At 42.3% G+C, this 60,948-nt stretch overlaps 2 protein-coding genes, 2 non-coding genes and 1 pseudogene across 4 annotated transcripts; 1 reads left to right on the forward strand and 4 right to left on the reverse strand.

The window, feature by feature from the left end:
- Window positions 1–8,297: 8,297 nt before the first annotated feature.
- LOC148834547 (U2 spliceosomal RNA) lies at window positions 8,298–8,485 on the reverse strand. The gene has a single exon (XR_016091174.1). It is a non-coding gene; the product is annotated as a U2 spliceosomal RNA (small nuclear RNA).
- A 1,147-nt stretch (window positions 8,486–9,632) lies between these two features.
- Window positions 9,633–9,795, reverse strand: LOC148834548 (U2 spliceosomal RNA; annotated as a pseudogene).
- A 2,093-nt stretch (window positions 9,796–11,888) lies between these two features.
- Window positions 11,889–12,076, reverse strand: LOC148834549 (U2 spliceosomal RNA). Its single transcript, XR_016091173.1, has one exon. It is a non-coding gene; the product is annotated as a U2 spliceosomal RNA (small nuclear RNA).
- Window positions 12,077–33,790: 21,714 nt separating this feature from the next.
- On the forward strand, window positions 33,791–42,740 carry LOC148834550 (butyrophilin subfamily 3 member A3-like). The gene is made up of 10 exons (XM_088915170.1): window positions 33,791–33,911; window positions 35,280–35,353; window positions 36,133–36,480; window positions 37,051–37,320; window positions 37,872–37,979; window positions 38,529–38,579; window positions 38,826–38,852; window positions 39,964–39,996; window positions 40,690–40,716; window positions 42,023–42,740. The coding sequence occupies exons 2-10, from the start codon at window positions 35,287–35,289 to the stop codon at window positions 42,571–42,573; spliced, it is 1,482 nt and encodes a 493-aa protein (XP_088771296.1). The 5' UTR covers window positions 33,791–33,911; window positions 35,280–35,286; the 3' UTR covers window positions 42,574–42,740.
- Window positions 42,741–45,995: 3,255 nt separating this feature from the next.
- On the reverse strand, window positions 45,996–60,663 carry LOC148834551 (butyrophilin subfamily 1 member A1-like). Its single transcript, XM_088915179.1, has 8 exons — window positions 60,516–60,663; window positions 58,013–58,087; window positions 55,997–56,344; window positions 55,308–55,574; window positions 53,762–53,869; window positions 53,167–53,184; window positions 52,609–52,635; window positions 45,996–46,633 (listed from the first exon to the last, which is right to left on the reverse strand). The coding sequence occupies exons 2-8, from the start codon at window positions 58,083–58,085 to the stop codon at window positions 46,143–46,145; spliced, it is 1,332 nt and encodes a 443-aa protein (XP_088771305.1). The 5' UTR covers window positions 58,086–58,087; window positions 60,516–60,663; the 3' UTR covers window positions 45,996–46,142.
- Between the last annotated feature and the right edge of the window lie 285 nt (window positions 60,664–60,948).

The raw sequence follows: 60,948 nt of genomic DNA on the forward strand, positions 1-60,948 counted from the left end.
TGCCTTGGGCCCAGTGTTTGACCAATGGACCAAGTGCCTCATCGGGACGGAGAGCCACAGCCTGACAAAGTACTGGTACTTGTGGCCGATGGGCTCCCGCAGCGCCCAACAGAGGTTGCAGAAGAAGATGCAGTCGAGTTTCAGGGGGAAATGTGGGACATCTCGACCCCCTTCCTCGACCGGCTGACACATCCGGTTCCTCTTGATGCACTCGTACCTGCCACCCCAGACGAAGCCGAAGATCATCCCTTGCAGCGCTCGTCTGAGTCTGGCCGGCAGCAGGTACACCACCGCCAGGTAAACCAAAGCCGGCAGGACGTCTGCTTTCAACACCTTCACTTTCCCTGTGTAGGACAGCGACCGCGTTTTCCACAGACCCAGCTTCGCATTCACCTTGACGATCCTCTCGGTCCAGTTGTTGGTCTCGTTGTCCTGGCTCTGGAAGGAAACCCCCAGTATTTTGAGGGGCTCTGTGCAGAGCTCGAGACCCTCCAGCGCCATTGTCCTGTGCTTCCAGGGCCCGAAGAACTTCAGTTTGCTCTTTCGGTGGTTGAGCTTCAACCCCGAGGCTCTGGAGTATTGCTCCATGACCTGCAGGGCCCTCCTCAACCCCCTGTCCGACCTCAGGAACAGCGTTGTGTCGTCGGCGTACTGGGAGATCTTCAGGGTTTCCCCTGTGCCTCCCGGTATCTCCGGACGCAGCCGAAAGAACTGGACAACGAACTGAAGGACCTCAACTGGCTGGCCGTACACAAGAGACTGGCTACCAGAGAAGTCCTCTACAGACACTCGCTTACCAGGAATCCGCATTGCCCCCGGGACACGTGTTTCGTCGAGGAGACTCAGGAGCACGTGTTCTGGAGCTGCCCCTTCGCCAAGGCGGTGTGGGGCAGAATGGACAACACCATGCAACTCCTGGGGACGGGTGCGGTGCTCAGTTACCAGTACGTTCTGCTGGGGCCGGCACCTACCGGACTGGACAGGGGGACGCAGTTCCTGTTGTGGCTGCTGCTGTCCCTCACAAAGAAAGGCCTGTGGGACGCGAGGAACAATCTCATCCGGCACAACATCGAGTGGGGAGCGAGGGAGCTGGAGGAGAGGATCCTGGCGGACCTCAGGAGGAGGATGAAGCGCGACGTTGCTAAATGGGGTTTCCCCACGGCAAAGGAGCGCTGGAAAGGCCTATGGACCCTGTACAGGGATTAATGGGTTACAGCAAGTGGTAGGGTTTGGAGGGACACTCATAATAGCGCAAATCCGCCCACCCTTGCATGGATTGATAACGGACAATCACCGCCGTTCCGCCGTTGTTTTAACTTGTGGAGTGTTATTGTATGAGATGTTTTCCTTTTGAGATGTGTTTTTTTTCCGAATAAAGTATATTTTATAAGAAAAAAAAAAAAATCTCCAGGCCGTCGATGACAGGATCCCGTCTCACCGCCTCTGCTAAGGGCTCTGTGAAGAGAACATAGAGAAGGGGTGAAAGGGGGCAGCCCTGTCATACTCCGGATTCCTGGGGAATGAAATCCCCCAGGTTTCCGTTCACGTTCACTCTGCTGCCCAGAGTACAGTATCTTAATCCAGCGGCTGAAACTCTCTCCGAAACTGAAGCGTTCCAGCACCCTGAACAGATAGCTGTGGTTCACTCTGTTGAAGGGTTTCTCCTGGTCCAGGCTGACCACCATCATGGGCACGTTCCGGTCCTCGGCCCAGGCGATGGCGTCTCTGGTCAGCTGGAGGTTCCAGCTGACGGATCGCCCTTCCACCCCACACGTCTGGTCTCTGTGAATGATGTGGGGGAGGGCAGTTCTCAGTCTGCCGGTCAGGAGCTTGGACAGGATCTTTACGTCCAAGCAGAGCATCGTGATCGGCCTCCAGTTTTTGAGGTCGGCGGCGTCTCCTCCCTTGAAGAGCAGGGAGATGACGCCCTCCCTCATGGTGTCTCCGAGTTTCCCCCGGCGGAAGATCTCCTGCGCCACTTCCACCAGATCTGCCGCCAGGGTGTCCCAGAAGCAGGTGTAGAATTCCTTGGGGAGTCCGTCCGGCCCCGGCACCTTACCATTCTCCATGGACAAGAGCGCCGCCTTCAGCTCCTCGGCCGTGATCGGACCCTCCAAGTCCTTCCTCACCTCCTCCGGTACTCGTGCCTTCAGCCCCTCCAGAAAAGCATCGCTTGCCTCCACCTCTGTCCGCTTTTCTGAAAAGAGCTCCGTGTAGAAAGCGGTGGCCGCTTCTACCTTGTTGCTCTCGTCCAGCACTACCTCTCCATCTCCCCGTCTCAGGCTGTGGATCACCCTCTTTTTCTGGGCTCCTCGGACCTGATTTAAGAAATAAGAGGAACAGGTTTCATTATTCTCATAATGTTCCCTCTGTGCCTTTACCAGGAAAGCCTTGGCTTTCTCGGTGTGCAGGTTGTGGAGCCTCTCCTTCAGGTCCCGTGCTCGGGCTGAATTGAAGGCTCCTCCCCCGTTAGCCGAGCTGTACTCCTCCTCGAGTTGTCTCTGGAGTCGTGCAGCTTCCTTCCTCTCCCTGGCCGCCTTCCGTCTGCAGTACGTCTGCGCCAGGGTTCGGGTCCTGTCCTTCACCGACTCCCACCATTCCACCACGGAGCTGTAGCCGTCTCTCAGATCGACCCAGCTCGCGTAGTCTTTCCGGAACAGTGCCCTGAAGTCGTCTTCCTCCAGTATCTCCCGGTTCAGCTTCCAGTACCCACGACCGAATGCCGGCAGGTTGGTGCTAGCCACCACCGTCAAGCGCTCGTGGTCGGAATACCACGCCGGGGACACCGTCGCCGACTCCAGGGAGCAGGTCGTGTGCAGGAAGATGTAGTCCAGGCGGCTGCACACTCCCCGGAAGTTTTTCCAGGTCGTTCCGGCGTCGTTAGGGCGGCACCGTCTGAAGCCGTCTACCAGGGAGAACTGCTTGAGTAGCGACTCCAGCTCTGCTGAGCTAGCGTCGCTCCCCTTCTCCCGGTCGACGTTGAAGTCCCCGCCGAGTACCACCTGTCTGTTGGTGGTGCAGCAGCTGGCCAGGTCAGCAAACACTTCCTTCCGGATAGAGGGTTCCGTCTGAGCATAGACGTTAATTGCTCTCAACTTCTGCCCCCTCCAGTCGATGTCTGCGACCAGGATCCGGCCCTGCACCACCGAGAAGGAGGAAACCAGCGTCATCTCTGTGTTTCCGAGGAGGATTCCCACTCCGGAAGAGTGGACCCCTCCTACGCTCCAACATGATTCTCCCTTCGTCCATTCCCTGGTGAATGTCAGCTTGTCGCTTTCATCCTTCAGGTGGACCTCCTGTAAGAAACAAACTGAGAAAGACTTTGAGGCCAGATCATGAAAGACTCCCCGTCTTTTCACTGGGTCTCTCAGCCCTCTCACGTTGGTTGTTAGGAAGGTTAGTTTCACAGTCATGATTAAACTAGTGAAAGTTAAACCTCCTCTCTTTGTACTTACAGTGGAAAACTTGGGAGTTTACATCTGGGTACTGTTTAGCCTAGATGTAACTCCTCTCGTTTGGGTCCTGGGGGGAATATGCTGGGCTCCCTCCAGGTCTCGCTGGGGACTGAAAAGTGAAAATGCTGGACAGGTTCAGCCCTACCATCAGTCCCGGCTCCAGGGCGGCTTCAAAGTAGTCCTCGTCTTCCTCAAGGATACTCTCCGCCACCGCTTCGGGAAGGCTCTTTATATAGCTTTATATATAGTGGGTATAGCTGCTAAAGGAGCAGCGAGGGAACCCTGGCCTTTGTTCTTGTGGGCAAAGCCCAGCTAGGTGCAGGCGCAGGAGGACAGAGAGAGAGAGGAGAGCGGAAAGTGCTTCCGGGTCTCTAGGAGAGACTGAGTGCTGCAGACAAGCCACATACACCCACTCTCAGCCAAGAGGCCAAGGAGGCAGAGGGAGAGGGAGAGAGAGGGAGCGGATAGCGCTTCCGAGTCTCGAGGAAGAAAGCAAGCACCGCGGGCAGGCCATGAGTACCTACTCCCAGCCAAGAGGCCAAGGAGGCAGGCAGGCAGGCAGGAGAGAGAGAGAGAGAGAGAGAGAGAGAGAGAGAGAGAGAGAGAGAGATTTTGGGGCCCAAGACAGCTTTAGGATGAGTGTTTTTTTTGGTCCTTTCTGAAAATGTTTTATTCGAAAACTCTTGGCTGCCTGGATGATGCTGTGTGCCATTCAGTAATTGTATCGCAAAACTGAGTCTGTCGGATCAAAAGTGGGAACAAAACATTGTCAAATCTAATACATTTGGAACAGCTCTTGTCAATGGCTTCGATTGTACAAAAAATAGAGACATTCCATCCACAAAATAAACATATTCAATCCCATCACTTTTGCAAAACACAGATATAACACATAGAATCAGCAATAAAATTTAGAAACGAAAAGTAACAAATAACAATAAAGGTTCTACATTTTTACAGGCCATAAAGACAGATACAACTCTTCCAAGGCATTCCGTAGTCTTGTACAAGGCAGAGTATACCTTAAACCAGTGGTTCTCAAACTGTGGTACGCGTACCAGCAGTGGTACATGGAGTGCCGCCAAGTGGTACGCCAAATGACCCTGGAACTGTGTCGTGTGCGATGAAAAATTGGGACGGGTTTTCATATTTTGTATTTTAATACGTGTCGAATACGCAGCCTACGTACTACGATACAGTGCGCGCTAATACTTCAGTGGACACGAGATGCTCTGTAATTCTATACCACTCTATAGGAATGCGTGCTACGGATGCAAGTGACCAATTGTATTTAAAAAAAGCTACTGTATCTCCAGCAAATAGGGAGAAAGGAGAATGTGCGTGATTTTGGAACAATGCCAACATTGTAAACACAGGAATGCATAGAAATACGTGCTACGAACGCAGGTAATCTTGTGAGCACACGAAAGCGTGATAACAGAAAAATATTTAAGAACTGTTCTAATTTGAGAAAAATACACCGAGCGTCTCTGTGTTTCGCTCCCATGCGCATGAAATAAAAACTTTAAATAAATACGGAAATAAAAACGGAAACGCGGAAAAGTGCAAGCTTGCGTATTGCTAAAGCAGGTAAGCTACACTATTTTTGAAGAACCTTATTTACCTTGGCAAAAGAGCTGACACGTATTATGTGTGGAGAAAAAACAGCTCGACCTGCTGCCCCCTCCGAAAGACACGGTCACTCATAGAATTATTGAAATGAAGGATTATATCAAAAGTACACTGATAGAGCGCGTTAAGATGAGCAGATGTTTTTCACTGCAATTAGATGAGTCTGTAGTCGATTTGGCCAATTTGCTCGTTTACGTTAGATACGAGTTTGAGGGCATGTCCCATGAAGACTTTCTGTTCTGTAAACCGCTACCAACAGGAACTACAGGAGAGCACATATTTCAGCTTCTGAATGAATTTATCGAAGAGAATGGCCTCGACTGGATAAAATGGGTCTGAGTTTGTACAGACGGTGCTAGAGCAATGACAAGCCGACATAACGGTGTAGTTGCACGAATTAGAGAGGTTGCTCCAGAAATTAATGTACGCATTACAACATCCACCGAGAGACCGCGAGACCTTTGCCGTCAAGAAAATGCCTGACGATTTTAAATCTGTTAGACTCTGTTGTGAATTGTATCAAGGCTCGAAAAATTAATTCACATCTGCTTTGCTCAACTAAACAGGCTCACCCCTCTCACTGAAATGGTGCTTTTTTATTAGTTGTTGTTAATGTTTTTTTTTCTGTAAAACACTCTGAGAAGCCACCTTTAAAGGCGCTATATCAAATAAAGTTTATTATTATAATATTTATTATATGTATGTGTGAGTGTGTGTGCACGCGCGCTCATGTTGGTCATTGAGAATTTCTGAGGTTCCTATGAGATCATGACTTGTAGGTGGTACTTGGATGCTTTGGTTGGATTAGGGGTGGTACTTGGTCCAAAAAGTTTGAGAACCACTGCCTTAAACAATAAGCCTCAGTCTGTGCTGATGAGCCTAGGGCACTGCAGACCGGCACTGCCTAAGCCAGTCCTGTCTCGGCCAAGAGTCCACCTTCCAAAAGGCTCTCACTTTCTCTGCACTGGATGTTCTCTGTTAGATTAGCAATTAGTCCCAGAGAAACCGTGCCGCGGTGTACAGTACAGCCAGAACCTACTGTACATCCCATTTCCCCTTATTTCGATGTTGTGCCTCCACCATCTCACCGCTTGAACACAGCAGATTGCTTTCCAGACCCCGCTCTCCCTTTTTCATGGCAGACCTCCCAGGCCCTGGCCATGCAGCACTGCCTGTGCTGACAGCCCAATGTCTTCTAGCTGCCGAACACTTCGCTACCTAGATGGCACAGCTCCCCCTTAAGCAATTGTATTGCAAAACATTCTGCCGTATCAAAAAAAGTGAGCAAAACCTTAACGAATCCTGTAAATTTGGAACATCTTTTCTCAATGGCTGCGATTGTTTCTCACTTCTTCAGTTTGTTTTGTGGAATGTATCAAAATCCGACGACTGGAGGGATTCATAGACAGATTGCGAAACGGGTCAGTTGAAGCCCCAGCTAGGGTTAGGGTTAGCATTCAAAGCTAAATAGACCATTTTCATGCTCAGCTCCACATTTTGGGGCCCAAGACAACTTTAGAACGAGTGTTTTTTTGGTGCTTTCTGAAAAGATTTTTTTTCAAAAATTCTTTGCTACCTAGATGGCACTATTTTGAAATTGTAAAACATTCCGATGTATCGAAAAAGTGATGAACATCTTTTCTCAATTGCTGGGATTGTTTCTCACTTATTTATTTTGTTTTGGGGACTATATCAAAATCCGACAACTGGAGAGATTCATAGACAGATTGCGAAATGGCTCAGTTGATGCCCCAGCTACTGTAGGGTTAGGGTTAGCATTCAAAGCTAAATAGACTATTTTTGTGCTCAGCGCCGGATTCTGGGGCCATGACAGCTTTAGAACGAGTGTTTTTTTAGTCTTTTCTGAATTTTTTTTGTAGGATCTCCTGGCTGCCTGGATGGCGCGGTGTACCATTAGGAAATTGTATTGCAAAACATTCTGACGTATCAAAATAGTGAGAAAAACATTATCGAATCTCATACGTTTGGAATATCTTTTCTTAATGGCAATGATTGTTTCTGACACATTTTTTTTTATTAAGAAATATTGATACAAAATCTTCAAGGCAGTACAAAAAATGTAGACATTCCATTCACAAAATAGTAATATGCAATTTTGTGAAATACCAGAACAACACTTAGACTAAGCAATAAAAGTTAGAAATGACAGGTAACAGAAAACCGATCATTTACATTTTACAGACCATGAAGACAGATACACCTCTTCCAAGGTATTCCGTAGTCTTGTACAGGGCGGACTATACTTTAAACAATAGGCCTCAGTCTGAGCTGGTGAGTCTATGGTACCGCCGAACAGCACTGATTAAGCCAGTCTTGTCTCGGCCAAGAGTTCATTTTCCAAAAGGCTTTCACTTCCTCTGCACTGTAGGTTCTCTGTTGAAGTAGCAGATAGTCCCGAAGATACCATGCTGCGGTGTACAATACAGACAAAGAGGAAGGCATCACTCCTTTCCTTATTTTGATGTTGCGCCTCCACCATATCGCCGCTCGAACACAGCAGATCGCTTTCCTGGCTCTGCTCTCCTTTTTTCTTGGTAAAGCTCCCAAACCCTCTGAGCCTCTGGGCTGATATTAAAATGCCCACAGTGGCCAGCCTATTGTTCTGAGGCGCAACGAAGTCTTCCAGTTTTTGGACACTGACATCTTGGCAGGGAATGTGGCCAATTGGGTGACATCTTAGAAAACCTTGAACTGTCCTATAACTTGCAGGGCATGTCGGAGAGTGGGACATCCAGCTTGGGTCTGATGCCCCACAGTCTGAACACCTCCCTACCTACCTAAAGGCTGGCAAAATAAGCCCAGGTGTACACGCTTCAGGTGCGGTCGCAAAGCCTCTCAGAACAGAGGCCAGGAAAAGGCACAGCAGCTTTGCAGCAATATCGGGGACAGACTTCCCCCCTGTACATTATTTCCCGCTTCCCACCCCATCGAAAGTGAAACATCAGCCTCCTCAGCACCGCCACAACAAGGTGTGGGATTGAGAAGGGAGAAGCCAGATAATTGAAGACAGGTAAGAGCTCGACTTTGGTGAGCAGCACCTTCCCCGTCATGGTGACATCCTGGTTCTTCCCTCGCTTCTCTAGGACACACCCCCAGGAACTTCATTCTCTTCTCCAGCAGCCTGACAGCCTCAGAGAAGCTTGCAGTAGATCCAGTATCTGTTTTTAAACAAAGTCTGACCCCACAGAGGGGGGGTGCACTGGTCCTGGAAGCACTGCAATACCAGGTCAATGCAGGAGTGGGAGAGGCAAGCCCCTGCTCCAGCCCCACATACCAAAAATATGTTTAATACATGGCCTCCTTATAAGAAGCCTATCAGATATTAATCTGATAAGAACAGAAACTACACTTGATCTGAGCCACAGGCCAGAAGCGATAGAGGGTTACTGTGGACTAAGGCCCCACATGTCAGAGACAGACATTCCACTCGGAGTGGTAAAGTCTCCCCCTAGTCTCCCTCGCAAGCAGTGGGTTCACATGGGCGCAGACCCTTGGGGCACACGGGTCTGCACTGGAAAACAGGGTCTTTCGAACCAGTACGTGATCTGGAAGCCAGCTTCACAGATGACATGACACTGTGCAGGTAATAGCCGGCTTCAAGCATTTCTTGGCCTCATCTGCATAACCACGCCCCCCAACTTTCAAACGCAAGCCCTCCCTTCCTCCCTTGCCCGTCCCTTCCGACCGTTAAGGAAGCCTAACGGTCCGACATAAGGAGCCTAAAAGAGGACATCTCGGGGAAATCCCGGCCGTATTTAAGAAGCCAGACAACAGAAACCTGGGAATCGGGCAGATTTTCTTTCACCGTTTGCTTTTGCACAGCACCCCATGAAAACCTGGAGTGACCGTTCTCTCAGAGCAACATGGGGCAAGTGTACAGTTTGTTTTTCCCCCCCAAGTGACCCCGACTCTAAAAATAAATCGGTACGGAGATCTTTGAAGCTTGTACCTGAAAGGGGTCACACTAAAATACTTCATGTCTCAATAATCGTGATCAAAGAGGTAAGCTGCCTTCTCAACTACATAGCATGCCACCTACGATGAACACGCTCTCTGCAAACCCGGATGCCAGAAAATCAATGGCAGCCTAACTCCTTATTCTAAAATGCCCCCACGAAGCGGGAGGGGCTGTTTTAAGCCAAGGGATTCCCCCACTAAGTGAAGGAAGTCCAAGGCTCAAACACTGAGCCATTTCCGTAAAATGGCAACCTTCAAGGAAAAATCACGTAAACACACTGGTGAAACGTACGGTGTTGCGGAAAGGGAAAAAAAGAAGGGGGGAAGAAGGCGGCACCCATCCCTCAGCGGCTCCCGAGAAGCAAATGTCACAAATTCGCGAGCCACGGCCGCCGGTCACCCGTCGGGGAAAGAAACGAGGGGGTCCCCGGAAGAGCAGTTAGGCCGGGTGGTCCGATGGCTTGGCAGGCTGGGATATCAGAAGAGAAGCTTGAGCGAGTCGTGCCTAGCCCTTTTGCTCGCAGCAGATCTGGCATCTGCTTTTAACCAAAGTCTCACCCCCACAGGCGCTGTTGCACTGGTCCTGGAGGCACTGCAATACCAGGTCAATGCAGGAGTGGGAGAGGCAAGCCCCACATACCAAAAAAAAAAACGTTTAATACGTGGCCTCCTCATGGGAAGCCTTTCAGATATGAAACTGATAAGAACGATTTCGATTTTGAAGAACTTTGTTTTCTTTTCACCAATAAATACAGGGAATCACAAAATAGAAAGCTTCACATTGATATACAAACTTAAAACAGGATATATGATCACATCCCATTAGGTTTTGACACGGTAACAGTTACAAAGCGACAATTTATCTTGTTCCGGTGCAAATCCCATTCTTTACTTTAACATGATAATGTTTTTCACAGCTTCTTGAGATACTGTCCTATGCCCTCTATTTATTTCCCACAGATTTTCTGCTTCCTCCCTCCCTTCTCTCCACAGATCTCTGAGGTGATAGTTCTCTCGGGCGATGGGCAGGGCCAGGCTACCTGCTGCCTTGGCTGGGACCTCGATGCCTTTGAACACCCCCATGTTCCTCACCCTCCACAGGGCGTCTTTCCCCACTGGTCACCACGGCCCAGATCCTGTCAAACTTCCTCCTGACGTGTTTGACAGGAGAGATGCCGTATATAACGAAAGCAGCGGTCAGGGAAAAGTGGGGTGGAAGGGCTTGCAACCAGTCTTCACAGTGGGCCCAGAAAGCCTGAGCAAAAAAGCAGGACCGCAGGAGATGGGTCACAGTCTCCTCCTCACCGCAGCCCACCCTAACACAGCGAGGGTTGGGGGTGAGGCCCCTGCGGAACCAGAAGGTTCGCACCGGCGAGCACTGATGGATGACACTCCAGGCTGTGTCTCTGTGGACGTTGCACAGAAACTTAGAGAATGGGTGTTTCCACACCTTCCTTGTTTGGGCTGATGTGCAACGAAGTCTTCCAGTTTTTGGACGCTGACATCTTGGCGATTTTTCGATTTTTAAGAACTTTATTTTCTTTTCACAAAAAAGTACAGGACATCACAATTTAGAAAGCTTTACATTAATATACATACTTAAAACAGTATATATGATCACATCTCATTACATTTTGACACGGTATCAGTTACATAGCAACAATTTCTTTTTTTCTGGTGCAAATCACATTCTTTACTTAAACATGATAATGTTTTTCACAGTTTCTTGAGATATTGACCTATGCTCTCTATTTCCCACAGATTTTCTGCTTCCTCCCTCCCTTCCCTCCACAGATCTCTGAGGTGACAGTTCTCTCGGGCGATGGGCAGGGCCAGGCTACCTGCTGCCTTGACTGGGACCTCGATGCCTTTGAACAGCCCCATGTTCCTCACTCTCCACAGGGCGTCTTTCCCACTGTTCACCACGGCCCAGATCCTGTCAAACACGTCAGGAGGAAGTTTGACAGGAGAGATGCCGTATATGACGAAAGCAGCGGTCAGGGTAAATTGGGGCGAGAGAGCTTGCAACCAATCTTCAAACTGTGCCCAGAAGGCCTTAGCAAAAAAGCAGGACCACAGGAGATGGGTCACAGTCTCCTCCTCGCCGCAGCCCACCCTAACGCAGCGAGGGCTGGGGGTGAGGCCCCTACGATACAAGAAAGTTCGTACCGGTAAGCACTGGTGGACAACACTCCAGGCTAAATCTCTGTGAATGTTGCACAGAAACTTAGAGGATGTGTGTTTCCACACCTTCCTTGTTTGGGCTGATGTTAAAATGCCCACAGGGGTCTGCCTATTGTTCTGGGGTGCAACGAAATCTTCCAGTTTTTGGACGCTGACATCTCGGAGGGGAATATGGCCAATTGGGTGACATCTGATGCCCCACAGTCTGAACACCTTCCTACCTACCCAAAGGCTGGCAAAATAAGCCCAGGTGTACACGCTTCAGGTGCGGTCGCAAAGCCTCTCAGAACAGAGGCCAGGAAAAGGCACAGCAGCTTTGCAGCAATATCGGGGACAGACTTCCCCCCTGTACATTATTTCCCACTTCCCACCCCATCAAAAGTGAAACATCAGCCTCCTCAGCACCGCCACAACAACGTGTGGGATTGAGAAGGTAGAAGCCAGACAATTGAAGACGGGTAAGAGCTCAACTTTGGTGAGCGGCACCTTCCCCGTCATGGTGACGTCCTGGTTTTTCCCTCGCTTCTCTAGGACACACCCCCAGGAACTTCATTCTCTTCTCCAGCAGCCTGACATCCTCAGAGGAGAAGCTTGCAGTAGATCCAGCATCTGTTTTCAAACAAAGTCTGACCCCCCAGAGGGGGGTGCACTGGTCCTGGAAGCACTGCAATACCAGGTCAATGCAGGGGTGGAAGAGGCAAGCCCCTGCTCCAGCCCCACATACCAAAAATATGTTTAATACATGGCCTCCCTATAAGAAGCCTATCAGATATTAAACTGATAAGAACAGAAACTACACTTGATCTGAGCCATAGGCCAGAAGCGATAGAGAGCTACTGTGGACCAAGGCCCCACATGTCAGAGACAGACATTCCACTCGGAGTGGTAAGGGCTCCCCCTAGTCTCCCTCGCAAGCAGTGGGTTCACATGGGCGCAGACCCTTGGGGCACACGGGTCTGCACTGGAAAACAGGGTCTTTCGAACCAGTACGTGATCTGGAAGCCAGCTTCACAGATGACATGACACGGTGCAGGTAATAGCCGGCTTCAAGCATTTCTTGGCCTCATCTGCATAACCACGCCCCCTAACTTTCAAACGCAAGCCCTTGTTTGAACATGACAACGCTGTGGCTGCCTGTGGGTGCGTGCGAGGAAGTCGCCAAACAGAAGAAGTGACTGCAGCTGTGTGACAGAGAGAGACGTTCCTCCCTTGCCCGTCCTTTTCGACCATTGCGAAGCGACAAATGGGATAAAGAACAGGGGAAAAATTCCGGAGACTTAAATATCTGAGCATTCCTGGATTAAAATCTGTTTAATATATGGCTCCCTCATAGGAATGTGTTCCACACATTCTTAAAGAAAAGACTCTTTCATTGTCCAGCTAGAAAAAGGTGAAAATAAAGATGGAAGCAAACTGATTTGAAATGGACCCAATCAATTGTCTTCCACAAATTAGTCAGCTGACTAAGGCTAGGTGACTAACTGGGAAATTAATTCTGAAATTTAAATTAATAGATGAGTAAAAGCAATCAAAAATAATTCATTTAACAATAAATACAAAAAAACAAAACAACAAAACAATGTTCTTTTCTACTCTCCACAGCTGACAGGAGGGAGCAGCACAAGGTCTAGATATTCATCAGCAATATAGAAGACATCATAGATGTTCTCCTCCAGATCAATGAGAATGTCAGTGAAGATATGTGGATATGAATCATAAACACTACAGTGCAAAATCAAACCTTCCTCTCACTTTCCTAGACAGCACCCTCAGGAGAGAAGAAAAATATTTCGGCACCCAGTAAGCCCCCGGTAAAACAGAATTAAGTCTTTTTTCCTTACTGCAGACTCTCTGGTTATCCTATTATCCGCTGATAACCCTTCCAGAAGGCTTTCCCTGATGTGAAGCCCTTCTTGCCAATAGGTCTTCAGTACTCAGAGGGATTGCTGCTAATAGCCCAGATGACAGCTTAAAGCTGAGGCTCTGACTGAGATCACATAACTGTACTTCTCTTTGAATTCAGACTGCTTGTTTGAATGCTTGCTTCCCCGGGAGATCCTGGTTACTGATGAAGATGAAAGTTTGAGCATTTATCCTTTGCCTCCTGGGTTATAAGATCAGATGAGATCACTTTATTAGCCATATACAATTACTTGCATTAGGAATTTGTCTTTTTCGCATACCCCAGCTTGCTCTCCATGAGACACACAGACACAGATATGGGAAGAAAAGCTTGGGATCGGAGCACAGAGCCAGCCATTGTACGGTGCCCCTGGAGTAGTTGGGGTTAAGGGCATTGCTCCGGGTCCCAACGGAGTAGGATTCCTCTGCCAGCTGCAGGATTTGAACTGGTAACCTTTCTAGTCACAGGTGCAGAGCCTTAGCCACATTGCCACTGCTCCACCCTGATAATGAGGAGTGACTTTTGCATTTGTGGAAAGATACAGATATGGACCATATCTGAGGATTATTCCCATCAGAAATTCAGTAGAATCTGTCAGCCTTGAATTTAACATACTGTAGCACCATATTCTGCAATTCAGAATGAGGCAGCAAGAGTTCTGGTCACATGTTACAGCCTTATTACAGTTCACTGTAAATAAGCATGCTTGTGAATACATTTCTTTTAATCGAACAGAAATATGGCCCTCGACTTCCAAACAATTTTGCTGATGAATACTACTTACTTGTTAACTCTGCCTGCAGATCACGTTGGAACATTTCTGTGGTGAAATGTCTGCCCGCTCGTACATCGCATTACATTAGTCATTACAGTGACTAGTGAGCTCATGGGCACTCTCGCTCTCAACCATGGTGAGACCAGTGGTTTGTGACAGCATGGCGACTTACAGCACTTTCACCAAGTTCGCACTTTTGTGCTTAATTTCAAATTTGTAAAATGTTTCTATACCTTCAATGAATTTATTTGTCGCCAAAATTTAATAACCGGTCTGAGAAATTGGAATTGCAGTTTACCTTTGAATCTTTAAAAAAATGATAGCAAATGCACATGGGGAAATATAGTTAAAATGAGCATTTCAAAACTCTTCCAAACTAACGAAAGCGAGTGACCGAGTTGAAGAATTTGATCCAGAAAATGTTAATGAAGAGTGTGGAGTACAATTGTGCTCCATTTTTTTTTTCAGATACCGCTACTAACTATATAAATATATTACACAACATTTATATTCATTTATATCATTAACAATGTTTAGAATGTTATTTTTATTTTCAGCTACCAAAACCTCCCTTTAGTTACAGGATTCCATATTAATATTCCATAATAATCGGTTTTACTCTAAAGAAGTGGTATAACAGATTACAACCGTTCAAAATATTGCCAAAACAACAAAACCCCACCCTTCAGAGTCTTACCAGAGAAGAGAATCCCAAGGGAGAGTAAAATCCAACTTTGAGTCACCTTTGCCTGGGAGCTAACTTCATGTCTCTGGGAAATAGAATAAAAAAGAACTGCTGATTAAGATCCCCACGCCTTCATATTATGTAATATCCTGTTTTTTCCAACATTTTTTTAATTTCTCAAAAAATCATGGTGCACATGTGTTGGGAGCCGGAGGTTAGCCTTTAAACGGCTCGGTTCGGTTAGCCGATCTATACAGCATGTTATTGAAATGTCATGGGCTTGGTGTAGTTATAATTTAACACATTCAAAAACTGCAGGAAAACATTCATGATGTTCATGATGGCACATTTGTACAGGACAGTGTCCCCATCACTATACTGGGCTATTAGGATCCACACAGACTGCAGGGTGAGCACAACCTACTGGGGCAACTAACATTACTTCCAGCAGCAACCATAGGTCTCCCATCAAGGTACTGACCAGGCTCACACCTGTTGAGCTGCAAGTTGTGAGATGCAGGGTGATATGGTTGCTGGCAGTCATATGATGTTGCTAAGTTTTCCTTTCATCCTAATTATCCGAAGAATGTACAAGAATCACACTGCTCACTCTCCCAAGAGGTTGTATTCCTCTTAAACTGCACAGAAAGAGTAAGACATGGTGTGAGAAAAGGAGTGACTCCACAGACACGCTTCTCTTTTTCACTAGATTTACAGTTAATTCTTTCACTGGCTAAATCAATAAATGGCGCTGAAATGACCTAATAGTAATACATTTAGGCCAATCTCTCAAGAGTCAAGAACAAGCTCCATCACCATTTTTTACAGAGATTTATTCAATTTATTTTTATTTTATTTTATTACTCTTTATTTTATTTTATAGAGTCATCCTGAATCCTGATTATAGTTCATTGTCAGTGTGGGAAGTTACAGAGATGCTCACTGAAGTAAAGACTATCTGTAAAAGGTATTCATCTTTTAGTACAAACAGGTCAGTGAAGTTAATTAAAATACACATTTTTGTTTGTCTAAAAGTCAGAACAGATTTATACAACTTAATGACAGAATGTCCTGTTAATATACAGTAAATTACAGTTATCTCTTTCAATAAACCTTTCCAAATTTCTCACTTTTGTCCTTCAAAAGCAAGTCGACCCTATGAAAGCTGATGGTCGTATTCCCTTACAGATCTTAATAACCTCACTGATAATAAACACGGTGTCATATGAGAGGGAATGCTGGCTTGAGCATACAAGTCCCCACGGCAACTGGCGAAGTTTGCACTCTGTTTGCCAATTCACCAGTTGCCATGATATCGAGGTTAAGACAATTATCGATACCACCAATGAGGAATTAAGCAAGTACTTACATTTTTCCAGCGGATTTTAAAGTCCAGTATTAAAGGTACTCCTTGCTCAATCATCATTTTTTCCTCTCAGGTCTTAGATCTAATATTGAATCCCTCAGCTTTGAATTACCTTTGTTTTGATCCCAGCTTTGGATTTTCTCCAATGTTTTGACAACTCTTGCTCCGTGCTTCGCCCCTGCTTATTTTACCAAACCTTGGACCGATCCCTTGGACTGATTATTAAGTCTCTCTAAAGGTCAACCCCTGCCTGTCTGGCTGTATTTCCAGATTCTGTGTGAAACTTTTAGTTTCATTTCTGCCTTCCTGTTCTGCTGGCTTCCAGCAGAGCTTGCGCCTGGATTCAGTTTCCCGTCTCTGGCTCGTGCTTCCATCAGGTCAGTGCAGCAGATATCACACAGGATGAATGTCTTTTCATTTCTATTGAACTATTTCAACACTACAGTTCAGATAAATGTGTGATCCAATTGGCGATGTCTATACACTGTTCTTGACCTTGAGATGCTTCACGCTGTGTTCTATTGTTCTGCACCTCAGAATGATAAAACACTTGGAGCCCACAGGTTTGGTGGTATGGTCAGATTGTGTGGCTCCTTCTTGAAGTTCTGTATAAAATTTATGAGGATTGAAAAGTAAAATGGGTTTCCAAATTAAGTGCTGAGTGTTTTGTAGACATGATCTGCGAGTGTGTTCATCTATAGAAATTACAGTACATTATGATAGTGTTCTTTCAGCTTTTAACCGCAGTGGCATTTGACCTGCTTCTTTATAGAATGTTATAGAGTAAGGAAGCTCTAAAGAAGGTAATGATAAACACAGTTAATTTAATCGGTGCCCTAATATCTGGAATTGGTCTGCATGATAACTGTTTACTTATATTTTGTCATCTCTTTGTTACTGTACTGTTAAACATTTCATTAAACACAATTGTTTAAGATATTACAAAAATCAAAAATAAGCAGAATAATAAGGAGAGCTTTATTCTGTTTTCTCTAATGTTCTTGTTTTTATCCCAGAATATGACAGGGTGCAAAAGCATGCAGGTGAGGCTGTTTTTCCCATCTATAAAGTAGTTGAAAGTGAATCCAGTCAGATTCTACTCTTCGGCTTGGTTATAGCAGTTCTCCAACCTTGGTCCTGGAAAAGCCAAGACAAAAAGGTTTTATAAATGACATTCAATCCTCTAATGTTTCTAAGCATGTGGAGCAATCTCATTTTAATTAATTAAGCAGGTGATTTGTTAAATTATTAACATAGAATTTTCAAGTGAAATTATATAGGGAACATACAGTAGGAAATTTCCACCGTCGTTGACTAATAATTTGGAAAAATACAATATTTCATTTTATATGCTGAATTAAAATTAAAGGTAGTTGACACTAAACATGAGTCAGTTTTAAATATTTCAATGCCTTTTTCTTGATAATGACATTGTGTCCCCTGATCTGTCTTTTATTAATTCCATCCCACTCTGAATAATCAAAAAAGAACTTCCATAAAAGACAAACTTTCAAGGGAATTAAGGAAACCAGATGTGTTGTAAAGATTTAAGTTCAGAATTGAAATAACTTAAGACGTTACAAGGGGTTTTCACATGAGCATACAAGAACAACAAGGTACTATCCTTTCTTGATACTGTACGTCTAACTATGGGTTTAAAAAAGTTATATAATAGATTGGTTCTTTACTCCCTCTAACAATAATAGAGGTAAAAATTCAGCCTCACCTGGCAAGGGGAAGCACCTGACATATCTGGCACAAAAAGAGCAATTCTAAAAGGGCACAACATATACTGTACAGAAAAGGTGAAATTCTGTTCATTTTTACCTTATAATCATCCTTTCACTTCAAATCCAAACTGCTGGAGTATACTGTACAGCAAAAAAGCTATTTTGATTTCACTATTCCATTACCTTCAGAGGCCACTGCAAGTTTCATGGCCGTGTGTTGTTCTGTATGTGGGCGATAGCATAACAGGTCATAACCTTAGATGGAGCAACAGCCTACAGTACCTCTTTTGTTATACAGTAGTATGGGATTCCTGCAGACAGAAGATGTCAGTGGTGTGTTGGGCAGCCAGGACTAAGGACATACTTGGCTGCTGAGAAGCCCTCAACATTTAGTTGGAATATTAAAAGAACTGGTGTGCTTTTTGTTTATTGTCTTGGCTTTGGGACTTCAATAAAGATTCTTGGAGACTCTTCTCCTAAAGCATCTCTTATAATTTAGTCCACTACTCAGATCGTTAGCTTCCTCGGGCACATCATGCTTGGGTACCGACAAGAGATGTGAACGCTGATCCATTGTTGCCTAATGAGCCTTTGAAGTAATGTTTTTTTTTTGGTTGTTGTGTACAACAGTTGGTTACAGTTGGTAACACTATAATGCATTGGTCAAGGTAATAAAGCTCTTTTAAATTTGAAATTTGATACAGAAGTTGAAACAGAAAATCATGAAGAAACACAGTGACATGAGTTCATTATTTTTAGTTATGAATTCTTTATTATGAAGTCATGTTGTCCACAATCCACAGTGATGACATCAGTCCTGATCCAGGTTTCTCAGTCTTGCGTCAAATCTGTTCCTCCTGCCACCGCAACACAGTCAACAGTAAACAATAACAATGATGAAAAATAGTATTAATATTGAGACAGGGAGCTGTGAGTGATTCAACCTGTGTTAATAAGTCTGTGATGTGTGTAATCTCCACAGCGGACAGGAGGCTGCAGCTCAATGTCTCCATAATAATCCCAGGAACAAAAGACAGGATAAATCTTCTCCCCCTGATTGAAGACCATGTCAATGAAAGTGTAGATTTGAACACTGGACTCAACTTTGTAAAAGGATACCTTCCTCTTCTCAATATCCAGACACACACCCATCTTCGTAGGGTGCAGACTGAGGGGGAGACAGGTCACAGGGTCAGTAAGAGCAGAGAAACGAGAAGGGTCAAAGTCTAGACACCAGTAACCCTCCTTGGGAGAGAAGTTGAAACATTCTTTCCTCTCTGCAGTCTCTTTGGTCACTCCTATTGTCCAGTCATCATTCACTTCCACCTCCCAGTAGTGTCTCCCTGAGGTGAAGCCCTCTCTGCTCACGACACAGGGACAGCAATCAAATCTCTGTGGATTGTCAGGGAGTTCGGTCATTTCTCCGGACCTCACTCTTTTTCCATCCTCAGACAAGGAGAGACGACAGTCTGCTGTTTCGGGATCCAGATTCACATCAGCTGGAAAATAAGTCATTAAACATCAGGAAGAGAAAGAGGAAAAACAGAAATTCCTCAAACTGTGACACAATTTAAACTATGAAGTACCAAACATAAAAAGGAACAAAACAAGCTTTTTAACAGCAAACAGTTCTTTGCTTAATGTTTAGTGAGTATTTAGACATTCTGTATATGCTCTATACACTATACAAACATTTTATATACAGTATGTACATGTGAGGGAACAAGTAATAGGTTTATTCCATGCTGAAAAGAGTATGTACTTGTCTATACCATATACTGTATGTTCTTTTATATATACTATACAGTACATACTGATTCTCTCTGTAGACAACAGGTTGGGCAGTATGTCTTTGCTGGGAATACAAAACCTTAAGCTTAGAAGAGGAACACTGTTTCTTTAATCTGATTAAAATTTATTTTAAAACTCACAAGTTTAAAACATATTTATAAAATACTCCTATCTGTGTTTGTGCACAGTGAGCACCTGTAGTTCAGTGATTGGTGAGGGAGCCCGCTTCTGGACAAAAGGGTAAACTGACAAGGCAATATCTTCCACTGATACACATTACACATTCTGTAATGTAATAGTGCATATCGTATATTTAAACCTGCTATACATACTATATGCTTTATGCACATTTTTACATGTTGCACATACTGATTCTGTTTGAAGGATTATTCTGTTCTTCAAAGAATCAAAACCCCTCTACTCTCAATCTCTGTGGACAAGTGGTCAGACAGCCTATGATTGGTAAAGGAACACTCTTCTGGACAATAGGAGAAACTGACCTTGAAGCTGGCAAGGCTACATTTTCCATTGATATTTCACACTTATTCTGGATAGAACAGGACACTGTATCAATCACTGACTTATTCCACAGGAAAATCCATCAGTGTGAAAACACAGAGAGTCTATATATCACCCCTTCCCCTGAATGAGGATTCCTAAATCACAGGTAAATACTGTATACTGTAATACTGTAAACACCACAGAAACCATGCTGAAACAGTCAAATAATTTTGATACTTCAAAGTGATTCTCAATTAAACACACCACCATGTCATTTAATGATTATGACCATGTGAGAACACCTGCTGGACTGAAGAGGAAACTCCAAAAATATTACTCCTATTCCAGGAAGAGGAGCCTTAAAGTACACGTGAATATCAATCCCTTACTAATCATAAAAAACTAATGCTGACATGCCTGAGACAAAACAGAGCACAGAGACACTGATTGACCTCATATCATTAAAACACTGAAAAGTAAAGAGAGAAGTCAGAATTACCCCCCTTTCCTGAGAGGAGACAGATAATTCACAGTTAAATACCCTTAAACTTAAACTTAACTTAAAGTTAAATGCCCCTTCCTTTCAGTACTAAGCACAGTACTTAATGTTTAGTGCTTCAGGGTCCAGTGAAGGAAAAAGTCACATACAGTGAAGAGTAGTGAGAGATGAGAATTGAAAGTCTTGAGGTTCCAATTATTCCAATTGTTTGACATAAAGTCAGTGTGTCATGCTGAGTAAAACCCTAAGAAAGTCTGTCTTGGATGAAAACTATGAAAGCATACAAAATCAATTATTCCTTTTCAACAGGAAAGTATCCCAAAACATCAGTTAATTATACTACAAGCATCATCTTACTGGGATCCCTTTGTCCTCCATCGTTTCATCATTACTGAAATTAAAACTGTATGCATCCCCATTGTATCTAAAACAGAGCACTTATTCTTGCTTGACCTGGACTCTGGTCATGAAATAAGCTCCTACGTCGATTCTTCTCATTAGAAATTCATGTTCAAGTTCTCTGCACCCTCTAATCATTTTCTTGGAAGGCTTGACTCCAAAGCATCACACTAAGTGCCACTATTAAAGGGATTTGACTTTTCCATATGCTGTAACATTTCCCTTTCTACAAAACAACTTATACATTTTGTTTTTTTTTTTGTTGCTTTAATTTTGTTTTGTTTTTTTTGGCTTCCCAAATTCATGCCACCAAATGTACCTTTCACTTTCAACTTCATCATTGAATTTTCATTCATTATTACAAGCTCATTATCTACCCTCAGGAATCTCTTTATGCATAATGTTATTTTGTTCTTCTCAGCCACCACACCTGACTCTCTCATCAAGGAAAACCAGCCACTATTAGCTTTCAGCTTTAACATCATCTCCACAGCATGTGTACTAAGCTCTCTTCAGTGCTGTTCTCTTCTTGGGCTACTCCTTCAGTGTCTCTGCTTATCTTCCTCGACTCAGAAAACCAATTTCAATCATCAAAATGCCAGACCTAAGGTCTCCTGAAGCTTAGGATCTGATCCAGCCAGCCTAAAACGCATGTGTAATTAGTTAAAGATTCCTCTTTGGTGTATTTTGGGGGCCTTTTTGAGGAGTTGAGGCAGGTCATCATTTTTATCAGGGTCAGCCATGTTTGTTCTGAGTACTTCCTGGGCCCATGAGCAGACCAATGTATGGTCTGAGATAAATGGAAGAGAGTGTAGCAGAATGGATGAACCGGGACTGTAGTAATGGGGTTGAGCCACCAGAGTGCGGTGTTGCAACAATATACTGTATTCCTTGCATTTCTACTAGGGAATTCTGGAATTGGCTGCACCCGAGGGTGCCAAATCCCTTTAAAAGCACTTAGGCAGGAGTCAGAGATTGTCTGAAAAGACCCTCGCAGTCATGCTGGGCAAAGAGTTCTAAAAGATCTGAAGGTAATAACCTTAAAAAAAGCACTTGTTGCAAATTTTATACAGTCATTAGGGGGAGTGAAGTCTGGCGAAGACTCGTTTGGTCTAGTGGCAGCCTCGGTCATTTCCCTGTTGGCTCACTATTGAACAGGAAGATGGGTGAGAGTGAGACCAGACAAACAGAATCAACCGCTTGATGATATTCCATTGCTACAGGAGTGAGAAAAGGGAATTAAAGGACCCATAAAGGATGGCTAGGAAGTAACAACGGGGTGGTGCCCTGGGCTGCTTAATCTCCTCTATCCCTGGCACAGTGTATGTGCAGTTTCTGATAACACTACCTTCAAGGGGGACGTCTGTTACACAGAGAAACAACAAACTAGCTTTTGTGTCAGGGGTGCTAAGAGTTTGGCATCGTTGGGCAAAGAGAATCAGCCCGTGCAGTAAGTGATGAAGAGTTCATGGTTGTTAGTGCAGATCTGGTGCTTGGTGAAGACAAAGACCTCATAGTTAAGCTGATCTGCTGATCTTTGTGATTGCAATATGGAGTGAGTCTAATTGTATACTCCAGTGTCCAATTGTGTTAATGAAGCGAAAATGAAGAATCGGGTGACAAGGAGTTAAAGAGCCTGAACCTGTCAGAGAAGGAGAAGTGAAGAATTCATGCAGAAGGAGAGTGAAGAGTTCATGAGAAGATGTAAGTGTGATGTGCAGTGCTTAGTAGAAAAAGATGTTTGAAGAGTTAATGAAAGATCTAATGATTGCTGTCACAAATAAAGAGTAATCTTACTCTTGAAGTAAAGTAAATGAAGAAGAGAGGATTAACAACCAAATTAGGATCCCACAGAAGGTCAAGAAGATGAAAGATCACTTAAAATGTGAAAACTAAGGTGACGCAGTGACAATGTGGTGATAATAGTGGTGTGTGTGCTAGTGTTGTCAAATCAATGCAAGAAGAGGTCAAGGAGAATAAGGTGCCTCTTAATTTGGGTTATCTTTGTCTGTTTTTATTTGGGCTTAGGATCAAAATAAAATAAACCAGCACATAATACATTACCCGACCCTTTGGAAGAGAGTTCTGTACTGGCCATAAAAGACAGAAATTCCCACCTTGGAGCCTGGATTGATTTTGAAGGGCTTATAGTGATATCCAATAAGGGTTTACACATGGGACTGCTTAAACACAAGGAATGGCAATGTCTGATTTCAATATCACAATAATCCCAGACGCCAGAGGTTTAAACAGTCCATGTATTGCAACAGCAGAGCATTTACTGTATCTTTATCTTCAAAAGGAAATATCCCTACCTGCTGAACTGCACAGCCACTGCCACTCTGTAACATAGAGGTACAAACACTATTTATCACAGTCATATACTGGGCTCCACACTGGGAATAAAACAGGCAGTCAGAGCTGTCAGACAGGAGAGTGTCTACACAATGTACACATAGTACTGTACCTGTTTTAGGCATAGATGCATGCTTCACAGCATCTGGAGAGAAAGAAGAGGATATTCATTTTATTAAGGAGTTATATTGCTTATACTACTCATTATACTAAGATAAGATAAGATCACTTCATGGGCCATATACAATTTCTTGTATTAGGAATTTGTGTTTTCACACACCCCAACTTGCTCTCCATGAGACACACAGAGAAGCTTGGGGTCAGAGTGCAGGGTCAGCTATTTATACGGCGCCCCTGGAGCAGTTGGGGTTAAGGGGCTTGCTCAGGGGCCCAACGGAGTAGGATTCCTCTGCCGGCTGCAGGATTCGAACTGCTAACCTTCCAGCCACAGGCACAGATCCTTAGCCACAGAGCCTAAGATTATTTAAGCATCCCTACAGTCTTTACCACAGGGTGAATTAGAGTCGCTATTGAGTGTGAACAGTAGTCATTGTAGAACTGATGTCTCACTCAATGAGACTGACCAGACCCATCACAGGACACCCTGGGTGTCTATTCCTTAAGCCATTGAGAAAGAGAAAAGTAAACATTTTACTGTCCACAATAATGAGGGATATTTTATATTTTAAGAGTCATCATTAATACTGAAAGCTGTTCATTGTTCTGTCACATGAGTGACAATACTGGGTGCTTTCACAATCAGACTGACCTGTACCGACAGTGACCAGTACCACTGTATCACTGATTTGCAGAGGTATAATGTAATTCACTTTTGGTCACACTCCCTGATCTGTAGACATCAGCTGGACAAGTGAGAGATGACCAGTCACACAGCATGGTGTGCACATCTCCCTATCAAGCCAGATCCAAAAGACTTACACACAGAGGATACTGCATCAGCCTGACAGACAGGGTCCCAGCCAACCCAACACAAGCAGTCAGACCATCTGTGTTGTCCAAGCACTACAGCCACGTTGATAGCAGGATACAAGTATGACCACCACAGTGTTAAGGATACAGACTGTTCATTCAGGACAGGGAGGCTGATGAACTGTTGTCTGAAGAGTCACTATACAGACTGAGTTTCAATAATGGTGGGTTTAGGACTGGGATGTACTGTATATGTGTGGTACTTCCTAGACACCCCAGTGAAATACACACACTGCAGAGGAGGAATATATACAGCAGGTGATAAACCAGCAGGAGAATATATACACACTCAGTAAAGCGAAGACTGCATACAGTGATGAACTCTAGGATTTTGGGTTTATATATAATTCATGTAGGAATGACACTAGATGTGGACACAGTCAGGATGTGGAAGAAACCTGTATTAAAATTTGAACTTCAAACCAAATTGTCTCTACAAAAGAAGCTCCTGATCTCTGTTCAGTGGTGCTGTTGATCCTGGTTATGGGCATTGAGAAAAATAGAGAACATGGAGTCGATTTTAATCATCACATTAGCATTTTAACTCACTTTATCAATGTATTAATCTGTGTTAAAGCAGCTCTCTCCGTCCATTATTATTTATAATAAAAGTGTCAATATTTGGGAGGTGAAGAAACACCAGAGGTTGTGTAAGTTCAATTCAGGTCTGTAAATCTCAGTAAAGGACGGTTTAGTATCAGTACAGTAAACTGCACCAAATTCCATTTTGAAGTACTTACCAATTTCTGCAATAAGGACAGGAATTTCTGCAAATAATAAGACATGAATTATATAATCCAACACACTCATATGAATTTATCATAATTACAAAGATGTAACATTCAAATAATATGATTGTATGATTACAGTATTAATAAAGTGTAACTGTAAGTGTATGTTTTAAATAAAATTAAATGATGCTCACAACAATCATGTTTTTTCTGAATTTAAACACCATAAAAAACATTAAATTACTTCATATGTACCTCCTGCAGAATAACTACAGAAAATACCCTGATTTTCTCACCATTTACTGCATTAATATAAGATAATTCAGATTCCCACAGTGCTTCCTCCTCTGTAAGAAACAGACAAAGGGAAAAGTTACACTCACACAGGCTCCTGCACTAACACAGGCTTTTTCAAGAGTCACTTTTATAATCCAGATTCCCCGTGTCTCTCCTCTGTAAGAAACAGTGATTCAGAATCCTAAACTGACAACAATACACCTTTGTGGATAATTTATACACAATGTCAGGTATGTCCACTTTAAAATAATTTCATAAATTCATTGTTGCCCATAGAGGTTAATGGAACAACTCCTCAGGGACTTCAGGCTCACCTTCACTGTATAAAAACTCGTTGTGAAACTCATCTGTTGATCTTAGCACTGGGGGGACTGGTTCTGTATCAGCAAGGACAGCAGTTCTGGACTGGTCCTTGGTCTGACTGACAGAAACACATCCCATGCTGTAGGTCTCCCACTACAGCCCATACTAAGAAGATGCTCTCCTGAGATCTACAGTTCTTGACATGCTGTCTGTGCACTGACTGCTCTTTTAAAGAGTAGAGTGTCCTTTGCTGCTTATAAATTGTCACATAGTGGTATTATAAACCCATTCTAAGTCAGGCATTGGCACTCACACATACAGTACTATATATAATGAGTATGAGTATTGGCACACACACATACTATATATAATGAGCACATACTGTTCATTCTTTTCCACTGGATCACCAGAAGTGTTGATGCTGCTACAGTCACAGCTGCTGTTAAGTAGTAAGCAACCATCCATCCAGAGGGTCCAGGTAAAAAGATTCCTGGAAAATAGTACAGGGATATTATCCCACTGCAACTGACTAACAGCTCATCATCTAGTATCCTGGAACCCACAGAATGAAACCAGGAGCAAAGATATGACAGAGACTCCCCAACACCTGGTCTGTCAGTACATCACTTACTTTGTTAGAGAGAAAATCTTTTCTCATTCCATACTGTAAGACAGCATTACTGCTTTTCTCAGCCCTGTGTCACCCCAGAAGAAGGCTCCAGAGCCAAAAAGTTGTTTCTTTTTTTGTTTCTTTCTACAGCATGGAATAAGCATTTCTTTTAAGAAAGCAACTGCAAAGAATGTGTGTCATTCAGAACAATAACAATTTTAAGTATTAATTCAATTAACATTTCAGAGATTCTGATTTTCTGGTTTTCATCTAACACATGCATTGTAACAGCTGCCGTATAGTAAATCATTTCAGTAACATTAGACTGTTCTCAGAGTTTTTCGGAACTGACCCAAACAAAAATAAGAAGCCAAACTCACAAAAACATTAGTCTGAGAAGGAAACGGACAAAAAAATTCAACTGAAAATAATGAAAATAATCCTAAACTAATTCTGTGTGCTGTTCTGCTGTCTGAAGAGAGCTGGATTTTCAGAGCTACCGGAGACAGAAGTGCAGGCAGAGCTCCAGAACTCAGTATTTTTTACTCCTGCAGTACTGCAACCAACTGTCATTATTATTCCTGTATATCCAACACACGTTACTGTTGTGTGATGCTGTTTCTACGCTTCACTTATTAAAATGTAAAGCAGCAGTGAGAGACAGAGCTAAAGTTGTAGACATCAGAGCTAGTCAGAGTCTCTCTGCTGCATGAATGTGACTAATAATAGATCACTTCATCAGTACAGTACATCTCCCTTTTTCTTCCATTAATTGTTCAGTAAATGTGCTGCAACAGGCTGAAAGATGTCCTTCACAGCATGGAATGTGTCACAGAATGGAGTGAGCAACAGCAGAATACACAAAGGGAGCCAAGACACCATGAAAATGAGAACATTTTCATGAGAACAGCACAACAAAGGAAATGGAATTGCAGGAAAGAAAGCAATCATTTAATTAATCACATCAAACTATAGAGAAGCAATGGCAGATTTGATTCCTAGTTTAGACAACGGCGGGATGAAGCATTAGTTGCCTTTATGCTCAATTGTTTATTGATTGAAACAACTGCAAGCACAAAACTAGTCAAGATTTCCAGTCCAAGTTTCGTAGTCACTGGACATGTATATCCAGTGACACAAAACTGTTGCATGAGTGGGTATTTTGTGTGGTCCTTTTATAACAAGTTACAAGTTCATGTCATGCTCAATTGTCCATTTGTGTTATATCCTTGGTGTGTGTTATACCTCAGGTGTGCTAAAGCTGAGCTCCCGTGTTCATGTTCAATACTCACTGTGAATGTGGAGATGAGACCCCCAGTCTGGTTCAGGTACAGAACGTCTAAACAGACAGAAGAGGATGTTGGACTCCTGTCCTGCTGTAATGTAGCTGCTGACATTGAGGAGCCCCTGTCTGTCCCTCTCCACTGTGGTGTTGGACAGTGAGGTCAACTCATTTCCATCCTTGTCTGTCCAGCTCGCTGCAGGTGCAGGAAACCAGTCCTCTGCTCTGCACAGCAGCTGGGTCTGACCTCCTCCAGGGGAGTGGAGAGACTCTGAGGGCTGGGAGCCCAGGGCTGTGGATTCGTCACAACAGATGTTTGAGAGATGTGAAGAACCACAGAGGAAAACTGTTATTGTTATTTTGTGTCAGTTCTGTGCTCTTTCCGAATAAGCAAAGCACAAAAAACAGACAAATTCTGAAGATGTAACTGAAAGCTCCCATTCATTATAAGGTTTGCAAAGAAACTTATCACAAAGACACAACCTGAATAATAAGTAGGGGAGAGTTCAGCAGGATCATTCTGTCTCTGATCATTTTAAATTAACAAACCTGACTTTCTAGTGTTTTTAAGTGAAAACATCAGTTAAAATGTTTCTTCTCAGTACCTGACTGTGAAACAGAGCACTGGATGGCAAGCAGTAGAATAAGAGAGAAACGATATGATTGGTCATGCTCCATCTCTGAAATAAAGAAAAAAATCTGATTATTCAGACTGAAATGGCTTGGACTGGGTTTGATAAACTGGGAGGTTTACAGGCAGGTCAGTAAAACTGATACACGAAGTAAAAAGAAATAGTGCTGTTCTATTTAGAGTGTAAGGAAAATAACCAGACCTCTTTGACACAAACAAAATACCAAACTCTACATGATGCTTCCAACTAGACTTCTTAGTGAGCTCTTTCTATTTGTTCTATAGAAACTAAGCTCCTTACCAGCTTCAAGATTCAACTCCCAAAATGTCCACTTGTCCCTTGCTGGTCTGTCAATTACTTCCTTTCTTCTCTCTATTTGATGCAGCTTGCTTATCAGTAGATCTGCCCTCTGTCTCCAGATTGCAGATAATGACTGAACCTGAAAGCTTCAGCTTTCTGGTGATTAAACTGAAATCTGACCACTTGTGTTTTGCCAATTAGTCAGGTGACTGAAAGGTGTGTGTGTTGTTCACATAAGAGTGCCTATCATGACTTAAACTAGTACCCTATCACAGGGACAGGAAATAAAGAAGCACTCTTATTTACCTGATTTCATTTTTACAGTTGAAATTTCAGCTGTACGTCTTTTCTTGAAGTAGCAATCGTGTATTTGCCTTTCTTTGTATAAACCCAATCTTGCATTGTGTGTTGAATTGCACACTGTGTACAGCAAAGAAACACTTAGCATAAACAGACAAGCTTTCCAGTGTCTCTAGTACCCTGTCCTAACTGTTCACTCACACACTGCTGTATCTGACCTGATTCCACTGTCTTTCCAGCACACTGCAGCTAAAATCAATTACAATCAATTCGAAAATCAATTCTGTTTCCAGACCCTGCACTGAAAAGACCATTTAATTAAACCCACAGGATCAGGCTCTATAGAGTGTTTGTAGACTCCTTATACAGCTGGACACTAATACTTACAACAGCTTCACACCGACCACTTTTTTACTGGAGTGATGTTACCAGTTTTATTTATAATGACGATCATGAAGAAAGATTTTTACATCGCCAGTGTTATGAGTTGTTGTTCACAAAAACACATGTATCTTTAAATAGGAAAACAACCAAAGAAGAATAGCCTTCATGGAACCATGAGATATATTGTTTGCTGCTGCTAGCACTGGTATAGTAAAAAGAGAACTGTGATTTCAGACACCTTCAGATACCCATTAATAAGTCTTCTTTTGTGTTAATAACTGTGGGACAGCATCTAACACTGCAGGACACTGTGCTGTTAAATGGTCTGAAGAAAGAATACTTACAGAATCGATACTAGTCTGAGCTTCACTGTGCCACTGCGCTACCTGATTTTGAATCACCTGAGAACTTTTATAAAATTAGTTCTGAAAAACAATTAGCTCCCTTTATTCACTGACATCCTCTCATTTCATGACAGCAATTGGCTAATTCCACTTTTTTAGTGCTGTAAGATAGAGGGTTTGTAGTGATCATATGACAGCTCAGTGTTCAAGGAGAATGAATATGCTCAGCAACCTACTGGCAAGGCTTACTTTTGAGAGACGTTTATTATACAAGGTGTGAAGGATGCTAAGATCTCTGAGTTCATTCTGTGTTAAAATGCTGTTTTCATGTTTTAAGGTCTCTGAACCACATGACCACTTATGATACTGCTAGATATTACTGCTAGTGACCTTTCACAGTATAAATCTAAACACTACCCTAAAACTGAATATGAAGAAATATGAATATGAATATGAATAAATAATATTTTAATATGTATAATATATGATTTACAGTTTTACCATTTCAGGTTCTTCACATTCATTCTTAGCAACTTCGAATAGCACCTTGTTTTTTCAAAAATGTCACAGTGGTTTGAAACAGGATGGAGAGGTTTATGGTCAGTCAGCTTTGCTCTGAGATGACAGGAAAGGAAAGAGATTCGGTGAGTCTCTTTTGCAGAGGCCCCTGCAGACTCATGACTCCCAGACTAGTTCAGTGTCCAGTTAAAGGCTTTGTAAAGAAACGTACTGGCTCAGTTTACTCTGCATTTTAGCAATCTGCACAGTGCATTTAGCATTCATCAGTATTTGTGGTTAGCATTTATTTATGTTATTTATTGTTGTAATTATTGGCTTAGTAAAAAATAACAGTGCAACTCTCAATTGCTTACAAAAAAAAAGGGAAACAAATGTCTGACAATGTTTTCTCCTATCCTGCTGCTTGACTTTAGCTCATTTACTCACTCTGCTTCAGCAGGCAGTGTTTCTCCCTTGTGGTCATGCATCAATCGTGGTCTGAGTCTCTCTCAGTTTCTGCCACTCTGCTGCAGAGACCGGGAGTGTGGTACCGTATCTCTAACCTTTTTTTTCTGAATCACATACTTACTAAAGATGGCGCACATTTTAATAAAGACAATCCCAGCTGTCCATTATCACAGCAGTAGACACCACCAACAGCATCCTCTAAGCTAGTAACTACCTGACATCTTGTCATATCCCCACCACTGATAATGGGTCCCCGCTCCATTTGGACCCGGGCAGAGGGACAGGAACCAAGACAGAAAGTCTGTGTGAGCAAGCTCCCTCCCTGGTCTGAGCTGCACCCTATATTACAATGCCTGTAATGGAGCAGAATACCAGGCCACATGATGGACTATCACTCTATGAACTATGGTCTGTTACCGGAGTAAATTGGCAGCACTGCAGAAGGCGTCACAGGCACCACTGTTGAGAAGCTCGCTATGAACCTCTGAAGAGAGCAAGAAAACCACGGACACCTGGGTGGTGGGCAGTGCAGCCACCCACCACGCAAGAGACACTCTGTCTCAGTCCTCCCAATTGCACATTTGCCATGACAACCGTTGCTTTTAGTTCCTGGAGACATTCTTTTCAATCGTTACTGTAAATATATTCCGTTTACTGTATACCAGGACATAAAAGATGCCGAGCCCAACAAATGAGCAAGAAACCAGGCTTGCATTTGGCAAGTGTTTCACATGGCCCCTTACAGTCGGGGTTATGAACGACTACATCACCTAGACAGGCAGCTGCATACTCTTCATGCAGCTTTTTGATTCTTCAGTGTCAGCTCCTCTTCTCATTGTGAGGCTGAATTCACCAAGCGTTGGATTTTTCAGCCAGTGACAAGGAACGTGAGCTAGGTTTAGACTGTTGTGAGCCAGGTTAGTTTTACTCTACTGATGATTATGTAGCAATTGTTTTGCTACTTCATTATAATGGAAAATCCTGGGTTCGGTTTAAGGTTGCAGGCATTCAGGTAAGGGAAAATAGAGCTTCACTGGGCCGTTATCAAACCTTATTGGGACAACCAGAGAAAAAGAAGAAAAGAGGGATGCAGCATGTGGGTGCGCTTTCTCCTCTTCCCCGTCCACACGCCACAACACTTACAGTATCAGTTGGTTCAGAGGTCCACTAAGATATTTCTTATACTGAGTAAAAAACAACAGTTAAAATAAACCTGCATAATACCATAAAATACAAAGTCATGCTTAATTCATTTTTAACTCAAATTAAATATGTCTGTTGATAATATTAAATGTAATTCATACTACAGTACAGTATTTTACTCAAATATCATAGTGTTCTGCTCCCCCAGGTGCTGGTCTGCCTCTCTTCCCTCTCAACCTTGAGGCAAACTGCGTCTTGTTTCCTGCTGCAGAACTTATTCCATTTTCCCTTTCTCTTTCTCCATATCTTGCTGTGGGAGACTGCAGATGGGCTCTCTCTGTCCCCCTTTTTCTCAATAGCGTGCCCACTGTAAACGGAAGGGCAACAGAACCAACAGCCTGCTGAAACCAGAGTGTAGGGGTGTTTGCTATCATTAGAATATCATTAAAATAACCTTCCTACATGGATAAATGTAAACAAGTTCCAGATGCATGTGTCTTTGTGGGGTTTCAGTGCAGTTACAACTATCTCAGGTTTAACCGTGAATCGTGATAAAGAACGTGTTTTTTTATTAGGTTCACAAAGTAAAAATCATTAGAAAGAACACATTCGTTAATGCTGTCCTTCCTGTCCCTCTCTTTCCCTTGGGCTATATATTTCCGGGTCTTGCACTCTGTCCTCGCTCAGCATTGACGTTTGGATGTCCTGAGACCCGCCTAGCACCAGGGCGCCCCACATCCGCTCCCTGAGGGCATTGGTTTTTATACGGCATTCCTGAACTCTTTGCACTAATGAGCCCGGGCCTTTTTCCCGTCTCGCCGCTACGCATATGGGTCTTTTTCCGCTCTCCTGCTCCCCACGGTTAGTCCCTTTGGACGTCCGTGACAGTTAGAGCTTCAAAGCAAGCGGATGTTTGCTAGGATGTAGGGGCCCTGATTCAGTGATCAAAGTAATTGTGGTTTACCTTAATTAATTAAGTTCTGGGTAAATTAAATGTCAATCAACAGTCCAGAAACAAACCATAAAACACACAGGTACACCAAAAGACAAGGAGAGACAGAAAGGAGGAAAAGGAAGATTTCAATGGTGAAAGCTCCTTATTCAGATCATCCAGGAAGACCAGATTGGATTTATGTATTGACCTGATTATGAGGTTTATGAGGTGAACCTTATTATGAGAGTTTGCTATTCTGTTGTTGATGAACTTTGATTCCCTGTGCAAATAATCCCTTAATTAAAAACAGCCTCTCCTGGTTAGTAGGTGCATTTTTAGAAAAGTTTCCATTCATATTGTAGAATGCTGCAGCCTCCTGTCCACTATGGAGATTAAACACATCACTGTCTGATTAAGAAAGGGTGATTCATTCAAAGCTCCCTGTCTCAATATTATAATATTTTATCACTGTTATGGTTTACTGATGTCTGTGTTGGGGGTGATGAGTGGGACAGGTTTGACACAAGACTGAAAACATCTGCATCAGGATTGATGCTATCACTGTCAGGTGTGGACAAAATGACTCGTAATGAATGATAATTGGGCTGTGTCACTATCACTGCTGTGTTACTGTCAAAGCTATCAAAACACGGTCACTGTGTTTTTCGATGTCTTTCTGTTTCTCTGTGTCAGATTTCAAACTCAAAGAGTATTATTGGCATGAATTAGTGTTGCCAAAGGAATACTTGTGCAGGCATACACAACAGCATTCATGTAGGGTTCCTCCACTGTACCCATGCATGCCCTGGAAAGATAATGATCTGACTAGTAGACTAAATTCTAAAAGCTTTAGATGTAGCTCTCTCTAATCTGACTCTGTCTTCCATTACTCACGTGTTATCATAGATTGGACTCTAGATAAACTACGACAGACTGTCCAAAAGAACAACATTTTCATTATTTCCTGTACAATATTGAACAAACACGCTCTGTCCTCTATCCTACTTCTGCACCTGGTGTTGACATCACCCACTGATCTGCTGCAAGGACCCCTGTGCTGCCCAGGCAACCATGTCCTTCCACCATTTCTTGTCCTTCTACATCTGTTCTATTTAATTAAGCAGAAAAGGAAAAGAGCAGTCAAACTCTGTCTGTCCCCACTTGCTTTCCTTTCCTTGTTCAATGCACAGGCACAGACTCGCATTCAATGGGAATGTTGCTCTGCTGGCTGGATGGGCCTGAGCTGGAAGAACCAGTCAGCTCAGGTCAAGTAAAGGAAGGAAGTAGTAGTCAACACTGGAGACTGTTTCAATTAGTAAAATGGAGGATTACACGGGAAAACAGTCTTCATTTTACAGCCCAAATTAATCTTTCTAGAACAAGTCTGATGTCCACCTCCAGATAAGAAGAGAAGCAGATGTCCAAGAGCTAAAGAGTGTGAGGTCAGTGCTGAAGAACACTCAAGGACAAGACTGCTGTGTGCTGGAGTGACAGTGAAGTCAGTCAGATACAGCAGTGTGTGAGTGATCAGTCAGTCAGGACTGAAGCTGCTGTGTGCTGGAGTGACAGTGAGGTCAGTCAGATACAGCAGTGTGTGAGTGATCAGTCAGGACTGAAGCTGCTGTGTGCTGGAGTGACAGTGAGATCAGACAGATACAGCAGTGTGTGAGTGATCAGTCAGGACTGAAGCTGCTGTGTGCTGGAGTGACAGTGAGATCAGTCAGATACAGCAGTGTGTGAGTGATCAGTCAGTCAGGACTGAAACTGCTGTGTGCTGGAGTGACAGTGAGGTCAGTCAGATACAGCAGTGTGTGAGTGATCAGTCAGGACTGAAGCTGCTGTGTGCTGGAGTGACAGTGAGATCAGACAGATACAGCAGTGTGTGAGTGATCAGTCAGGACTGAAGCTGCTGTGTGCTGGAGTGACAGTGAGATCAGTCAGATACAGCAGTGTGTGAGTGATCAGTCAGTCAGGACTGAAACTGCTGTGTGCTGGAGTGACAGTGAGGTCAGTCAGATACAGCAGTGTGTGAGTGATCAGTCAGTCAGGACTGAAGCTGCTGTGTGCTGGAGGGACAGTGAGATCAGTCAGATACAGCAGTGTGTGAGTGATCAGTCAGGACTGAAGCTGCTGTGTGCTGGAGTGACAGTGAGTTCAGTCAGATACAGCAGTGTGTGAGCGATCAGTCAGTCAGGACTGAAGCTGCTGTGTGCTGGAGTGACAGTGAGATCAGTCAGATACAGCAGTGTGTGAGTGATCAGTCAGTCAGGACTGAAGCTGCTGTGTGCTGGAGTGACAGTGAGATCAGTCAGATACAGCAGTGTGTGAGTGATCATTCAGTCAGGACTGAAGCTGCTGTGTGCTGGAGTGACAGTGAGATCAGTCAGATACAGCAGTGTGTGAGTGATCAGTCAGTCAGGACTGAAGCTGCTGTGTGCTGGAGTGACAGTGAGATCAGTCAGATACAGCAGTGTGTGAGTGATCAGTCAGTCAGGACTGAAGCTGCTGTGTGCTGGAGGGACAGTGAGATCAGGTCTGATACTGCAGTGTGTGATACATACCTCACACAGTACTGAGGTACTGAAGTACTGAAGAAGGTCTTTCCCTCTGAGAGTGTACTTCAGTGAAGTCTTTCAACTTTAAGTGTTTCTGCATTCTGACCAGTCCAAGTAGCTTTATATTGGATGTGAAATCTGACCAGTTAAAGAATCATTTTTTTTATTTCAGAAATGTTACAGTATCTGACCAGTTAAGGCAACATTTTAATTGTAACAAGACATCTGACCAATCTGAGTGTTTCTTTATTTCAGAGATGAAATGTTACCAATCAGAATGGTTCTCTGTGTTCATCTGCTACTCCCCCTGTTCTCTGTCTCAAGATCAGGTAAAGTACAATTGTGATGAAATTCAGGAATGTCTTCTCAATCTGGTAACCTTTCCACTCTTATCAGGAACAATATCTCATGCTAAATCATACACAGTAGTGAACTGTGTTGCTTTACAGATATTGTTTGTAATCAGAGATATTGCTATGCTGCATCACCTTTATTCCATCTCAGTCACACAGGAGTTTTGTTACATTAGAAATCAATGGAGCTTGTACTTAAATAAAATATAGTATACAGTATGTACATGTGATTTTCGCCAGAACTGTATACAGGTCCTATATGCTGCTAACCAAACTCTGAGAATGTCAGACAGCACTGTTAAAAGCATGATTTTTGCACACCAACAAGCTCACAGTGTTACAACAGAAAAATGGATTTCTGCTAAATGATCTGTGAGCTGAAACGTCTTGGTTAAAATAAGGACTTGATGGAAACTATTCTGGATACTGTACCTAAAGGACTACAACGGAGTTAGGAGTTGAAAGCTGAATTTTATGAGAAATGTTCCTTGCATGGATAACGTCAATAGTCCTGCATAGATTTTATTTGCTTTGATTAAAGTAGTCCAACAATTACAAAAAAATCCTAATTAAAGTAGACCTAAATTAATGATCTGCGACATTTGCTGTCATTGTGACCTCACATCTGATAAAAAAGGTCAGGGCTTAGGCACCTTGATACTCTACACTTCACCCCTTGTCTCTGATTGGTCTTAGTGTGTTTGTCTGTGTAGAAGTTGAAAACTCATGTCAACTGCCTGTTCTTTTTCTTTCAGAGAAGTTTCAGGTTCATGGTCCAGCTGCTCCTGTTGTTGTGTCACCTGGTGAGGACACTGTCCTGCCCTGTTACCTCTCACCAGACATCAATGCTGAGGACCTACAAATCAGGTGGTCTTTTGAGGGTTCTGCAGCTCCTGTGTGCTTGTACCAAAACCACAGATATCACTCTGACACACAGAACCCAGATTACAGAGGAAGGACAGAGCTGTTCCTGGAGCAGCTCCCCAGAGGGAATGTGTCTCTTAAGCTGACAGATGTGAAGCTCTCCGATCATGGACAGTATAAGTGTTTGGTGGAATCTGTGAAACATTATGGCGACACTCTTATTGACCTGGTCGTCAGAAGTGAGTGTTCTAGTTTACAGTAAAAACTTTGTTAACCAGCAGCATAAAAAGCATAACAGCTTCCAGCACGATACAATTATCTGTGATAACCAGTTATTCAGTTGAGTTCACATTATCTCTATTTATTTATTATTCTATTAATGACAGATAGCAGAATTTTTATTATAATTTTACTGTTTTAACTGATATAATACATTTGTAGTTATTATCCTATATGTCTTTTATGAATCCATGAGGTCTAACACTAAGACTGTGGGCTGTAGGTGGACTGAGATTACAGACCACACAGTTCTGCTCCAGTTCAGTGAGTTTCTCTTGGAATTCAGCCTGTTGGTTGGATCAGTAGAATAGCTTAAGGGACCTAACACGCTGCAGTGCTATCATGGTAAATAACAGTCTGGAGCGATTAAGGGACAAGGGGATCTGTCTCTCATTAATTTTACATGAAGCCTGCAGGCCACAGGTGTTCCAACACTGCAAACAGTGGAATGATGACAAAACATTTATTGTCACAAAAATAAATCTGAGTATCAAGTTGGCAGTGTATCAAGTTGTTTTCCTTATTGACAGCTGTTTCAGTGTCTCTCCACTCCCCTGGAGGAGGTCAGACCCAGCTGCTGTGCAGGTCAGAGGGCTGGTTCCCTGCACCTGCAGTGATCTGGACAGACAGGGATGGACATGATGTGACCTCACTGTCCAGCACCACAGTGGAGAAGGACAGTCAAGGGCACCTCAGTGTCAGCAGCTACATCCCAGTCCAGCAGGAGTCCAACATTTTCTTCTGTCTTGTTAGAAATACACAGCCCAAGGGAGACTGGGAATCTCAGATCCACATATCCAGTGAGTACGGAATATGCTCTTGACAGTTTTCATTGTTGTGTTTGCTTTACCAGCAATGACTAGACAATTCTGCCAAGATTATCACACTTGAACCACCCATTGATCTTGGCGAAGTGCTGACACTCATGGTCTTTCAGATAATGGTCTATTATTGATAAATCGTGCTAAGCTGTAAGGTCTTCTCTAGTTACAAAAAGTTGGCCAAAAGAGACTGCTTCAGTCCGATGGATACCTTAAAATACTTAAAACCTAGGTTCAGTTTCCTTAGACTAGATCATTGTCCAGATCAGTCTGCCACCTTATCTTTTACTGTAAGTGGTATGTCTTTCCTCTATTATATGGTTTTGGACCTGCTCCATGATTCTAGCTATGTCAAATTGTTAAACTAGTCTAAACCTATTCTGTTACCCAAATAAGATTAAATAAATATGAAACAAGTATAACTACAGGTATTTACAAATCACTTTCAAATCCCTTACCCGGAACACTATCCAGGCTTGGTGGTCTAGGTGTCCGTTCCTGTGGGATAATATTCCTGTGCTGTTTTCCAGGAGACTTTTTTCCTGGACCCTCTGGATGGATGGTGGCTCTCTTTGTAACAGCAGCTGTGACTGTAGCAGCATCTGTACTTCTGGTGATCCAGTGGAAAAGAATGGACAGTATGTGGTCATTATATACATAATTGTCTGTGCTAGGATATGAGGATCACAAGACAACCTACTCTTGAGTATGTTGTATCAGAATCAGGGTACAAAAACTGTGTGAAGAACTGTAGATCCCAGGCAATTATTTGAAAATGGGCTGTTGTGGGATGTGTTTCTATCAAACACAGCCAGTACCGACCCCAATCAGTTTCCTTCCAGAACCAGCCCCTCCAGTGTTACAGCACCTCTCTCTCTTCAGATGAGTCTCATTGCAAACTTTATCCAGTACAGGTGAGACAGTCTGAAGTCCCTAAGGAGTTGTCCTATCACATCTATAGACAAGAGAGAATTCAGTACATGAAATCAGAGTTAGAAATGGAAACATCAGGCTTTATGTTTAATTGTCCAAAGAGGAGCCTCTATCAATGTTACTAACATCACTGTCTGTTTCTTATAGAGGAGAGGCACTGAGGGAATCAGAATTTTATTTTATGAGTGTGACTCTTTAAAAGCCAGTGTTGTTGCAGGGGCCTGTATCAGTGTTACTGACTCTGTTTCTTACAGATCTGGATACATTGTTGGAATCTGAATTATGTTATATTAATGCACTAAACGGTAAGTATATTAGTGTGATTGTATTAGTTATTCTGCAGGAATTTATTAATAAATATTAATACAGTTGTCAAATTAAGGAAAATATAAATATTGCGAGCATTTGTTAATTTTGAATACACATTGGAAGCAATAATAATTTAATAATGAGATTATAGTAAATGTAATATTGTTATATTGTTATATTTTTGTAATTATGTATGGATTTATGTAACAGTGCTTTATTGTCTTATTAATGTCTTATTACAGGAATTCCTCTCATTGAAGCTGAAATTGGTAAGAACTTCAAATAGGATTAGCTGCAGTTTATTGAACATTTGTAGAGTCAGTTTTCAAAAGGCAGTGACCCACACTACAGTATGTTGAAAATACAGTAATATACTGGTATTTATTTAAATTGAGCTTATCTGCCACATATTACATTACTACTATAATAAACAATATCTGGATTAATTCTCTGATCAGGTGAGCCAACATTGTGATGTGATGATTAGAATGGTTTCAAGTGTCACTCCTTCTGTGTGAAAAGTTAGACTTCACAGAACACAGAAGGTCAGGGACGATGATGATGATGAACAACGGTGCCACCTAACTGGTTTTTATATTTCAATTTCACACTGTTCTTTCTGTGTCTCTGTCTCTATTATTGTCAATGGCCAAAATCAGGAGTTACATGGCCTGTGTGCTGCAGAAGAGCTAAATAGTTCAGTGTTGAAAGTCTCAGCAGTGTGAATAAACAGCAACAGTGAACAGAGACCAGAAGACATTGAAGTTAAAATTGCCCATTTTAACACTGGTCACCTTCGGCACCCTGTTTGTTCACAGTCAGGCTGCTTCATTTGACTTAGTTCAGGTGTTCAGGCATTCAGTGACCTGGGCAGTTTTATTTCTGGCCTAGTGTGAGCATGTGTTCATCATGGAGTGTGACAGGTCATCTCTCACTTTCCAGCTGTTGTCCAGAGAATAGTCCAGTGGTCCAGTGAGGACACCTCAGTTTTCAGTCAGCAATACTGGGTACTGGTCACTCAGGCAGTGTGAGAGCAGCCATAACTGTCACTCGTGTGAATGATTAATGAAAATAACTGTATAAATGATGTTCTTTTAATTATGAAATATTTTTCATTGCTATGGACAGTAGACTGCTTACTTCTCTCTCGCAGTGGCTCATGGACCAAATACCCAGGGTGTCCTGTGATTTGTCAATCTTATATTCAGAGACACCAGTCTTACAGCCACTGCTCTACATAATAAATGACACTCTGATCCCCACTGCAGTGGAGACAGTGGAATCCTGAAATTAACTACAAATTAGTATAGACTTCAGTATAATATAAGGTGACGATAAATGTGACTATTATAAAATGAAATTCTTCTTCTGTCTCTTCAGATGCTGTGAAGCAAGCTCCTCTCCTTAAATCACGTATGCATACAGTGTGAAAATCTGCTGACTGAGAGCACCAACTGTACTGACATATTATTCCCAGTGTGGAGACCAGCACGTGTTTGTGACTAACAGTGTCTGTGTCTCTGTGTTCAGTGTGTGTCTGTGACTAACAGCGTCTGTATCTCTGTGTTCAGTGTGTGTCTGTGACTAACAGCGTCTGTATCTCTGTGTTCAGTGTGTGTCTGTGACTAACAGCGTCTGTATCTCTGTGTTCAGTGTGTGTCTGTGATTAACAGTGTCTGTATCTCTGTGTTCAGTGTGTGTCTGTGACTAACAGCGTCTGTATCTCTGTGTTCAGTGTGTGTCTGTGATTAACAGTGTCTGTATCTCTGTGTTCAGTGTGTGTCTGTGATTAGCACTGTCTGTATCTCTGTTCCAGTGTGTGTCTGTGATTAACAGTGTCTGTATCTCTGTGTTCCAGTGTGTGTCTGTGATTAACAGTGTCTGTATCTCTGTGTTCAGTGTGTGTCTGTGATTAACAGTGTCTGTATCTCTGTGTTCAGTGTGTGTCTGTGATTAACAGTGTCTGTATCTCTGTGTTCCACTGTGTGTCTGTGACTAACAGTGTCTGTATCTCTGTGTTCAGTGTGTGTCTGTGACTAACAGTGTCTGTATCTCTGTGTTCAGTGTGTGTCTGTGACTAACAGTGTCTGTATCTCTGTGTTCCAGAATGGCAGTGGCTGTGCAGTGCTGCAGGTAGGGCTGTCAATACTCTGCTGCTGTTTCAATGCTTTAAAACAGTGTTGGGTCATTGAGGGCAGTTAAAGAAAGTCTCATAGTGTGAAATTGAAATTCGGAATCATCATTCCTGATGTATAAACAGCAATAGCCATACTACACTCTCATGTTTCTGTATAATTCTACAAGAAATATCCAAGGAGAACTTACAGATCAATCATGGTTGTAGGGAGAGAATTTCTGTCTCCATCCTTTATTTGAGTCTAATGGCCTGTGGATTGCCTAAAGGGGTAGGTATCATTGAAAACTAAATTCCTAAGGCCATATGCTGCAGTTGATCATACCTCATACCTTCATGGAGATCTACAGAACCGGAGACCCTAGAAGACAGTTTCTAACTGCTGTGGAATTTTCTTAATTCTCTTCTAAAATGTTTAAGCAAAAATCTCTTCTTCAGCTTGCTAGTGCAAGATTTATCTAAAAAATACAAAAAACATCAACAATAAATGCACAAAAGACACTATATCATCTATCACTGATTAAACCCACTTCTTCAGGTTTTACTGGATCAATTTTAATTGGATTGCACATCTTTATTGCTTATACCAACCAAATAGCCAGCAGCCATATCACTCTGCAATTCACAACTAGTAACCCACTGAGGCTAAGCAGGTACTGTATGAGCCTGGTCAGTACCTGGATGGGAGACCTTCTGGGAAAAACTAACGTTGCTGCTGGAAGAGGCGTTAGTGGGGCCAGCAGGGGCCGCTAACCCTGCGGTCCATGTGGGTCTTAATGCCCTGGTATAGTGACAGGGACGCTATGCTGTAAAAAAAAGGGTTCTGATGTAAAAAAGATGTAAAACCGAGGTCTTGACTCTCTGTGGTCATTAAAAATGCCAGGGTGTTTCTTGAAAAGAGTAGGGGTGTAACCCCGGCGTATTGACCAAATTTCCCATTAGCCTTTATCAATCATGACCTCCTGATAATCCCCATCTATAAATTGGCTTTATCACTCTGTTCTCCTCCTCACTGATATCTGATGTGTGGTGAGTGTTCTGGCGCACTATGGCTGGTGTCGCGTCATCCAGGTGGGGCTGCACACTGGTGGAGATGGAGAGTCCCCATTACCTGTAAAGCACTTTGAGTGTAGTGTCCAGAAAAGTGCTATGTAAGTGTAAGCAATCATTATAAATAAAAACAATATTTAAAAAATAAATCAGACTACTGTATAATTTTTTTAAAATTTATAAACAAATGTTCTGTTCTTCCTCAATTTCTTCTTTTCTGTCCCTCTTCTGATGTGTCCTGTTTTACTCCCACAGCTGATGTGACTTTGGACCCTGATACAGCTCGGTATTTCACCCTGTCTGAGAATGGGAAGAGAGTTAGATCAGGAGAGGTGACAAATCTCCCCGACAGGCCATTGAGATTTAACTCCTGTGTCCTGAGCAGGGAGGGCTTCACCTCTGGAAGACACTACTGGGACGTGGAGGTGAACGACCGCTGGATAATTGGAGTGACAAGAGCATCTGCTGAGAGAAAAGGACTGATTATCATCTCTCCCTGCTGGGGTTACTGGTGTCTGTACTCTGATTCTTCTGCTTTCTCTGCTCTCACTGACCCTGAGACCCGTCTCCCCCTCAATCTGCAGCCCAGGAGGGTGGGAGTGTGTGTGGATATCGAGGACAGGAAGGTCTCCTTTTACGCAGTGGATTCCAGAACACATATCTACACTTTCACTGACATGGAGTTCAGTGAGCTAGACAAAATCTATCCTGTCTTCTGGACCCATGATAAGTATAATGACCTTGTGCTGCAGCCTCCTAGCAGAAGTGAAGATGAAACACATCCATTACTCAGTAGCACAGGCTGACTCATTCACAGCTCAATATAAATCTCAATATAAATATTATTAAATTTCATTGGTGTTATTGTTTTCTAATGTCCATGTGTGGGGGTGATGGGGGACAGGTCTCTCACAACTGACTGATTGAGGAACCATACTGTATGCATGATGTCTTCATCATTCTGGACAGTTTGACAGCACAAATTAAATAAAGAATTAATGACTTATAATAGATCCGAGTAGAGATTACATACCTTATGCAGAGGACATTTAGTGAAGCTTACCTGGCTGAGGGAAACACTGGCAGCCTTGGTAAAGGATTGAAAAACACCAATCCAGAATTCCAAACACTGAACTAAGAGCAAGTCAGTTCAACTGTGGATTCTCTGGAACTGAGTACATGTGTACAACAAATCACAGGGCAAGTAAGACACTTGTATGAATAAGTGAGTTTGGATGCGGTGCTTGAGAAGCATCTTTGCTACGGATGCCGTCATCCAAAAGATTTTGTTTCTTCCAGTTAGCTGCATGAGAGATTTACAACAAAGGTGTGACTGTGTTAAGCTGCTGTTGCACTGCCATTTCCCTCACGGGGTCAATAAGTATCTATCTATCTATTGTAGCAGTTTTAGCATTTGTGGTGATCCAGTGGAAAACAATGAACAGTATGTGGTCATTATACTGTATGTGTATCTGCATGTCTGTGTTAGGATGGGCTTATAATACCACTATATGACAAGGTTATGTAGAGCACATGATACTCTTAATAACTGGTGTCAGTGGGCAGACACTGTGAAGAACAGTAGATCTGAGGAGATCATCATCTCAGAATGGGCTGTAGTGGGAAACCTACAGTGTGGGCTGTGTTTATATTCTTCAGAAGCAGTCACGGACCACAACAGCTGTTCATGCAGATAACATCTCCAGTGTTAAAGCATCTCTCTCTCTTCAGATGAGTTTCGCTGTGTGTTTTTATCCAGTGGAAATCTGTCATTCTGTGGTCCCTCGGGAGTTGTTTAATCAATATCTATGGTCAATAGTGAACATCTGATCTTTTCCTCTGTGATGGAAACTCTCAGCAGCCCACTCATCCAGGATCTTCGTGATGGGCTCCTTCCAGACTCTTTCTCCCTGGAGAACAGTGTATTCATAGTTATTTTGCACAAGCACAGTGTGTTCAGTCACCCCTTAAAAACTGTGGGATAATCTTGTTGTTAGTTTGACACAGTTTATCAGTAACAACGTTTTCTCAGTTTCTCTTTCATATTTCCTAGTTCTAAAAAGACTCTAAAATGATTTATTTAAATTTTCCAAGTGTTTACAATCATGTTTCCATGTTTCTGCAATCCCAATACAGTGATTAACAAACATTGATTGAGAAACATAATTTACTTCTCTCTCACCACCTTGATTTATTGGAAACAATTCAATACTGAAAACAGTGGGGACAAACATTGAGGGCCAAGCACAATAAAACATTCTCCACTGTATGCTATCACACTGCACTGGATCTGTGTACATATAACAGTATCAGTGTTAGTGAATGTGTGTTTCTTGCAGAGGAAGTGTCACTGTGGATATTAAAAGGTAAGAAATTGATAGAATACTTTAAAATTTTGAAATTTCTGAATCTATTCTATTGCAATGTTACGCTCCCAAAAGCTTATGATCATTTCTAAACTTCCTCTTAAATAGCAAGACAGTTTCCAAATTAACATCACACACGTGGTCATTTTGTCACCATTAAGACACAGTGGAAATGTGTGACATTTCTGTATTATTCTCGGCCATGTCTGTATATACTGTCTATAATGGATAAGAAGTTAAATTGTTGTTTAAAATAGAACAGGGGAGCAAGCAATAATACCAAGTGAAAACAGATTTTGGTTTTCCTCCTTTTGTTGGAGATGAAACACATGAAAGAGATCATTGACAACATTAAAACCTGGGCAGAAAACAGCACCTAAATAAGAGCTTGTTTGGGCTGAAGGCCAGGAAAGAGGAGCCAGTACTCCTGGACCAGGACTGTGAAATGTCTTTACTGTGAGAGACAGCAACTGCAAACTGCCAGACGAGCAGTAACTGAGAAGTGCTGAGAGAGAGAAATATTTATTCCCCTCCTTTCTTGATTTAGTATTCCTTCCCCTTACCAGGAACCTACATCACTTTTAAACTATGAGCTTTGGTTTTAATGGAACCTACAATATGCTTTATACAGATTGGTCACAATATACTGTATGTGTATTATACAACTGGCTACCCAACTATATCTATACATTGTACTGGAGTGCTTTAAAGATCTGTGTTCTGCATACATTTAGATACCCATGTTGTCTAACCCCATAGCACTTTTATCGCATTCGTCTTTAATTACATTTAAAATAGCTATGTGATATTATATTATAGAAATCTTAGTGTTTGATGTGATGAGAAGATCAAGTGTTGCCTAAGAAAAGAAAGATCCATCTGGCAGTGAACTCTGCCCATGCTCTAACTTCACGTATTTTTTCAACACTTTCTACACTTTCTACTTTCTCAGGAAAATACCTTCCTTCTTTCTGAAGTCATGCTGTAGCTGTCGGGGTGTGCGCTACAGTACCACTTCATTAAAGTGTTCAAGAAGCTGTCGTTTTGTGCGGCCTTTTTTCTACAAACCGAAAGATGACAGATGACAGATGAAAAATCAAAACTCGAACATTTTGCTGCATACAAATGTTCAGAACGATCTGTTAAACACGAACTAGAGGACACAAGTGGAAACTCTGTGGAAGTGCATTCAAAACTCACAGCAGGGTCATTTCTGTAAACAAAGGGTTCCAGGGGTGTAGAAAAAGCTGTCCGGCCATGTTGTCGAAGCCAATACTTAAATGGCTGCAGTAGATCCTACTAACATTTTGAGCTGATTCTCTTAGGTATGTAAGCACCCAGAATGATGATTGATGACTGTGGATTACAGGATAGCTGTATTGAAACCACAGCTAGTGTTGGGGTGAGCATTCCCACATGACGTAGACATTTTTTACACTCAGTGCTGGATTTGGGGTCCCAAGGGAGCTTTAGGATGAGGGGCAATGCAATAGGCCCGTTATGGAAGTAGATACATTTCCAAGAGCTTTTTCCAGTGTTCTTGATTGTATTATACTGACATTTTTTGGTTTGAGGAACATTTTCAAATCTGATGACTGGAGGGCATCGGAGACAGATTGCAGGACTGCTTTGTTGAAACCCCAGCTAGGGTTAGGGTTAACATTCCCACACGACTTACACTTTTTACACTCAGTGCTGGACTTGGGGTCCCAAGGGAACTTAAGAACGAGTGATAGTTTGCTCCTACTAATTTGCTCCTACAAATACTCCCTCAGCTCTCAGTGTCCATGATCAGACCACACAACACAGAGCAGTACTGTTTCATTATTAGTAATTCTTTATTGAAATGATGATGTTCACAATCTACAGTGTTGAAAACAATCCTGGTACGGACGTTTTCTGCAGTCCTATCCCACCCATCACCCCTACACCAGAAAACAGTAACAGTGATAAAGAGTATTAATACTGAGACATACAGTAGCTGTTAGTGATGAGTTCATAAGATTTGTTTAATCTTCACATCTGACAGGAGTCAGCAGCACAAGGTCTTTATAATCCCAGGTCCAGAAGACAGGATAGATTTTCTCCCCTTGATTGAAGACCATGTCAGTGAAGGTGTAGATATGAGTCTTAGACTCTACTTTGTAAAAGGAGACCTTCCTCTTCTCGATATCCACACAAACCCCTAACTTCTTGGGATGCACTTTGAGGTGGGAAGAACAGTATTCTAACATCCAGTACCCCTCCTGAGGAGAGAAACTGAAGTCTCCTTTCCTCTCTGCAGACTCCCTAGTGACTCCTATTCTCCAGTATTGATTCACCTCCACCTCCCAGTAGTGTCGCCCGAAGGAGAAGCCCTCCCTGCTCAGGACACAGGCCCAGGAATCAAATCTCTGGGGATTGTCAGGGAAATTGCTCCACGGTCCCTTTTGCACTCTCTTCCCATCCTCAGACAGTGTGAGAGAACAATACGCTGTGTCAGGGTCCAGAGTCAAGTCAGCTGTCGGAATAAAAGTGTAAATATCAGAAGAGTCTGCTGAAAATATGAAAATTTAAGTCAAATGATATTTGTGAAATATGTATTTGATTCTTGGGTGTACAGAATGTGTAAATGTATACACCTCATATAAGCACATACATATTCTGTGTACTGTATATACATGTAAATTCTATAGCTGCTATAATATGTAGTGTACATACAGTATTACACTATATGATACCTGAAATCTAGGATTTCTTCTTTTTACCTTTCAGTGAGGAATTAACCTGCACTTGTTCCTATACTGTACGTAGGAGTATATGCCAAGTATATCCTACATCACTGAAGCACTGACTCTAATTTTAAAAATTCTGTTCTTTAAAAGTATCAGCGACTCCACTGCTGTCCATTCTTCACTGTGGTCAAGAGTTAAAAAAACTGTATTCTTCTCTTATACTTCACAAGCTTCAGTTTGAAGGGGAACACAGTTTCTTTTATCTTGTTAATTTTTTTCGACTTCCAGGTCCTATACATTTGTCTATGTAAGACTTCATTCCTGAACAAAAAGCTGTCGTTATTTAGTGATGAGTTAGGGAGCCCTCTACTGGACAAGAGTGAAAACTGCAGTGTGGCCCTGCAGCTGACAAGGCAGCATCTTCCTCTCATGTTTCACGCTTATTCTGCATAGAAGTGGACACTGTCAGCCATACTAATTCCACAGGACAACCTGTTACTGTGGAAATACAGACACCCTATAGATCACGTCTGGTCTGGAATGAGGACTCCGATATCACTAGTGAACACCCTACTTTAGGGCTTAATGTGAAGTTGCAAAGGAATTTTCCACATATTCCAAATGGGGGAAGAATAATCCAATTTAGAACAGAGAATATAAGGATGAAAGAAAAAGTGATCTGAATGGAAAATTCAAAAGAGCACCCAACTTTTTGCTGTGAATTTTGCTGCTCAAATCAGTGAAATTACTTGTCACTCAGTGAAATCTGACCATTTACAGATTTAGGGAAGGTTTATAGGTGTCCCAAGCAAACACTAGGGCTTCTTATCCTTTGTCTGCCTGTGTATTCAATATTGATTAGACAAAATGAATCTGTTATTATTTAAGCTGCTACAGGAAGTTATTTTTACAGCCTAGTGACCCTAGTAAGTAGTGTGGAGTAATTAATATGGGTAGTATTTGAACATTATCTTCAGCTTTGAGCTCAACGGAAAAATGTGTGGAACAAAGTCTCAGCATTATTGTTCTAATTAGCATGAACTGCAGGGGGCTCTGCATCAAAACACTGAAAGATCTCTGTGTAAGAAGACTTACATCCCATTTAAATATGGATTTCCTTCATTCCAGTTCTCTTCACTGCCCAAGATATCTGAAAATTTACTATCGCGTGCTAAAGGCTCTACATGCATTAACTGTAAATCAGCTACTAATGAAGGTAGACAAACATTATTGTTATTAATAATAAATGACAATGATTATAAGAATGTATTAATAAATGTGATGTGACTGAATGTTAGTTAATAATAACAAAAAATTTCCAAGCAATGGATGCATAAATTCGTTATGTGGTGACAGTACTATTTTCACTACGTACTAATGTGATCCAGTGTTCTGCTTAGTATGTTCCTGCTGTCAGTTGCTTAAACCACATGTGGTTTAAATTAATCCCCTACTTTCTTAACACCTTCTGGAAACAAGAAGACCCCCTCTGCACCGACACTGCCCGCTATGTGAAAGCGCTGTGCCAGACATTCGACTCATTGGGCAGAGGACCTGAATCAACCTATCAGCTTCTCCAGCTCAGACAGGGAACTGGAGCAGCACATTCCTACACAATTCAGTTAAAAAAACTGGCTACTGAGAGCAGATGGGGGAAAAAGCTCTTTGCAATTTCTTTAGAGCAGGTTTGCCTTCGGGCATACGCTAACTGGCAGGGATCTTGCAACAGCTTTGGAAGAGCTGACTACACAAGCAAGGGAGAGTTCCATGAGGAGAGAAGCTGGAGACAAACAATCCACATTTGCTCCTTCCCAACCCAACTCTCCTCAACCATATGAATGGGGAGACATAAACTGGCAAGGGGAAGCATTTATACATTCCGGTGTGGTGAGAAACTTTATGGACCTAGCTACAGCAAGAAGACTGCAAATTCCCCTGCTTGCCTCCATTGCTACACAGCTACACAGCTGCTTGATGGAAACCCTTTGTGCCATCAGTCTCCTTCCCAGAACTACTGTATTCTTCCAAGGGGCAGCCTGTTCACCCTCTGCCTTCCTGAATCCAAGGCCACGAAGGAATATATCCAGAAAAACCTTGAAACCAGTTTTATTTGCCCTTCATCATTACTGGCTAAGGCTATCTTTTTCTTTGTTCCAAAAAAAGACTGGACAGGACAACAGTCTGTATAGACTACACAGGACTGAAGAAAATCTCTCGGAAAAAAGAAAAAATGTTATTCTCTCCCTCTCATTTCTTCACTTCTGGGGAGGGCAAGCAGAGTGAACACTTTCTCAGAAATAGATCTGAGGGGAGCATACAAGCTAATTAGAATCTGGGAAAGGAATGAGTGGAAGAAAGCCTTCAATACCTACAGTATGCAGTTTATTCTCCCATGGTCTTTAAGACTTTCAGCAATGTCTTCTGGAACCCCTTTCCATATCTTGATGATATGGTGGTGTTTTCTGGCAACCTCTAAGAACATGTTCAGCATGTCCCCTGTGTTCTTAATTGACTCAATTAATACCACCTCTTCACAAAAATTGGAGAAATGCAAATTCCACAAATCCAAGGTGGGTTTGCTGGGTCATATTGTTTCCCTGGCAGGCATCTGAAAGGACCCTGGTAAGGTTGCGGCTGTCCTGGACTGGCCCACATCATCCACTCCCCCCTATAACAGACCTATCCAAAAAGAGACCCAATCGTGGCAGATGGTCTCCCAAAAGCAAAAGGCCTTTGAAGATCTACAAAGACCATATAGGACTCATCCAGGTGGATGCTGCACATTGGTGGTGGTGGAGGGGAGTCCCCATTACCTGTAAAGCGCTTTGAGTGGAGTGTCCAGAAAAGGCGCTATATAAGTGTAAGCAATTATTATTATAAATTATTATTATTATTATTATATACCTCTGCTATGATTCTTTGTCATTCAGATCCCTCACAGCCTTTTCAACTTGAAGTGGATAACTGACATTGGTGTGGCTGCAGTTGGGACCCAAACACCACCCCTGTGCCTATTTCTCCTGGAACAAGTCTCCAGCAGAGCGTAATTACGATGTAGGCAACCGTGAGATCCTTGCAGCTATACTGGCCCTCGAAGAATAGGCACCTAATAATCTAATAGGCATCTGATAGGCATCTCCTGGAAGAGGCTCAACATCCTTTTGTGGTATTCAATATCTATAAAAACCTTGTGTATCTACGGACAACCGATTGTCTGAATCCCCGACAGGCCTATAATCCCTGTTCTTCTCCTGTTTCGATTTCTCTATAACATATCGACCGTGACCCAGAAACGTCAAGGCCGATGCACTGACCCGATGTTACCCCTCCAGAGCCAATCTCCACCAGTCCACAACACCGAATAATTGGGACAACTCTACAGGAAGTCAAGTCAAAGGTCTCTGCTGCTCAGGAGAGCATTTGTCTACAGAGCAGCAATCTACAGTGAAGGCTACTAATGCCAGCAGCCAAATTTTCTCCTTTTTTTTGAAAATGCAGAAAAGACTCCCTCTAGCCCATTTCCAGCTACTGCAACTCATCAGCAACCCACAATTTTTCATCCGTCCCCTTGTTAACAACGTCCTGTTCTAGCTACAGAGCAACTTTTATTATATAATTGAAATCCATTTGGATTCCGTGCCTCAAATCTTGAGAAATTCACTAGAACTTCAATTCCAGCCCGATGAACAGAAATGTGACATGGAGAAACCATATTACACCAGAAGCCCCACCACACCAATGCACAGCACGCATTGGACCAGCTGCCCCCCCCTACATGTAGATTGCTAATACTCTCTCATCTCAGACTTCCTATTTCCCAACCCAATGCTCTCAGCAGCTCCCTTTTTTCTTCAAGCTCCAGAATTCTGACCTCCCCCTGACTTCACTCAGCACTGCAATATCTTCAGGTCTAGGGCAGCAACTGCTAGTCATCCTCCCCTTTGCGCCTTGTCGCACCACCAATTATTGAGAGTTAAAGTCAATCCGGATGCAAGTTTCAGCAATTATTAATCTGTCCTCTATTTCAATTATGTGTATTTCCCCAAGCCCAGTTAGTTTACCCCATGGCACATCACACACACAGATCCAGATCCAGTCACAGACACTGTGTGTAGATGACGACCTCAATGCCACAGGTTCACACTCCTTCACAGTCGGCACTGCAGTCACCACTGGCTGACAGTCTGTCCTTTATCACACTGCTGACTTCCAGCCTGTTCTCACGTGATGAGCTGTGGATGAAGCTGATCAACTTTTTATCATGTGTTGCTCAGTCTCACAGTACGGCACTTTACACAGGACTAACTGAAATAATGTTGCAGATGTCAGTGACATGATTTCTTTTTGGATTACAGTTTTCAGATCAACACTGCCTGCAGAACAATAAAAATACAATCCTTGCTCTGTGTGCTGGGAGGGGTGGCTATAGTGGGTAGCCCTGGTTTCCCTCTAGTTCTGCCACTGATAGGAACTTGCAGATTTCTTAGGGTGAATCAGGCAGTAAGATGGAGGAATATACAGTATGTGGGATCAGTGTGTCCTGACAGAGCTTTTAGATCCAGTCAATAAGAGACTAAAGGGTCTGTTTCTCTTCCAGTGCCCGAGACATTTTAACATTATGTGTCTTATTTGTCATGATAAGAGGTGGGTGTTGTAGGTATTTTCGTGGTCAGGGGAAATTAAGTTTCTGTGTTTTCAGTTCAGACAGATTTTTCTTATTGTCTTACTCAGTGTGGCACAGTTGGTGTGTCGAAGAATACACCAACCTAAAACATTGGTCAAATAAAACAAGTTCATCCTTCTTACTGAGCCGCATTTTACATGCAGAAGAAAGAATCAAGTCAAATCAGCCCAGGTATAGGCAAGAACTCAAAGTAGCCAAAGCAGAGCATCTCAGAGAACCACACCCAGAGTTTGTAGCTTGCAGTTATTGTCAAGTGGGACAGGGAGGATATAAAAGCAAGGAATGAGCATAAATTGTCAATCCAATAAATAAGACAATGAAATGATGAATTTCTATTTGACTTACCCCTTCCCCCATGAAATCTTTAAGTTTGTTTTAATGTAGTCTGACTGCATCACCCTCGATAAAGGTGAGGGACTTTGTAACATTTATTGTATTTGAACTCAGCAAAGGCAACTAAACCAGGTCCAGCCAGTATGAGGTGGGTGGACATACAGGAACTTTTCAAGAACCATAAAATCACACGTGATATAAATACCACCGTTAATAAGGTTTGGTGAAACAACCCACTCAGCCCACTTCTAAGAGGTCACCCTGGTAAAGGTTCTTCTAAAACTACCCACACCAAACACAACCTGAACAATAAATAATTCTAGACTTCAGACTCCTGGAGGACAGGAAGTTAGGCCTGTGAAGTTAGGCCCAAGAGGACTGGAAGTCAAGACCAGGGATGTCAGGAAGCAAGGAAGCCAGTATACCAAGGAGAAGAAGTAACAAAGAACGCAACTGGAATATGTAAAGAGCTGTAAAGAATACGTTGTCATTGTGTAAAATGGGATTTTTACACTATCAGCACCAACATAAGAGCCTCCTATTGGCCATTAGAGAGATGAAAAAAAGATTCCCAACCCCAAGTCCTGATTGATTTTTAACGTTTCCCCTTGAGTTATGTCCCTTGAGTTACATACAGGAGTTTACAGAAAAGCTGACCTGTAGTACAGCTAATGTTTACACAGCCAGTCTGTGTTACAATAGTGGAGTATTTATGTCTTTATCTTAAAAAGGAGACATGTTTACCTGCAGCACTGCACAGCAACTGATATACTGGAAGAGAGAAATACAGACACTGTTAATCACAGACACACACTGGGCTCCACACAGTCAGCACTGGGGGGGGGGGGGGGTCATTCACGTTTCTTGCTGTAGAACTAGAGCATGTGCAAGAGTTTCCAAAACATCAATCATGGTCATGAAATGCCACATATGAAAAATTCCATTGGATTCTATACTTTTTGTTCAGTTTCACAGCCTACAAATATATTCTGTAATAACTAATGGCTGCCTGCTTCACCAGTGCCCTCTTGTGTTCAGGGGGATAGCTTGTCTCCCCATCCCACTAAACCACTGTTTAAACATTTGCCCAAAGAAATGACTGGATTGTTACTGCTATTCTGAACATTTTGAAATGAGTTATTGTTGAGATGAATCATTGCTTTGAGTCCATTTTGTGTTCCTTATGCAAAAGTGCGAAAGAGCACCACTTGGCCACTACGGCACGTGACATTCCTCTCCTTGCTATATCAATATTCCTGATGAGTAATTAATGTCATTGTCTGAAGAAAAATATTCACTCACCAACTCGTTTCTCTTCCCCTGTAGAGAAACACAGGCAGTGTAATAAATAACTGGCTCTGCAAAATGCTAATTGTGTGTCTGTTCATCAACTGTTTAGTCAGATTTTCCCATTATAGAGCTCAGAGATTTTCCCGTTCTAGAGCTGAGTAGAACTATGAATTCATAGAGAAAGCCCATCATTTCTGCGAGGTTATGCTCCTGTAGGATCTACCAGACTGAAATGTGCTGTTTCACTGGTACCAGCTGTATCAGAAAGCGTGAAGAAGATGTATTGACTGCAGTCTAGAGTGATGTGCTCAGTAGATTGGATGGACTCTTCACTGCTCCCCACTGACACAATGTGAGAACTAGTCAGCAGTGAATAAGGCCCAGTACTAAGGTTCAGCCTTGTCTCATTTGATCACATTGGCACTCTCACTCTGTGGCACTGATTTAAACTGGAGTCTACAGTTCTTCACATGGTATCTACTGCATAAACTGTCTCCCGTTCTCAAGTGTAGGATTTTCTGTGCTGCTTTTAAACATAATAATGCTATTTTACACCCATCCTAACACAGACATTCAGACACACGTATACTGTATAACAACCGCATACTGTCCATTCTTCTCCACTGGATCGCCAGAAGCACAGATGCTGCTACAGTCACAGCTGATATTATAAAGAGAGCCACCATCCATCCAGAGGGTCCAGGGAAAAAGTCTCCTGGAAAACAGCACAGGAATATGATCCCAAGGGAACTAATACACAGCCCATCGGGTGTACACATGTATGTTTTCTTATAACGCAATACTTTTCTTTACCAAAAACAAGATTATTTTAAATCGTTTCTCAAAATATCGCAAATGCAAGTGATCTCTAATATCCTCTAAACACGACCTTTAAGTTTGTTTTCACAGCAGTGAAACTATTTTGTAATAAACAAATTAAAAGTGTAACAACAGCAATATATAGACAGAAACTACACAGTGGGTGAATAATTTGTACTTTTACCAGGAAAATCCAAAGACAAGAACAAGTACTATATATCACAAACCACCAAAAAAACCTAAGCTTTTCAGAACTGTGTTTCATAAATAGATACATCAGCATAAAGTAAATAAACATTTTTCATAGGAATATTTGTGAAGAATCTCGTGTTTAGAGAAGCATCAAAGTATGTGAATAATTTATCAGTTTTCCAGCAAAATCCCAGCACAAAAGCAAAACTTCACTAAAATACATAAAGAATGTTTTTGCTTACATTGAAATTTTACTCTGGAAATTCACAAGTTTATAAAAACAATGCAAAAGAAATGGCTTTTAAAGCTCCCCTATATGAAATTGACCGACTTTAGAAAAAACTAATCTAAAAGGTTAAAATAGCAGTTATTCAGCCAATTCTGACCATTCAGAGCTAAATCTTCATCACTATGGCATGCATGTGTTCTTTTTTATTTTATTGAACTTGTTTCTTATGAATACTGTATAAGTGCATAAATACCAGAAAGCAGCAAAAAAAAAGGTTAAAAAACTCTCTAGGACTAGGACCAGAATTAGTGCAATACAATAGTAGTATACTCTTTTCATTATTTGTATTAATTTACATTTTTTAAACCAATCCAGGTACTGTCTTCATAAAGACAGCTCACACCCAAAAAAGGCTCCACAGACGAAACGTTGTGTTTCCTTTCTTCTCTTTTCGGCATGGAATAAAACTATTACTTGTTCATTGTTATTTTTACTATTACTATTATTATTATTATTATTATTGTTATTATTATTATTACTGAGCTTCCGAACAATTCAAGAGGTGCTATTAGCACAATCAGTCTGTCATATGAAAACTTCTTTGCCTGATTCAGCTCATTCAGCCTGATCCTGAGATCAATCTGCACTCAGCTGGACCTCCATCAGCTTGTTTTCCACTAGACCAGCTCAGAAATACACCAAACCAGCGGCATTTCCCTGTTCGCCTGTCCTCGTTTGCACAGCATATTCTCTGGTTATCGCCTCTTCTCTGCCTTCACTGGGACCAAGCATATGGATTCTTCAGCCTGTCCTACAGTTATATAGCTACTTTCATCTCTTAGCTGTGTCATAACTGTAGTTTAACTAAAGCAAACACAACACTCAAGACTTCACATTCAAATTTAGTACTAACTGGGTATGTGGAGCTCAGACTCCCAGTCTGCCATGGGCTGTGTGCTTCTAACCAGACAGGAAAAGATGTTAGACTCCTGTTTAACTGGAATGTAGCTTTTGATACTGAGGAGCCCTTGACTGTTGCTGTCCTCTGTGATGGGCAGTGATGGCACCTCATTTCCATTCTTGTCTATCCACATCACTGCAGGTGCAGGGAACCAGCCCTCTGCTCTGCACAGCAGCTGGGTCTGACCTCCTCCAGGGGAGTGGAGAGAAACTGAAACATCTGCCAATAGAGAAAACAACTTAATATAATGGCAATGAGAGCTACACAGCTCTTCTAACCATTGGAGACTCTCCTGATAGTCACTATGGAGCTCACAGTATTAAATCTCTTCAGGGTGCCAAATCCCTTCAGCTATATAATTGACCCGACCAGCAGATGGTCTTCTGGACTGGTGCAGATCTCCTGTAATCTCAGTCCACCTACAGCTTGCGATCTCATTGTTAAATACCCTCTGGCATCTTTGCAGGAATCTCTCAGAATCATACAACTGAACAATGTGGACCTGGTGGCTACCAAATGAAAAGTCATTGGCTCACAACAGACATCCTTCTGTAACTTTTCCACCATTGGTAATCGTTATGAACATAAGATGTATTATATAATTTAAAACATTAACATTATGATTACAAAATAACACTCACCTCTTACAACCAGGTCAATAAGAGTGTCTCCATTATGTTCCGCAGACTCCACCAAACAGTTATACAGTCCATGATCAGAGAGACTCACATTTCTCAGCTTTAAAGAAACGTTGCCTCTGTGGAGCTCATGCAGAAAGAGATTAGCCCTGTCCCTGTAGGCTGGGTTCTGTACATCAGTGTTATATTTGTGAGATTGATACAAACACACAGGAGCTTCGTATTCGCCTCTAAACCACCTGATGTCTAGGTCCTCAGCACTGATGTCCGGTGAGAGGTAACAGGGCAGGACAGTATCTTCACCCGGGGACACAACAACAGGAACACCTGAACCAAGAACCTGGAATTTCTCTGAAAGTGAAAGAGCACAGCCGACATGAATCTACCACTTCTAGAGGAATGATCACACTGAAACATATCACACAAGGGGATGAAGTGCTAAACATCATGGTGCTGGAGCCCTGACCATTTTTATCTCTCATCTCATCACCATGAAGGCAAAGGTCACAGATTGTTTAATGTCTATTTCAATTAGGCTGTGTTAGGATTGTTTTGTATTTGTATTTGGCTACTTTAATCGAGGCAAGTAAAAGCTATGCAGAACCTCTCCTTTAAGGTTACACAAACCAGACACAGCACACATATTTAAATTCCAATTCCAATTCCAAAGCTAGCGTTATGTCGAAATATAGGCCTTTAGCTTTACATCCATTGATTTTCTAACCACGTTTTGGGGAGCCGGAGCAAACCTGGCAAGCAATGGGCACAAGTCAGGATACACCCTGGACAGGACACCACTCCATTACAGGGCACACACAGTCACAAACACACACTCACACCAGGGTCACTTTTCCCAGAAGCCCTACCGGTAGGGCAAAACCGGTAGGGCTTTGGACTGTGGGAGGAAACCAGAGCACCAGGAAGAAACACGCACAAACACAGGCAGAACGTACAAGCACCCCAAAGCACTCTGGGACTTAAACCCAGTTACAATCTTGTTCAAAATCAAGGCTTAGGGGTATGATCTTGAGCGAAGAAGGACACTTGTTATCTTAGAAAACCTGGAGGAGTTTGTCTTTGTTGACTTATTGAGTCTCTTTCTTTGTAGTTAATACATACTGTTTACATTCAGATGAGAAGGGGTGTGCTAAAGAATAGTATTGCATGTTACACACGGCGATATAATATATTCCAAACCAATCTGAGTCAGTTTCAAAAGACAACAAAAACAAAGTGCAACAAAGAACCAATGTAATAATGAATAAATCAAACCGCCAACAATAAATACTTTGAAAAACACTGTTCAAATGTCCGATAAATTTCTATGCAGAACATAGTAGTCTACTAACAGCACCCCATCCACTTTCTATCTGCTTTATTCAATACAGGATTGTGAGGAAACTGCAGTCTCTCCCAGCAAGAAATGGGCACAAGGCAGGGTACACCCAGCACAGGACGCCAGTCACTTCAGGTAAATTATTTAATCATTTTTGCAATAATATTAAATCAGTTGTTGGGCATGTAACTGCACCAGTGCAGCTTATTGACATTGCTGACATAATGCAGTATATGTCATACCTCCCGTCTTAACATTGAGCAAAAGGGAAAGATTTAGACTTTCATAAATGTAGGAGTCAAGGATGCAGTATTTTGGGTAATAACTAGTGTAATGTATGTGTTTCCATATTTCCATTTCTCCATTGTAACACTGAGTTTGTGCCCTTCCAGTATAGTGTGTGAGCACTGCCACTTTTGCCAATGCTCTCTGACACTCTTGCAGTTTGGGCACATAATATATACAGTACAATTCAGGTGAAAATTCTATATGTATTTTTCATACGGAAGGTCACATGTGACTGAGATGGAGATTAAGGTGCTGGAGCAGTGCTACATCCTTGAATACAGACAATATCTGTAAGACAACAAGGTTTAATACCCATGCACTGCTTATCATGAGTTACTGTTCCTGCTCAGTGTGGAAACATTACCACAAAAATCAAAAGTTTCTCCTCATTGTACCTGATCTCGACACAGACGTCTGGAGGAGAAGCAGAAGAATCACACAGAGACAGTCTGATTGGCAAGACTTCATTTCTGAAATAAGGGAACACTCTGATTGGTCTAATATCATCAACCAAACAAAACACAGTTTGACTGGTACACATCATCCTTCAATCAAAAAGATTTTATGGTTAGTGAAATGTGATTTCACTAAAACAGACACTCAAAGTGATATATCCAGCTGTACTATGGCAGCGAGTTTCCCTGAGCTTCAGTTCTGATGTGATTGATCACTCACACACTGCTGTGTCTGACTGATCTTACTGTCACTGCAGCACACACCAGCTTCAGTCCTGACCTTACTGTGTATTCTCACAGTGCTAACTAACTATCTCACGATGCTCGCTATGCACTATGTGAGCATAGTCTAGATCTATATCTATATCTCACTATGCACTATGCTATCTAACTGATCTCACTGTCTCTCCTACTCCAGAGTACAGGAGCTAAAATCCCAGAATAGTTATACACCTCACAACCCCAAAGATCAATGGCAGTACAATTGAGAGAGTGGACAGTTCTAAATACAATACCTTAGTATTATTATTGATAAAACATCACAAAATGTCAGTCTAGATTGTATTTTTTTGTAAATTGACTAAACTTTAATAATGAGATGTACTGTTAACCTTTTAAAGAAGTTTTATGGAATCTTTTCTTATACTCATCATCATATCCTAGTTTTGTTCTCTTGCCATCTCCAACCAGTATAGGTTGGAGAGTGTGAAAATTCTCAGCAGCAAGGTAGTAGGTACTGGACAATGTAGTCTTAAAGATCTATAGTATCTGAGAACATATAAAAAAGAGCAATGATATTGTCCTAGATCCTACTCTCCCCCTCTGTATTCAATATGTTATTTTATGTTTACTATCTGGATACGTTGCTGCCTATGAAGACTAATAATAATAATTGCTTAAACTTGTATAGCACTTTTCTGAACACTCCACTCAAAGCTCTTTACAGATAATGGGGACTCCTCCCCACCACCACCAGTCTGCAGCCCCACATTGATGATGTGCTTACACACCAGCTCTCAGTGGGGAGGAGAACAGAGTGATGAAGCCAGTTCAGAGATGTGGATGATTAGGAGGCCATGATTGGTAAAGGCCAATGGGAAACATCACTATACAGTATGTATATGTATAACAGAGTTAAACCAACATGACAAAGATAAATAATTCTATATATACTGATGGAAAAAAAATAAATGCAATATTTTCTGGAATGAGAGTCCTATAGTTATAGCTTATGTACTTTCACAAAAAGTTGTCAATTTGTTTTAAGTCCTCTGACCAGCAATACAGCTTGTGCAGTGAGGTATTGCAACTTGCCAATCACATGGAAGCTCGTTAGGTGCACTTTTACCCAATGAGGTCCAAGTGGAACAATGCCTGATCAGGACACCATTGAAAAGGCCTTAATTCACAGCTTAGGTCACTGCAAGAAAAAGGCCACACTTAGTCAGTTTTCTGTGCATTCCATAATGCCTCGAGTGTCACCAGAAGCCATTAGCATGCTGCAGGCAGGCATGTCATGTGCCAGCATTGCCAGACACTATGTTGTAAGCCGCTCCACTGTGTCCCGACTGCAGAGAAGGTTTCAGCAGACCAGCAGGACTGAAGACCCTGAAGATCCAGGTGCCCTCGAGTGACCACACCAGAGCAGGACTGACATATCAGACTGCTCCATCTGAGAGATTGTTTCTCAACAAACTCATCTAATCACGTTTTTGCTCACTCATACTGTTCATGGCGGCACGCCCTTCTTCTTACATCGCCCCAACTAGTATCTGTCTGGGAATATAAATGTGATTTAGTTATATGGGGCTGATAGAATCTACGAGCTAGACTCTAACACCTAACACGTTATTGTCTATGCATATGCGTATTTTAGCTCTGAAGTTATTAACTCTGATCTTTGTCATTCCTGAGTGAATGATCATTCTGTGTTCACAGCAGATCATTCCACAGATACTGTGTATTCTATTAATTTGTCGCTTGTTATGTATGTTTTGGTTGTATCAATAAATTGTATATCGTATATTTAGAATCCATTTGTGAGACTGTAAATAATTATCTTTGATTGGTCCCTAAAAGTCAACAAGTACTCTCGCAATTTACTGTTACAATTTCTGATTGTCACAGCAAATTAAACCCCCCCCCCATCTCCTACACTGCGAAGAAAATGTTTTAACTGTTAAGAGTTGTTGCTCACAGAGAAAGATGCCATTTATCTACAGGAAACACAAAGAGGAAGAAAAACTTTCAAATGGAGTCATGAATTTACTGTATGCCCGTTGCCAGCACTGAAATATTGAAAATAAGCAAAAACATACCTTCATATACACAGACATAAATCATCTGTTTTGTGAATAATTGTACTGTCTGAATGCTACAGGACAGTATCTAACCCTTCAGTACACTGTGCTGTTAATTCTATTAAAAATGACAGGATACTTACAGGCTGTTTAATCTGGTCGGAGCTCCACACTCTGCTATTTTGAATTTTACAACACTTTTTTAAACTGTATATTTGAAGTCGCTTAAAAACCACATTTAAAAAATGATCAATTTTGACTTTCCCTGTATCACAAATGTCCTCTTTTCACTTTCAAGTACTGCTGAAACACTGAGAGGCAGGAGGGAATTTTGGGAAACTGAGTTGTGCAGGGTTGTGCAACTGCACGATGTCATGGTCATGTGCCTCAGGCACCGCTCAGTGTTCAGGGATATATACTCTCTGGGACACTTCTGTTACCATTAGAATATGACCAGTAAAATAAGTTCAGTATATTGGCAGGTCATTTGTGTCCCCTCCTGTACTGATTCACTGTGGAAACGTATTCTCAGCCTATGAGCTCTGACAGTGTGACCTTATTTTACACTGCTGAGGA

The sequence above is a fragment of the Atractosteus spatula genome, chromosome 5 (assembly GCF_055471065.1).
Source record: "Atractosteus spatula isolate fAtrSpa1 chromosome 5, fAtrSpa1.hap1, whole genome shotgun sequence".
Lineage (NCBI taxonomy): Eukaryota > Metazoa > Chordata > Actinopteri > Semionotiformes > Lepisosteidae > Atractosteus > Atractosteus spatula.

What these genes read in the sequence shown, in the direction of transcription:
- LOC148834551 (XM_088915179.1), bottom strand. Translation starts at nt 58,085, where the DNA reads ATGAAGTCTTGCCAATCAGACTGTCTCTGTGTGATTCTTCTGCTTCTC. An exon ending in TATTGACCTGGTTGTAAGAG is followed by an intron (nt 55,575 to 55,996) that starts GTGAGTGTTATT and finishes CTCTATTGGCAG; the next exon opens with ATGTTTCAGTTTCTCTCCAC. An exon ending in GTTGCTGTGCAGTGCTGCAG is followed by an intron (nt 46,634 to 52,608) that starts GTAAACATGTCT and finishes TTATTCCGACAG; the next exon opens with CTGACTTGACTCTGGACCCT.
- LOC148834550 (XM_088915170.1), top strand. Translation starts at nt 35,287, where the DNA reads ATGTTACCAATCAGAATGGTTCTCTGTGTTCATCTGCTACTCCCCCTG. An exon ending in GTTCTCTGTCTCAAGATCAG is followed by an intron (nt 35,354 to 36,132) that starts GTAAAGTACAAT and finishes TTTTTCTTTCAG; the next exon opens with AGAAGTTTCAGGTTCATGGT. An exon ending in TCTCATTGAAGCTGAAATTG is followed by an intron (nt 38,853 to 39,963) that starts GTAAGAACTTCA and finishes CTGTCTCTTCAG; the next exon opens with ATGCTGTGAAGCAAGCTCCT.